Genomic DNA, 72,089 nt, shown 5'->3' with positions numbered 1-72,089 from the left:
CCAACGAAACTGGGCTACGGGAAATCATGTACCGTCTTGTCTGGATTTTCCTTCATCCAGTTGATGATAGCTGGAACCAAGTTAGTAGTGAAATCATTTCTGCAGGCAGTTACAGCTACATTGACTGCTTGCAGTAGCAACTCATTTTTCTCCTCGGCTATTTTTTTCGCGTCCTCTGCTGCTTTTTTCTCGACCACAAGCTTCACCTTCGCGTCGATGTCCGCCTGACTAAACTTCTTTTTCTGCTTCTTGGCCTCCAGGCCCTCGTTGTAAAAGACCTTCCACGTGGCGCCGTCTCCAGCGCCGTGCACACGACTATATTGCGGCCGCTGGCCCAAAGGGAGTCCCTTAAGTTCGTTCAAGGCCCGGTTGAGAGGGGTGTCCCACTTGGGCCTCATCAGAGAAGTAGGGCTTTCGGCTGCAAGCTGGTGTTGCTTCTCCTGCAGAAGGAGCGTGAACCGTTTAGGAATGTGTAGTCGACTAGATATGGAGCTAAATGTAAGGTGGTAAAAGAATAATTACCAGTAGTCTAATCAATTTCCTCGTGATCTTGTCCATGTAAAAAACTTCTTTTCCTTGTCCCACTTGTAGTGGGCCCTGATGAAGTCACGCTCCAAGGGGTTGGTGAACTTCGCGAAGGGGTCTAGGAGACCCGCGGCTTCACGTTCCGCGTCCTCCTTATCCCATATGGGCCTTTTACCGAGGTAGCCACGGCTTCCGAGGTGATGCTTCCCCGTGTTCCTTTGCTGAAGGCTCTTGAATTTCGCAGCCTTAGCCTTGGCTGCCTCGGTAGCGCAAGTGTCCTTGAACTTTTCGAACTCCTCTACCGTAAGTGTCGGATTTTCCTCCAGAATCTTGGACAGGGGTTCCTCAGCCTCAATAGCTCGTTTCACCCTCCCTTTCCAGGAGGCCAAATCATTGCTGAACATGCCCATGGCGTGAGTGTTAATCTTTTTCATCTTCGGATCATCCCACGGTTCTTCTATGTTATCATCCCGGTCGGGGAACTTGAATCTCTTGTACAACTTCATCAGGAGCAACTGCGTCAAATGTTCTTTACTCCTTAAGTCATCGTCGTTGATGCTCGCGCATTCCCGTAGGATGCATCCTACTTGGTTCCCATAGCACTTGCGAGGTTCTTCCGGCTCTAATGGCTCAAACTTGCCAGGTGCCATCTTTGTGATCACTAGTCGTCCAATCCCTAGTTTGTTAGGTTTTTGTATCCTCTGCTTCTTCTGCTTCTTCTTTTCGGTAGCGGCATCGGCGCCGGTACCATCCTTGCCGGCCTCGGCACCGCCATCGGTGCTGGTGCCGTCGGTGTTGATGTCGGCATCAGTACCATCATCGAGGCCGACCTGCAAACCTTGCTTAGCAGTCAAATAGTTGAGGTACTCTTGTTCACCCACATAATCCATTTCGTCTGCATCTTGGTCAGAAGGCCCAGTTTCTTCGTTGTTCGACATGTTTCCTATGATTAAGTCTCCTCGTTTAATTCTAAAAGTATGAAAAAATGAGAAATGGCATAAAAAGAAATCTATGTTTGCCGGAATGTCGTTTCCCAGCAACTCCCAGCACTCGATATGCCTACTATCTAGCACAAATCATGCCAAAATTCACGGAAAATTTCGGCATGTCCTTTGCTAAAAAATGGACATATCGAGCGCCTGAAATTCACCGGAATGGAAATGAATCAACATTCCGGCGTAACATAGGCCACTCAGATCATTTACCCTGCACATAATCATCATTTTCCAAATATGACATGTCCAAAACATCATATGTACAAATGACATTTCCAAATTCCAAACATGACATGTCCAAAACATCACATGTCCACATATCACATGTCCAGTTCAAATTTGCATATAAATTCAGCCTACCTAAATTTGCTTTAACAAGGGATGTTGATTTGGACAATTGTTTAAATGATGCCTTTTCTTTTAACTACAATTGCTTAACCCTAAATTTCTGTCCTATTTTAAAACATACGGTTCATAAAAAACTAGCTAAATTCATAACTAAATAGATAACCTAATTAACCTACTGCCCTAACTAAAACGTAAGTAAATTAACCGAAGAACCCTAGCTAGCAGAGAGAGGAGGAGCGTTGGGGGTTTACAGAGGGTGCAGGGGCGAGGAGGCAGGCCCGACGACGGCCGAGGTTGAGAGGGGAGGAAGCAGAGGAGGGAGGTGTGGCGCGTCGGGGTCGGGGGCGAGCGCTGGGGACGGGGGCGAGCGCAGGGGTCGGAGCCGAGGCCGGGGTCGGGGGCGAGCACAGGGGCGCGGCGAGGGCGGGGGCGAGCGCAGGGGCGCTGCGAGGGCAGGGCCCCGACGGGATTTGGGGGGAAAAGAGGCGGGATGAAGCAGAGAGAGTGAGGATTTTGGGTTAAGTGGACGTAGCAGTAGCGAGTTTAGAGAAAAGGCGCTACTACTATTACAGGTAGCTATAGCGGTTTTGTGCAGAAAGCGCTACTGCTAACTTGACGGTTAAATATGTATACAAAATAGGAACATATATATTACATCATTGGACCCATGCATAATAATGGCTAAGTGTGTATACAAAATAGGAACATATATATATATATATATTACATCATTTTACCGATAACATACGGTTCCTCAGCGTTGACGTTTTCATTTTTGAGTCAGCTTCTTTCCCTTTTTGTTCGTCAAAGAATAATTGAGCCCCTCATTGTGACTTTGCCTTTTCCATGGAGTACGATTTTTCTTAGGTAATGTAGTATTGATTCTTCTTTTGACGTATACTTCATCATCACCGTCATCTTCCCTCATTGGGTTGTCGTACTGATCGTAGTCTTCCTCGTTGGTGACTCCATCCATTCCAATGATGTTCCTTTTGCCTCTCCTCACGACAACACGGCTGGGATTGCGCGGGTCGGTTATGAAGAAGCATAGTGTCACGTGCTTAGCGTGTACCCATGGCTCATTTTTTGCGATAGCGTTCACGGTAGCGCTCTTGGCGTCGGGTATAGTCATGGTAGTGAAATGCCGGTTTTCTCTTTCGACATTCTTAGCCCATCTGACACTGAACATCGTCGTGTTGTGCAGTCCAGAGCAGTCAAGCTCCCAGATCACCTCGACCCTTCCGTAAAATCTTTCAGTTGCGCCGTTGTCGCTGCTGATCATGCATTCCATCGTCACCCCTGAGTTCTGATCATCACTGTCCATATCTTTGGCCTCCGTGTAGAACGTGTATCCGTTGATATCGTATGCCTGATAGGTCAGGAGGTTGGGCGAGGGGCCGTGTGCTAAGGCATATATGAGTAATCCATCCTTAGAGCCCTCCTCCGGGGGATTAGCAATAATATGCTCTTTGAGCCAATGCAGGAAAGTGGAGTTGTGCTCTCTAGTAACTTCGGCGTCCGTCCTGCATACCCCCGGGTCACGATACTTCTTTGCGATAATTTGTTTGTGCAGTGCCACGAAAGGATCTACCTCGTCTAGGTGTTGTAGCACTACCAATTTTGCTATGTCAAAGTCGCTACGTCGATCTGAGTATGCCACGTGCAGTTCCCTGCGACCATTGGAGTGACCTTCTCCTTCGAGCCTCCCATCGTGCTTGTTAACGGGCAAACCAACACTAACATCAGGCGGCTGGTCTGCGCCATATAGAAAATCCTCGCAGAAAGAGATGCACTCTTGTGTCAGATAGCCCTGGACGATGCTTCCATCCGGACGGGACATGTTACGAATGAATCCTTTGATGATCCCATTCATCCTCTCAAACGGCATCATGTTGTGCAGAAATGACAGCCCCAAGTCTATTATGTCGTCCACAATATGGACACACAGATGCACCATCACGTCAAAGAACGCGGGCGGTAAGTACATCTCAAGCTCATTCAGTATCACAATGATCTCTTCCTATAGCCTTCGGAGCTGCTTCAGACTGGTCGACTTTTGAGAGATGACGTCGAAAAAGTTGCAGAGACCAATAAGCGTGTCACGGACGTGCTTGTCCATTATCCCTCTAAGGGCAATACGTAGTATCTGCGTCATCATCACATGACAGTCATGGGACTTCATCCCGCTGAACCTTTTCTTGTCCTTGTCTAGATATCTGCTTATCTTGCCACAGTAACCGGAACTAACTTTGACTCCGGTAAGGCACTTAAAGAATTGATCGATCTCAGCCTGACTTAAGGTGAAGCAAGAAGGGGGGCAATAATCCTCTTTCTTTATTTTCTTGCCCTTCTTCTCCCACGCCTCTGTCTCCGTCTTTGTCTCGTCTGACTGTTTATGGGGCGGCATGTGCAGATCTTCCCTGATTTTCAAATCTTGCAAGTCTTTTCTTGCCTTCGGCCCATCCTTTGTCTTATCCGGCAAGTTCATTAGTGTCGCGAGCAAGCTCTCAAGGACATTCTTACAGATGTGCATTAGATCAAGGCAATGAGGTGTATCGAGTTTGTGCCAGTACTCCAAGTCCCAGAACACAGACCTTGTCTTCCATACCTTCAACAGCGGCTTCGGCGCCTTTTTCATCGTCTTTCCCGGCGCGGGGCACTCCTTCCAGTTTTCAACAGCTCATCGATTTTGGCACCGCTCCGCTTATGTGGAGGTCCTCGATGCTCAGCGTGACCATTGAATAGATCTCCACGGTTTCTCCACAGGTCGTCCTGTTCGAGCCATCTTCGATGCCCCATGTACACGATTTTCCCAGACCCGCCATCTTTCCTTGATGTTAGCTGCTGAGACGTCGTATCATCCATGCACCGCATGCATCCGCAATATCCATGGCACACCTGGCCTGCGACATATCCGTAACCGAGATAGTCGTGCACTGTCGTGATCAGCGCGGCTCTCATGTAGAAATACTCGCCTTTGCTGGCGTCCCATGTCTTGGCCGGTGTTTTCCATAAAGTGTCTAACTCCTCTTGAAGTAGCCCCAGATACAAATTAATATTATTTCCTGGTTGTTTCGGCCCTTGAATAAGCATGCTCATGTGAATGTACTTCGACTTCATGCACAACCAGGGGGGAGGTTGTACATCCATACAAACACGGGCCATGTGCTATGGTTGGTGTTCTGGTTGCCAAACGGATTCATGCCATCGGTACACGCGCCGATCACGATGTTCCTTGCATCACATTTGAAATACCGATAGAAGTTGTTCAACGCTCTCCACTGGCTTCCATCCTTGACGTGTCTCAGCTTCGGATCATCTCCATCGTCGGGCTTCTTCCTCTTCGCGTGCCAGCGCATTAGCTTTGCTTCCTTGGGATCTATGAAATACCGCTGGAAAAGGGGAGTGATCGGTAAGTACCATATAACTTTCTGGGGACATTTCTTCCCGACCTTCTTGTATCGAGAAGCATTGCACACCGGACAGCTTGTTTTTTCCGCGTGCTCCTTCTGACCAATTATGCAATCGTTGATGCATGCATGGTATCTAACATGCGGCAGATCAAGAGGGCACACGATCTTCTTGGCCTCATCAACACTAGTAGGACATAGATTCCCCGCGGGAAGAACATCCTTTAGGTACTTCAGATGCTCATCGAGGCTAGTGTCGGTCCATTTGTTTTTAGCCTTCGTCTTCAGGAGTTGGAGCGTGAAACTCAAGCGGGTCACCTCAGGATTGCAACCATCATGCAATGGAGTGTTCAAGTCTACCACCAGTTGCTCCAGCTTAGCCTCCTCTCTAGAAGCAGCTCTCTCAGTACTCGTCTCCTTGCGAAGCAGTGCTTGAACATGAGGGTCCCACACGATTGAACTTAGTACCAACAAACTCTGCTGCGTGGAGTCCACGTTATCTCCGCCGACATGTCCAGCCCCTTCTCCTCCGCCATGTCCGGCCCCTTCTCTGCCGCCATGTCCGGCCTCTTCCCCGCCGCCATTATCGATCATCTCTTCGTCTTGCCCAGTGTCGTCATTGGCTGCCCCGTCGGCGTCCTCAACATCATCATCCTCATCTTCAATTATCCACCGAGTATAGCCATCCATGAAACCAGTCATTAGCAGGTGCGCTTCGACACGACCTTCATCATAGGGGTCGAGCCAAACTATTCCTTTTCATCTTCGACACGGACATAAAACCTCTGTCAGGTTATTTTCTTTCATGTCCTGCACCGCCGACCGCAACTACCTGTCCACCATCGTTCCACTGACCATCATGAACACCTGCACGGTAGTAATAAACAAATTGATTATAAAAATGCGTGCATGCATCAAAGTCATACAAAAATTCGGCATGACCTTCCCTAAAAATAGGACATATATAGATCTAGAGTTTGCCCGGAATTCGCCGAAACGGAAATAAATCAATATTTCGGCAAAACATAGGCAACTCAAAAGCACAATTTGGCGTCAACTCATGCCACACACACAATTTCCATCATATTTCCCAATTATCATATCACACACACATACACATATTTCCATTTTGCGAAAGCATGAAATTTTAATCACCTCTATCTCGAGATCGAGCACACGGTGTGTGGATGATGATGTAGGGAGATCAAAAGTGCACAAAGCTCTTCTTGACAAAGAAAGATCTAGTTAGGGGGCAAATAGGTCACCTAACTAAATGCTACATCTACCTAGCTAGCTAATTTGGGAGGAGACAACTTCAACTAGTGGAGGTGGAAGGAAAAAAAGAAAGGAGATGCATTAGTGGAGGTGGTGTAGTTAGCTAGGAGTAATGAAGAGAGAGAAAGGTAGGTAGAAGAGGGAGAGTAATGGGGGGAGAAGTATTGAGGAAGAAGAAGAGTGAGAGAGGGAGGATGTGGGAGGTAGGGGAAAGGGAGGAGAGGGAGATGGGGAGGGGGAGGTGGAAAAGGTGGTGGGTCCTGCGTGTTAGCAGTAGCGCGGGAACAAAAACGCGCTACTGCTAAGAGCATAGCAGCAGCGCGCTTTCCTATCACGCGCTACTGCTAAACGGGCCAACCGTGTGGACAATTTCAAAATTAGCAGCAACGACGTGACTAAAAAGCGTGCTACTACTATGGCATTAGCAGTAGCGCGCTTCTTGATACCGCGCTGCTGGTAAACTTAGGTCGTTGTGTACTGTCGGTGGATTTTTGTAGCAGCGCGGTTTAGACATCATGCGCTACTGCTAAGTTTACATCAGTAGCGCGCTTTCCCTAACCGCGCTGCTACTAATTAGCAGTAGCACCTCTTTTTGTGCTGCGCTGCTGCTAAGATTCTGTGTATAAGGTTTTCCCTAGTAGTTAAGCAAGACCGTGTGTGATAGTTACACCTTTCACACATGAGCCTACACATAAAACTGTGTGGGATGTACGTCCGAACGGAAACGTTTTCCCTGGATTGACTGTGTGGGATGTACATAAGAACGGAAACGTATTCCTTGGATTGACTGTGTGTGATATACATACGAACGGAAATGTTTTTCTGGGATTCACCGTGTGGGATGTACATACCTACGAAAATGATTTTCTCGGATTACCGTGTGGGATGTACATACCTACGGAAATGATTGGGTTTTGATGCCTCGCCCGATCGCACACGGCCCTAGCCTGCGTCCCAGGAGGACCTATCCCCGACGATTTCTGGGTCGTGTGGGAAGGACACCCTATCGCACACACTCACTTGGCGACGGTTCCAAATGTCATCGCGGAAAGGGGTTAAAACCTGTTTATTTAGGACCGACGCGCACCAGTGTACAACCACCATGAGCAACGACACTACCACCTTACTCGGACTCCTTGTCCACATGATCAACTTCGTCCTTGTCCCTCTTCCTCTTGGCCGATACTTCTTTGCTTGAACCGCACACTTGGCCCTCGCTCTTCATCCAACCCTTGTAGATATTGAAACAAAGGTTGGCATCCATTGCAGCGTACTGGATATGGTGTATATCTAGTACATTCCACTGACATGCATGACGATGAAACTTGGGCAGGGGTTTCTTCAGTTTACCGTACGAAGGATGAACCATGGCTCCTGCGAGGGTCAGATTGAATGCTGATCATGGGAGGACACCAGCCCATTCTTCTGGAGGTCGAAGGGCTCGCCTACAACGAGGCCTATCTGACCCAGGACTGTTCTGTCGGTCGTAAAGTCTACAGTAACAAATTTGACTAGGCCGCCCGCGAGGAAGTTCTTAAATTCCTCGCACTCAACGTCGGCATGGCATATGTGGTAGACCAAGCACAAGTTATGCACGCAAACCTGGATCACGGCGGGCTTCATCTTCACTTCCTCCTTTAGATTCGTCTCTTTGTCCAGGGTTGTCGTGTACTCAACATCTAGCCCAGCGACCCACTCATCATTTGACTTTTCGAACATGCGTCTGAAGCGTGCAAGGCATCCTTGCACCGTCGCGGAAGAACGGGTGTAGATGACGTCGAACTCATCACCGGTGATGGTTCTAACCTTGTACTCACCACCGATCATGGAGATTTGGGACACCATGGATTTGGGAGGAGAGTTAGGACTAGTGGACATCCGTAATGTGAAAGGACGGGACGACTAGGAGCGAACTACCGTAATGTTAAAGGACATCCGGGGACGAGTAGGAGCGAACTGCTAGCGGTTTTTTGATTGTAAAAATGCTGAGTGGGTGATGCGGAGCATCCTATGATCATCCTCATGTACACTACGATGCGACCTCAACCATACGCCATTGGACACAAGTTGAACTCACTCCTCTTCGAACCGTCACTTTCCACATATGAGACATGGTTACTACCTCATGCATGGACCTTGTGTATACTCAGGCTCATACGAGATGACCATGGAGATTCAAAGGACCAAGGCCAAGCATGGAAGAGGATACGAAAGAAAGGAGAAGAAGAAGGAGCAGGTGCTGGAGTCAGCCCGGACGTCCGGACCTCCGTCCGGATCATCTGGACTCAGGCGGATCATCCGGGTAATCCCACAGGCACGGCACCCGAAGCTTGCAGAATCCACTCGGCGGAGCCGGATCATCCGGACGAGGACCCGGATCATCCGGTCGATGCCCGGATCATCCGGATCCCCATCTGGATCATCCGGCCTTTGCCTGCGTGCATGACTTGGGCCGAGGCCCGTGTACCCCTTCGCCCCTCACTTACCCCTTCGTGGCTTAGCACTATATATAGACCCCCTCCTCCTCCTAGTGAGGGTTAGCAAAGGATTAGCTCATGTTTGTGTGAGAGCTTTGCTCATCCACTTGGTTATCTTCTCCTTGGATATCGCGCCTCCTCGGAGAAGATCCTTCCAAGCGGATTCAAGACCCCCTCTTGGGTGGCCCCATCAAGACCTCCTTACGGAGAAGAACCGGTTACCTATGTATCATCCTTTGTTGACTTTGGATCGTGTATCTCCCTTTGTGTTCATGGATCTAGCGCATGTGTGATCTATTCTTGTTGGTTTGAGTGATTCTCTCGTGTTTCCCCTCATGTTCTTCGTGTTCTTCGCGGGATCCGCTCCTTTCGTGAAAGATCGGGCCGTTAGGGTTCTACCCTACATCATCATGGTATCATGAGCCACGTTGATCATGATTTCAGAGGCCCCCCTCTTTGTTTTTTAGCCTTCTTTTGCTTGATTTCGTCCTAAATCCGGAAATACCCACCAAAAATAGCCCCAAATTTTTTTTGTGATTTGTTCGTTTGGATGATGTTTTGTTGATTTCGATCCATGGATTTGCTTGGTTTCAAGTGGATCTAGCTTTCCCCCATTTCCATCCACAAAGTCTTCTCAATTTTGCCCCGGGAATCATCTTTTTCCGCCCCCGTTCTCAGATCTGGAATTTAGGGTTCGTCCCGGAAGAAATTCCACGACCCCCGGAACTTCCGGACTCCCCCGGAACTTCCGTCCTAGCCCCAGAACTTCCGGGCTAAACAGAAAGTTTACCCCAAAAATCCCGAGACTCCCCGCACTTTTTCCGCGACCCCGGAACTTCTAGAGCCCGGAACTTCCGGCCCCAGGCCCGGAACTTCCGGCCTAACCAGAAACTTTCCCGGAAATTTCAGCATCAGCCTTCTTCACCGTTTTCATCACAACTTTTCGCTCCGAACTCCGATTTGTGTGTTCTTTGGCTCGTTTTGAAGCTATCGACGTGCCCGAGGTCCTCACATTGGCTTCACCACCATTTGACACCATCAAATTTTTGGTACTTTGACATCTTTGCCTAGGGCTTCCACCATATCATCTGCATAACCACCAACGACTTTCGCAACCTAACCCTTTTTGATCCCTATAGAATTTGAGGTTGTTTGAGTAGTGACTTGAGTCTCCTAAGGTGTTTAGGCTACTTAGGGATGGTTGCTTCTTCATCAACCACCACCATAACTTGCGCATAGGCTTGCCCATCACACACTTCCGCAACCCCAACTTAACCCAATTTTGTTTGTGTTGTGAGTTGCGTCTCCTAAGGTGTTTCGGCTACTTAGGGACTGTGCTACCAACTTCAACACCATGTATAGCCCATCATACTATTCCACCACCTTAACCCGTTTTGAACGGGTTTCCACCAATACTTCCGCAACCACCACCGCTTTCTGCTACCACCATTTTGACATTTGCCTTTGGAGATTTTGAGTTTGCGGTTTTTCCGTTTCCTAAGGTGTTTCGACTAATTAGGGACGGGTCTACGTCATCTTGGTATCTACATCAAGAACATCGCCACTCATCATCGCCATTGACGGTAACCTCTATATCATCTTGTTATAGTGCTATCCCTCCATTGTATATTCCCTTGCAATTGCATTGTTAACCCCTAGCCCATTTTGCGTCACTTGCCTATCGAGACTAGCCTTTGAGTATTGCCGGCAACGTTACTTGTGTATGTTAGTGATCATCCCTTCCATTGCTTACATACCATACCATATCGGTATCATATTGGTATCATATCATCCCTTGTGCCACAGGTTTGTTCCCGCAGATATACAATTGCTATCTTGGTTTGTGCATTTCGCAAAGTGGCCATATCCCAAAAAAAAGAATAAGCTTTTAAGCAAAGAAAAAGAGAGCAAAGAAGCTTGTAAGCAAGTGCCATAGCATCATACCACATTGCATATAAGATTGTCATATCCGATCATCTTGGATCAAACACCAGGAACCATACATATATAGCATACTTGGGATAGAAAGTTTATCCATTTTGCATATCATAGGTTGTGCACAAGTGTCGTATCCGCCTATAGAGCAATCGTGCTAGCGTCTCTCTTGAGTTGTGCAACACGAGCGTTTTCCGTGGATTCCACATTTTGTGCTCATTCCTTGGTTGCACGACCCCATTTATCTATCCGTGTGTGCATTTCCGTGTGCCATTCTTTGCTATTGGTCTACTTGTTTCACTTGTGAATTTGTGAATCTCTTTCAACATTATTGACTCTTGCTAACATTTTGCATCAGCTTTTTTTGCCACTATCCTCACCGAGCTCCACCATAAGCCTTATTTGTGTAGGTGTGAGAAATCGCCGAGATCGGTACCAATTGTGCTATTTCCTTGTTACACTATTGAGTGATCATTAATCCATCTTCAACATCGGTCAAGGTACATTTGGTATAGTTCTTCTCTTTCTCCCACTCATATTTTCTCGAGTCTTGTGATGGATAGGCAAGGCATTTCATCTCCGGTCTTCGACAACAATGACGGTGTGAACAACTACATCACCAAAGCGTCCATCTTCGATCTACAACGACAAATGCAAGGCGCACAATTTGCGAGAGCGCCTCGAGAACCTTTCCATCGACATTCGTCACTCCGAAGCAAGGAAAAGGGACTACATCGACAACAAGCTTTCCGCACAAAAGGAGGAGCAAGATGCAAAGATGGAGGAGATTCGGGCCTTGATCAAGTCTACCTCCCCTTCATCATCTTCAAGGCAGCGGCGAGCAAGTCAATCATCTTCGGAGCGCCCAAGCGATAGAAGCGCAAGTCGTCCACGTCCACGTCTCCATGGCGACCATCGTCGACATCGTCATGAAGGGTAAGTCACCTCCAAGCAACATGTACACGACAAGGACGAACGACATCTACTACGAGCTCAAGCACGACAACAACAACATCATCATGAAGATGCTCGCCAAGCGCAAATGCACAAGTCCCAACAAGCCCTACTTCACGACAAGTCCAAGCTTCATGAGCATAAGAGAAGACCGCGAGACGAGCACCACCAAGATGGAGCTACAGCTACCACCACCACTTCGGCATCTTCGCCAAGTGCTATCAAGGCATCTTCGCCTTTGGACGTACGGCATCTTCGCCTACTTCCCACGAGTTCGCCTACATCGACATCTTCAACGACAAGGCGACCACCTGCAAGTGAGGGTCACCCTTCCATCTTCGGAAGCCCCTCAAGAAAGATGGTCGAGCATGGGAAATTCCCTTCGGTCATGAAGACGAGCTATGAGGTGCCACATCATATGGACCTCCAACAACAAAACGGCGACAAGAAGGTTGAGCATGGGACTTTCCCTTCAACCAAGGCGGCGATAGGAGTTGAGCATGGAGACATTTGCACCAACATCTCTCCGACACCCACATATGACGAGATGCCCCAATTCCCATGTGAGGAGAGCCACCCCACCATGAGCGATATGAGTGACTCCACCATATGTGACATTGAGTGCATTTCCTATGAGAGGATGAGTGTGACCACCACTAGCCCCACACTTGAGAGCATGCTACACATCCTATGTGAGGTTGAGAGCCATTTGAGTGACTCCACCAACCATACAAGTGAGAGCATCCAAGAGGGAGTGAGTGAGCCACAACACTTAGTGAGTGAGGTAGTTGAGACGGTATGTGAGGCCACTATGATTTCTAACAACTTAACCTCTACTCCGAGTGTGTTTTCTTTGGTGCTAGGTCTCCTACATGACGACGAGCCTACCCTCGACGAGTCCATACCTCAAATGGAGACAACGATGGCCATGGTGGACGATGATGCACCACCCACATGGTTCCATCAAGATGAAGATGATAACGAGTGGATCTTCGACACCTCACCTACAACACATGAGCGATGCTCCAAAGGTAACATAGGTGATGGTGCTTCTCTTGTCCCACTAGCGGACTATCTCACCAATGATTGTTTGCATGATGTTGATCCACCTATTCCCATGCTTCATGCTAGTGCGACTTCTTCATGTCATGACTTACCAAATTATGATGAATATGATGATGAGCATGTTGATTTGCCTAGTTGTGATGCTATGCTCCATAGGATATCATGTGAAAATTCTTTTGGTCACATCATGTTCGACAACCCTTTAAACTTGTCATATGCTATGAGTGAGACCTCCCATATTGCTTCATTTCAATCTCAGCATAGTAACTATGCATGCCCCATTAAGATAAATCCCATTTGCACTTATGGCATAAATGACGAGATGATGGTCATTGGCTTTTGCTTCTCTTGTGATGATATTGCTATGCTTCCTTTACATGATTTGCGCAATTCATCTACTATGCCATACCATGATCACATTGTTCCAAATATGCTTTGTTTTGGATGTTGTCAATATTCTCCATGTGATGTTTCTACAAATGCTCATGAGGAGACCCCCATAGTTACCTCATACATATTAGGAGATTTTGACGCATTCCATACTTTGCATGATTCCCATAATTGCTTGCACCATATGCATACCATTCATAACAATGCTCTCGATATCACTAGTGATGCATTACACAATTTGAGTCTCCATTATGCTATACATAATAACAAACATGTCATGATGGATGACATGTTTCTATATCACGCATCTCATTTATTTGAGCATTGGCTATTTAGTGCTAACCAACACAAGCACGTGCGCATCATGATGGATGATGTGTACATATACCACACACACACATTTTTTCCTTTGTCTTTGTTTTGTGTAGGTACTCCCGTATAATCGTCAACCTCTCAATCCCAAGAGTTGACGAAACGAGCTCTTGAGAGCAATGACGATTTGGGATTCCGTAGACTATCCTTACCACCGTTCCCTTTGCGCAACGACTACGCGCATCTCTTCTACTTGGCTCTCACACGACTTTGGGCTATTTACCACTTGTCACCTTATGCTCATTTTACCGTGTTCACTTTGCATGTTATGCCTCTTTATATGCTTTTTCCATGTATTTGTGACCCTTGCTTGCATCTACCCATCATTCACCATTCTGCTACTCCTATGTGTATTTGCATGCTTGGTGGAGACCCTTGTTGCTATTGCCATGTTTATCATGTGCCTCATGCTATTGATCCTTGTTGTGTTTGGAGAGTCATGATGATCCATTGCTATTTACATAGGACTTCTTGCCAACACCATGAACCTACTTTGCTCATATCTTGTTTTCATGCTTATGCTATGTCATGTGAATTATTCATGCCCACGATTTGCACACGTGACATCATTGCCATGATTACCTCTAGTACGTTGCATCTTTGCACTACTAGCTTGCTTGACTTGATCACTATGATTGCTTGCTTTGTCGCATCACCCATGTTCCACTATTACTCGCTTTCTTGGGTTGATGGCATATATGTTCATGCCTCTCACTTGATTTTTGTTGCTCGTTGTCTCTTGTCTCCGTTAGTTGCATCTCTCATATCACCTTGTATTGAGTGCCAACTTGCTATGCTTATTGATCGTGGAGACTTGGACATATTACTTGTGAAGCATGCTTGTTTGATTGAGCCTATTGTATTTGGTTGTTCTCGCATCATATGCCTCCATACTATGAAATGCTCCCTTGTCCTTTCTTATGATGAGCATGATGCATACACTTGTTGGGTATCTTACCACACGAATGATAGGTTTTGCACTTCCGCTAACCTCATTTGTTTTTCCGAGTATTTGTCATGTTCTTTAATTTTGAAGGATTCCCAAGGCGATACCGTCATGAGACAACTTCACATAAAGGTGACCTCCTTCCCTTTAAGCCATCCTCACATATGCATATTGGATGGGTCATTCTTTCATTTTTGTCTCCTTCTTGTTGTCTACATGATACATCTCACGAACGGAGGAGCGACATACGAGGTGGACCCTTTGGACCTTCAAGTTGAGGAGCGCTCGGACTTCTTGGATGCACCTTTGAACCTCCACTCATGCCACGACATCTAGCATTGGTACATCAACACTCCTTTGACACATTGCACCAACACATGCATATTTGTTGATTGTGTTCTCGCATGTCATGCTCGATGGACATATCATACTCACCACAAGTTTGCACCCTATGCATGGATTGACTCACATTATGCTTATCTTGTTGCATCTATTCCCATGTCATCCATGATATATGAGCTTATGCATTTCCCTAGCAAATTTGTTGTGATCTTTCTTGATAGCATCTTTATACATAATGATCACATTGCCTACCATCAATTGCATGATAACATAATCATATTGAGCATCCATTGCCATGTTCATGCTATTGATAAACTGTCTCACTATGACATCATTTTGCACCGTGGTTGCATTGATCATATTCACAACACATGTGTGTGCACAATGAATGCTTTTGCTCCCATGAATGCTTTGCATATCATTCTATATCATCTTGATAAGCTTCATGCACTTTGTCACGAACAAGCTTGCCGCACGGACTCATTCTTCTATGATGGACACTTTGTGTGCGCTAACCATTGTATTTCCAAGTGTACTTTGTGTTTGCTCATTTTGCATGTACCACATACCGGAGACACCTTGGAGTACTTGGATTGCGCCATGCCTTCAACTCCGTCCAACTACAAGTCCGCCCACAACAACCGTTTCCATGGTGATGAGGATCATGATCCGAGGTCGGATCTTTCCCAACGGGGGGGGGAGATGATGTGGAGCATCCTACGATCATCCCCATGTACACTATGATGCGACCTCGACCATACGCCATTGGACACAAGGTGAACTCACTCCTCTTCGAACCGTCACTTTCCACATATGAGACATGGTTACTACCTCATGCATGGACCTTGTGTATACTCAGGCTCATACGAGATGACCATGGAGATTCAAAGGACCAAGGCCAAGCATGGAAGAGAAGACGGAAGAAAAGAGAAGAAGAAGAAGAAGAAGAAGAAGAAGAAGAAGAAGAAGAAGGAGCGGCTGCTGGAGTCAGCCTGGACGTCCGGACCTCCGTCCGGATCATCCGGACTCAGCCGGATCATCCGGATGCCCCCCCCGGATCATCTGGGTAATCCCACAGGCACGGCACCCGAAGCTTGCAGAATCCACTCGGCGGAGCCGGATCATCCGGACGAGGACCCGGATCATCCGGACGATGCCCGGATCATCCGGAACCCCATCCGGATCATTCGGCCTTTGCCTGCGCGCATGACTTGGGCCGAGGCCCGTGTACCCCTTCGCCCCTCACTTACCCCTTCGTGGCTTAGCACTATCTATAGACCCCCTCCTCCTCCTAGTGAGGGTTAGCAAAGGATTAGCTCATGTTTGTGTGAGACCTTTGCTCATCCACTTGGTTACCTTCTCCTCGGAGATCGCGCCTCCTCGGAGAAGATCCTTCCAAGCGGATTCAAGACCCCCTCTTGGGTGGCCCCATCAAGACCTCCTTACGGAGAAGAACCGGTTACCTATGTATCGTCCTTTGTTGACTTTGGATCGTGTATCTCCCTTTGTGTTCATGTATCTAGCGCATGTGTGATCTATTCTTGTTGTTTTGAGTGATTCTCTCATGTTTCCCCTCGTTTTCCCCTCGTGTTCTTCGTGTTCTTCACGGGATCCGCTCCTTTCATGAAAGATCGGGCCGTTAGGGTTCTACCCTACATCAGTGGGGCGTGCGAACGGCAAGGTAGTGGCTTGCTTGGTGGATAAATGGATTCATGCACAATACTATGGGGGCCCAATTAGATGTCATGTCTACTCGACGCCCAATTAAATGGCTTCATGCATCTGCATGTTCACACGTCAAGCGTCGGGAAAATTACAGGTGATATGAAGCTTTCCATTCTCCCATGATACGGGCATCCGAGAGCCCTTTGATCTGAGATCGAGTGGTTGCATGGCGTGATTCTAGACCTATGGGTGAATATCCTATCCTGGAGGGTTATTCTACAAATTTTCAGCAACTTAGCATGCGACCATTCGATCACAGATCCAAGGGCTGCCAGCAGCCCGTATCATGGTCGCGCCTACCACGACCGTCGCCTCGCTCGCACGGCCGCGCCCTTGGAGATTTAACACGGTGTGTTAGGCTATCTGATGTTGGCATGTCATACATAGTCATCACTTAGTCATTCATATAACAAGGTTAGCTATAAGGTTGGTTATAAGAGTATTTTTTTACTTCTCTCTATCTCTTTCTTCGTAGTATTTATTGCATTTGCCAAGGAGTGACCTCTTCCAATGAAATGGTGCTTAGATGAGGTGCTAAGGGCATTAAATGGCTTAGCAACTCAAGTCCCCAATGCATCGGTGCTTAGTTTTTGTTGCTAAGCTTGCTTCATTTAATTAGCTATAGACTCAAAATTGTCTTTTCACCTAGGTACACGCGCTTAGCACCGTTTCTTCATGGGGTCACCAAACTAGTCTCTCTCTCTTCTTAATTAACTTGCCGCATCAGACTTTATGCCTATGTGGCAGGCTTAGCACCTGTACTAGCAAGTACAATAGTGGGCTATAAGCCCGCTTACATGGCATTTTTGCATATGTGGAAGAGAGAGGCAAGGAAAAAGTGGAGGAGTGGGCTCTCATGCAAGAGCCAGCCTCTACATGATGGAGCATTGGGAGAGGCACCTGTATACCATGGAGGTGGTCAGGAATCGGGAGACTCACGCCGGTCGTAGCGCCGCAGTTCAAATGATAATGGCAAGTCAAATCACGGGGCCCCACCTGTCCAGCAGTAACTCGCTGTCAAATCACAGAGCCCTACATTTGCAGCAGCCTACTCCCTCTTCTTCTCGCGTCTCTGTCAAACCGACTAGGCGGAGCTGCCCCGCCTAATTCGCGGGAAAATCCCCGCCCTCGACTTTTAAATAGTACAGTATAATTTTGTATCCATGGATTGCGCCATGGAGCAAAGCCTCAAGAAAACGGCGGTACACATGTACGAAGTATACAGCATGCCCGTCGCGTTCGCGTCGCACCCCAGGAGGTCGGTCGGTCTGGCATGCCGCTCTCCGAATGGAACGCGCGTCATATTGTGTTTGCACACACATGTGGGACCGCAATTGAGAACCGACCATAGGCACACTCCCCGGCCCCGCAAGTCAGGTGAGTTAATAGAAGAGAGAGACGAGCGACAGTACTGGAGGAGTGTTGTACAGCCGTCGGTGCCTGGACGATCCCTACACGACACGGAAGATCAGTTCGTCCATGCATGTGACCAGACTCCAGCAGACATGGCTGGATTGGCTATCATCTACATATCGTGCAGGCTGTGTTGTACAGGGCTGTAGTTCCGATGAGAAATCTAAAAAAAGGTTTCTTGTCATCTCGCAATATTAGGTGTCATGTGCTTCGGATCACTGCGAGGGTTAAACAGCGACAACTGAGTTCCTCCAAGGCGTTGGTCATTGAGGGCACATGCACGAAGACTACTCGGCTGCCATCTAGGTCAAGCCAGTTGTGTTAATTAGGACATCTATCGATGGACCCCTTTTATACGAGTTTATCTTTAATTTGAGCTTTGATCCTCGTCTAGTTTGTCCGTCGGGATTCATGTTGTCTCCTTGGGGCAGTGATGTTATGGTTTCTTGTCATGTGGCATTTTTTCGTGTTATATGTTATAATCCGGTGCTTCAGATCAAAATGATGACAACTGCGCCTCTAGGGCACATGCATGAAGTCTTCTCGACAGTCATTGGCGAGGTCAAGCCGGCTCCGGTAAACAAAAGAAAACTACTCCACTATATAGGCAGGAGCCTTCGCGCTTGCTTGCTAGTGTTGCTCTCTTCACACTGTCTCGTCCTCTCCAGATCTAAACATGACAGCGGTGGCCACACTCTCTCTCTCTACTCACCGCTAGTCATAGATCCAGTCAGATCCTCTCCGTCGGGGAAGGTGAGAAGGTGCAACGTTCATGCGGTCGTCCTCGGCGACGGCTCTTACCCACTGCCGGCGCGTCCCGATCAGCGTGCCTTGCCGTTCTCTCCCACGCACCACCGGCTAGGGAGGGCCTCCGACCCCTTCTTCCTCACTGCCGTATTGTGGGCAGATCCGGCCTCCCGCCGCCCACCTAGCGACATCCTGGTGACCCTCAGGTATAACTTCCTTCGAAACCGGCCTTGCTCTACTTCCCTAGCTCCTTACGTCGCTGCATTTGTATCTTTTACTATTTCTCAGGGGCCCTCGTAGATAGGATTGATCGGTTGTTCGAAAGCCACCTAAATTTTTACTGTTAAGAGGTAAAACTAGTTCATGCACTCGAATCTAGTACTACTTGGTTCAAACAAGGAAGAAAGGGGTGGGGGTGGGGGAAGATTTGTTACCTGAATCTAGGACTTGGTCAAAAGAGGAAATAATGGGGGCGAAATGTACTAGAGACTGGCTATCCAACTGGTCTCTTGGTCTAATAGGGAAATAAAGGGAAACGCAGTACAAACTCAATATAAACCCGATCTATTGGTTGAAAAAGGAAAGAAAGTGGGGACTGGGGGACAAGTCAACAGAGTATGTCCAGCACTAGATTTGCTACCCTCACACAGTATAAGGTGGGTATACCGAACAAAAATGGGACCAACCCAGATATCTTGTTCTGATGTTTGTTGCCCCGAGCCACTCTTATGTAATGCCACTGGTAAAATGTAGCAGTCGCACTATTAAAAGGACACGTTAAAGCAATGTTGTTTTCAATGTAATGCCTCCAGTAATATGAATCAATGGCACTGTTTTTCATGTCCTACTAAATTTCCCATTAAGATAAGTTGCTTCTTTTCATTAGAAATGCAACTGTCCTGGTCCGCCTACTCTCCCGTGCCCAAATACCAACTCTGTAGCAGCTGTTAATGTAATGTTGCCGGTTAAATGAAGCAATGGCACAATTAAAGTAATGTCGTATTTAACGATTGTCATAGTTAATCCTAATGCCCACACTAATATCTAGCAATGATGCTGCTTTAGAAATTGCTACTGTCCTTGTAGGATTGCCATTCAGATAAGGAACACGCTTCTTTTCATTTGATGTATGTTTCATCACTTGTTAGTCACCCTCCTTTCCACTTTTTTGTGCAAATAGAGATATACATTTCATGCTTGATCTTAGTTGAACTGCACAAATGATATCCAAATTATAGTTGAACATTCCACGAGCTTCACAACCAACCTTGATGTTGCTCAATTTTATTGCAACTAATGAAGAAGAAACTCTGTGGTTTCGTTTTCTGATGGAAATGGAACCGGGGCTGGAGCCCTTTTCTTAAAAAAATGAAGAAGAAGCTGCTAGCTCACGGGACATTGCTTCAATTTAGGTGAACTGCACCAAAAGGTCCCATGAATTGAATCATCCATGTTGGTGACTAGTGTCATCCATTCTACGATGGCGTTGACTGCAGATATGGTTCCCATCACGAGGTATGTTCCATTTTGGTCTGGTCGTTTGCCAAAGATCCTGCATTTTGAGTCTGCTCTTATGCTACTGTTTTGGCACTGCCATGATAAAGCAGTAATGTTATTATTTTGCACCTTAATCTAGTGGCACTATTAATTTGAGGCAATGTTTTGGCACCGCTAGTGCCACTGATTTTTTTATATGTCGAAAGAGGGGGTTTCCTCCAATTTCATTAAAGAAACCCAACCATAGAGAACCATTATCCGACAACATCTCAGTGTAAACGGGCAGTTATGCAACTACTAGAACGCACTGAGTACTAGTAGGAGACAAGTTTGCCACATAAGCTAGGTAGGTAGGGGGACGCAGCATCAGCTCGACCAAGTTTGGATTACAACCCAAATGCTACCACGGAAACATCAGGGGGGAAGATAGGGACTGAAAGAGCCAGCTTCAGCGTCCCAGTCTAAGCACCCCCGGCCTCCATCCTTGCGACGCATGGTACACCTCGTTTGCCACCTGCTCGACCCTAGTGCCACTGATAAAATGAAGTAATAATACAGTTAAAATAGATCGAGTGTCCTCTCTATCATTTCATTTCCAATGTAGATAAAGAAAGTGCTTCTCTTTGTTAGTATATGTTTGATCAACTAGTCCCATTGTTAATGTTTAAGCGTTTCTGCAAACCGGGGTGCTTAATTTTAGTTGATCTGCACAAAAATAGAGATTGGAATGTCTCAAGGCCCCTCCTTGTACTATCGATGTACACTGATGTTCATCACTGGCAGAAGGTGTATCGGGTAGACTTGGGTCGATTTCCAGTATGAGGCCTACCGTATGAGGCGTCGCAGGGCCCATCTCGCCCTCGCAGCATGGCATACTATGATACTATCGCAATATTTTCTTCTATTTATGAGTTTATGTTTCATCAATTAGTGCCACTATAATGTAATCACGCTTTTTCATTATCTGTGCAAACAGGGTTATTCAGCTGCAATTTGGTGGAACTGCACAAATGTACGGATGGAACCGGCATATATGCAGAGTGCAAGGTGTGCCAAGTAAAAATTACCGACACCAACCATGCTCCATGCACGCATTGACATCCACCACCACCAGTGGGATGTGTGGCGCTCTCTGTGGACGGATCTTTCTCGGCGGCAAATCCTCTAACCAAATACTAGTAGCTTATATTGGCAGTTTTCTAGGGAGTACTCTTTTATGAAAGAAGCACTAATCTATTTTTCTTTATTTGTACACAGTGTCACAACTTTGACCCAAAGGTCTCGAGCTATTTTAGGGTGATTGGCGTAGTACTCAGAGACTGATTGTAAGCATGAGCAGATGGAAGATTAGGTTAGTGCGAAGCTTACCTTAAACCCTACCGTCCTCGAAATCTCCCACTCATTGTCAAACAAAGTAAGGATCTCCTTCATCCTGGCTAACTTTGCCAGGTCGCCGCCGGCGATCTTCCCGATTCGCTGCTGCATCCTCTCCATAGAGTCCTTCTGAGAGGTCCGGTGCTAGCTTTGGAAGATGGGAGGAGAGACGGTGGTCTTGCAATAGAGGAGAGGGAGAGGCGAGATGGTGTTTTTGCAGTGGAGAAGATGGAGAGGAGAGGGGGTGGTTTTGCAATGGAGAAGAGGGAGAGGCGAGACGGTGGTTTTGGAATGGAGATGATGGAGAGGAGAGGTGGTGGTTTTGCAATGGAGAAGAGGGAGAGGAGCGTGCGACAGTGATTTAGGATTGGAAGAGAGGGCCGGCGCGCTGTGACTGGATCAAAATCAAAATCAATTTACCCTTCAATTAAGAAAGCAACCCCACATTAACTAGTCTCCCTTTTATTCTGGGTCATAATTGACCACGATTTTCATAAATAAAATATATGTTATACATTGCAAAAATAATATAATTTGAAAGTAAATTCAGATACGAACCAAACGATACAATTTTTGGTGACATGCATTCACATTTTGCTTGTCAAATACAGTACGTGGTCAAACTTTGACCCAAAATACGCAAAACAAAAAAATACTTCCAAGACCAGCGCCGCTCCTCTCCTCTTAAACCACCGCCGCTCCTCTCATGTTCCAATCTAAATCCAGCGCCCCTCCTCTCCTCTTCCATTTCAAAACCACCGCCCCTCCTCTCCTGTTCCAATCCAAAACCAGCGCCGCTCCTCTTCCGTTCTAATCCAAAACCAGCGCCGCTCCTCTCCTCTTCCATTCAAAAACCACCGCCGGCGAGTGAAGGTGTTGTGGAGAAGTAGATCGATGCAGGAGTACAACCGATACGTGACGATCGGAGACGGCGACCCTGTGAAGCTAGCTAGGATGTTGGAGATACAGTCTTGGTTTGACAACAAGGACCAACTAGTGGTGACGGCGACATCCATGGCCAAATATCTGCAATAGAGCGAAAAGGTGGCGATACTCCTGAAGGGAGTCGCGCCGGAGTACATAGAGCTGCTCCTCTTGGCCATGGAGCAAACAGATTCACCGAATCCGATCGTGAGGCAGCGGTGGTGGGAGTATCGATCCTAGATGGAGCATCCACCAGAGATTGAAGGATCGAGCATCTACAGGGTGCCGTTTGTGAGGGTGTTGTGCCAGAGCGAGCCGGTGGAGTCTTTGTCGACCGGACCCAACTGCAAGAGGAGAAAAGCAGTTGGCCCGACGACGCTTCCCCGCCATCCTCTCCCTCGCCATTCACATCATCTCACGGGGTGGCTTTCTGCCGCCGAGGAATAGGAGGGGACTGCCCCCCCCAAGCCCAATAGTCGGGCAGGTTGTGAATTGTCAGGAGGAGCTTAGGGTTGTCAGTATTTGCAGGTTGTGAATTGTGTTTTGTGTTGTGTATTTTGAGAGTACTTTTAGATATGAATGTCTTTTGAATTTCAGATTTGCAGGATTGAGCATATGAAGTATTTTATGAATTCTAGAGATCTATTTTTAGCACTTAAAAAATGTAGTTTCATAGGAGTATAAAAGTGCAGACAATGTGATTCTCAGAGAAGAAACTGCAAGTTTTAGTTTCAAATAAGAAACTGCAAGTTCAGTTTCAGATAAGAAACTGCAAGTTTTCGAGGCAGAGCATTTATATTAACACACCCTTTTCAAACAGGGATAACATTATGTTGAAAGTTTTATTCATGGTCGAAAATGGAACTACCAGCCAGTTAACATCATGCTGATCAACATTCATGCATAGCACATCTTCATATGATGCACAGTCAAAAAGATATGCTATTTTCAAAATGCCCACACAATGTCGAGTGTGCGAAAAACAGAGAAAACGAGGGACGAAGTTTTGGCAAGTGTTGGACGTGGTGTGCGTAGATGACAATGGGGACCCACATGTCAATAATGGCAGAGGCAAAAAAATTGGAGATATTTTCCATGCATCAGGTGAAATCGAATCCGGGCGGAATAGCGGTTGGGTAGTGTCATTTGGCCACTGGGCTAGTTCAGTAGTTTCGGTAGAAATAAGGCACTGCCTCGGGTGGTTCGATCTCGTCCTGCGCCTTTGTGCGCTCGCCGCGGCGCCGCCGTCTGCCGTTGTGAACATGCTCAACAAACGAAAGGAATCTAGAGAGGACTGTACATGGAGAGGCGGACAGTCGGGACCCACCAGGTCTATGGCCGTACGCAAGCAAGTGCCTCATTGAAAAATACTTCCTCCTAATGCTATACTAGCATTGGGGCCCACGGGTTTGTCAACATAGTTACATTTTTTTAGGTGCTTCAACATAGTTACTGAAGGAGATAAATTTACAACGAAGCCGGGGAGCTGGCAGGTATCATTTATTATCAGTGGGGCAGCAAGTATCAGCTGGGTTGTGGGCTGCCCCGTCTAGGCTTTCTTTTTTAACATGCGCAGCCCACGACATGCCGGTTTGTATTTTCTTGAGAGCCGTCATGTATCGACCGGCCTATGTACCTCATCCGAGGTTTTATTTTTACTGAAATATCGGCAGCCCAACTTATGTATTTTTTTGAAGAAAACATAGAGGTCTGTTCTATTTTTCTATATAAGAATATGAACGCCTGGTCCAACTTATGTTTCCCTTCTAACTATATTATATATATTTAAATTATTTATATGTCATTATATATTATTGTTATTGTCATCATATATTTAACAGATACTTACATATATAAGAAAATAATATCCCACATCTTATTAACTTATAAAAATATTTTTTTAACAATAAAATCCTGGATTTTTTTACATTAAGGCAACGAAAATCCTGGTGATTGTGTACAAAAGTTTGGTAAGATTTAAGGACCAATGTAATAATAAATCACTTATTTTTTAAATATACTTATAACAAAATGCTCAGCCCCTTTTTATTTTTTTATAACATTGTTGCGCCCAACCCAACATTATAATTATAACAAAATGTAATAATTAGAACCAGCTCAGCAAAATCGTGTATTTCGAGAAAGTGCAAATGGCATGTAATCTTTTAGGGAAAAAAATAAATGGGCCGCACGGACGCTACATTATTTGTTCAGCCAGCCCAGCAAATTCGTGTATTTCAAGAAAGTTAAAATGTGCTATAGTTTAAAAAAATGGGCCGCATGGACGCTACATTATTTGTTCACCCAGCCTAGCAAATGGACTGTAATTCTTAAAAACAAAGATCAAATTGACTGTAAATTCTGAAAAAAAGGTTGAATATGTGCCACATTTTTGGAGGATGAAATGTCGGCCAATAGGTCGAAGCCAACGCAAGTCATTGTCAACTTAGTCAACAAATGATTCTGACATCGTTAGCCGTTGGATTTACATCCAACGACCGGCATCCATCTTCAATCTCTCGTCTTCTTTCTCCAGCGCCACCGGGACCACCTGCTCCCACCTCCTGCTGCTAGAAGCTCTGCTTAGCATGCTTCACTTTGAAGCGCTACCCCATCGCCGGCCAGGCCATCCCTCCACCCCTCCACACCTCCTGTTCTTCTCTACCGACTGCCGAACCACACCGGACCAAAACCAGTTAACCCTCGTACACCTCTCTGTCTGCGACTCCACTCCCGCGTATTCTCATCTCCGACTTGTTCCTGTCTGGGGCCTCGCCCTCGTCCACCACCTTGGATGCGCTCGGCACGGCGTGGTCAACACACACAAAAATGAATAGTCCCACTGCTAGCTGGGAACCACTATAGTGGAAGGCTGACTTGTGGGCCTACTAAGTTGATGGGGACGGAGGGCTTTGTTAACTTAGTCAACATGAACGATTCTAGCTCCAGTGGCCGTGATGTCCATCCAACGGCCATAGTGCTTCTTCAACCTCTGGTCTTCTTGCACCAGCCGCCCAAACCAGCGCCGGTCGTGCCGCGTGCTCCTGCCTCCTGTGGCCGGCTGTGCTGCTGTGGAGGCCTCACCTCCCCCTACTACTCCCACCGCCGGCCAGGCCATCCCTCTACTCACCCACACACCCTGTTATTCTGCGGCGACGGAAGCCTCACCCGCAGCCGAACCAGTCAACCCTCGTACTCCTCTTCGCGTGGGCATCCACTGCCGCGTCTTCCCCGGCTCCGCGTCGTCCCCTTCCTAGGCCTCGTCATCGTCCACCGCCTTGGTGCTCTCGGCACGGCGTGGTTAATGTGGTCAAGGAACGACTTCCATCGAAAGAGTACTGTACGTGGAGAGGCTGACAACTGGGTCCACGGACACAGCAAGGAAGTGCCTCCTTATTATGCGGAAAATAATGATTCCTCCACCTGACAGCAGGGAACCACCGGACGGGCCATCGTATTTCGCAAAAAAAACGTTTCCTCCCTGACTGCTGGGACCCACCAGCTACATCTTTGCACGCAAGGAAGTGCCTGACAGTCGGGACCCACCTGGTCGAAGCGTACGTAGCGTTGCCATTCTGGTCGCGAACGTGTACGTACATACTGGTTGACCGGTCTGTCTGCAGGCTGCAGCGATGAACCGTGGCCGAGTAAGGAAGGGCACGTGTCGTAGTAGTGGCGCGCACGTGTCGTAGTAGAGGCGCTCACGTAGCATGTCACGCAGTTCCGTTAATATCGTGTACACGTACGTACAACCAGGGTGCAAGAAAGTAAATACGGCCACATATGTACATACGGGCGGGGTCTCGAACGCCTACTCGCGCATACGTATGGCCAGGGCTCGTGTACATGGCTGGGTCGGAATGGAGAAACTGCATCGTCGTGTTCCTCGGGAGCCAACCGGCTTGGACGGAACAGCCGATCGAAACGAGGCCCGGCGTACCGCAGAACGGAGGAAACGGTGAAAGAACATGCGGTGCCCCCATGTTTGGTTTTGGTAATTGATGACAATCTCTATGGACTAATGGTTGCCTTGAGTTATATTTGAAGGATTTGTCCATAGGCATTTCTTGAAGTCCATGTGTTGGTTTCAAGGAGTTTATGTGGTGACCAAGGTGTTATTAAGGAATTATCCAAAGATTGGTCATGTGAGAGTAGAGCTTATTGCAAGCATGTCTTGAAGAAGAAGATTGTGTGATCATTCATGTTTACCTTCCAAATGAAGAGAGTTGGAAAGAGTCAAGGTTGATCAAGACTAAGTCAAGAGTGAATCAAGTTGATCAACACACAAAGCGCACAAAATGTACCGAGAGGGATCAAGCGATCCCATGGTGTGGTAAGCATTCTCAATTACGCTTTGTGTACTAACCCATGATCTTCGTGAGAGTTCTTTGTGGGGTTAGGTTGTGGTGTGCAAGTTCAAGTGAAGCATCATGAAGAGATCAAATGCTTGAAGCTTGCCGTCCATTGTGGCGACAATGGACTTGTGAAGATGTTGCGGTGTGCAAGTTCAAGTGAAGCATCATGAAGAGATCAAATGCTTGAAGCTTGCCGTCCATTGTGGTGACAATGGACTTGTGAAGATGTGCGGAAGAGTGGCTCACCCATAGTGGAGTATGGGGGAGCAATCAACTAGTCTTGATCGAGCCAACACAACCAAGAAAGGTGGTCCAACTTGAGGGAGTCAAGATCGTCATCATCTCAAGTGGACCATGTGCAAGGCAAAGGTTTGCTCTTGATAGGTTTTCTATTTTACCGGTCTCATGATGGTAGTTGGGAGACCGGGTTATAGGATCGATTGTCGTACTATCAAGGGGGGCTCTCGATGAGTAGCTTGATCGTATCGTTCATAGAGAGCTCAAACCATTGCATCCTTGCATCATCTTTGTTGGTTCTTGTTTGGTTCTTCTCTTTGTGAGTTTTGGAGCTTATGGTCATCTTGATGACAAGCTCGAGTTCATCAAAAACGGAGTTCACTCGCATCTTCTATGATGTTTTCGATGTTGGAGGTTATGCCGGTTCTTCTCGGTTGGAGGTTTCACTCCTCTATTTGTTGGCATACCTCCCCTGCCTCTTCTCGGTTTTGATGCTACTCGTCTTTCTCAATCCAACAAGCTTGAGTTTGCTCAATTCGGAGCTCATATGCAGAAGTTATGGCAGTTTTGGTTTCCTAGCGGTAGTACCGCGGGCCGGAGCGGTAGTACCGCTTGGGTGCTACAAGCGGTAGTACCCTCTAGAGCGGTAGTACCGCTCCTGAGCGGTAGTACCGCTGGTAGCCCCCAGCCGTAGTTCCGCTGCGGTCTCGTGCTAGTACCGCCTCGATTCAAGGGGTCTTTTTCGTGTCGGGTTTTACGGTACTGGCCACGGCAGTGGGGGCCGTTGTACCGCCCGTATGCGGTAGTACCGCCCTGCCACCGCGGTAGTACCGCTCTAGGCCCAGCGGTAGTACCGCGAGGGGGAGCGGTAGTACCGCTTATAGGGTCAAGCGGTAGTACCGCTGGCCAAGCGGTAGTACCGCTCTCTGCGGGGCTGAAGTGGGGGTAACGGTTGGATTGTTCCCCCCACTATATAAGGAGGTCTTCTTCCCCAATGAACCTCATCCTTTGAGCTCGTGTTCTTCCCCCATTGTTGACCTTCTTCGAGCTTGCTAACTCTCAATCCCTCCATGGATTCTTGCTAGTTTTTGAGGGAAAAGAGAGAGGAGATCTAGATCCACATTTCCACCAATCACTTTCTCCTCTATGTGAGGGGAACCCATTGGATCTAGATCTTGGATTTCTCCGTGTGCCCTTGCCATTGCATTTGGTGCATCGGTTTGAGTTCTCCACGGTGATACGTGGAAGTTACAAGTTGAGAAGCTTATTACTCTTGGGTGCTTGGTGCCCTTGAGCTTGTTCCTCTTGGGTGCTTGGGCGCCCTAGACGGTTGGTGGTGTTCGGAGCTCAATCATTGTGGTGTAAAGCTCCGGGCAAGCATCGGGGTCTCCAATTAGGTTGTGGAGATCGCCCCGAGCAATTTGACGGGTTCCGGTGACCGCCCCCAAGGGTTGCCAAAGTGTACGGGTTCGGTGACCGCCCTCAAGGGTCCCTTAGTGGAATCACGGCATCTTGCATTGTGCGAGGGCGTGAGGAGATTACGGTGGCCCTAGTGGCTTCTTGGGGAGCATTGTGCCTCCACACCGCTCCAAACGGAGATTAGCATCCGCAAGGGTGTGAACTTCGGGATACATCGTCGTCTCCGCGTGTCTCGGTTATCTCTTACCCGAACCCTTTACTTATGCACTTTACTTTGTGATAGCCATATTGTTTCTTGTCGTATATCTTGCTATCACTTAGTTGTTTATCTTGCTTAGCATAAGTTGTTGGTGCACATAGGTGAGCCTAGTTGTTGTAGGTTTTGTGCTTGTCAAATTAACCGCTAGGTTTATTCCGCATTTGTTCAAGCCTAAACCGTAATTATTTTAAAGCGCCTATTCACCCCCCCCCTCTAGGCGACATCCACGATCTTTCAAACGGCCTTCTGTTCGACCGGCCACGATCGAAACGGGATCCTGTTCATCGAGAGGGGTCTGACGTACCGCAAAACCGAGGAAACGAACTTCTCTTGGACCTCCTACGGTCGAAGCAGGGTCCTCTTGATCGGGAGGGGTGTGGCGTACCGCAAAACGGAGGAAACGGACTTTGTGTTGGAGCGCTACGGTCGAAACAGGGGTCCTGTTCATCGGGAGGGGTGTGGCGTACCGCAAAACGGGACTCCACGAGCTACTGTTCATCTCCACCGTCGACCTCCTCCAGCCTCCTCAGGCTACTGTTCATCCACCATCGACTTCCTCCAGCCTCCACCTGTGACTATTCATCCATGGGCTCATGTTCATCCAGCCTCCACCGCTCCTCCACCGGCTATTGTTCAACCAGCCCTCTCCACGGGGTCCTGTTCAACCACCCCTCCACGAGCTACTGTTCATCCAGCCCTCCACCGACTACTGTTCAACCAGCCCTCCACGGGGTCATCCTGTTCATCCAACCCTCCACGGGGTCCTGTTCATCCAACCCTCCACGGGGTCCTGTTCATCCACCCCAACCGGCTCGATCGATCGGGGTCCTGTTCATCCAGCGGCAACGGCCTCTACTACCACGGGGTCCTGTTCATCCAACCCCCACCGGGAACTGTTCATCCAACCCCCCAACAACGCTCACTGTTCATCAAGGGAAGGACGCATTAGGTTTGATCGGCTTCAGTTAGCAGCAGTAGCGAAGGAACCGCTCGACCGGGTTCAGTTAACAGCCAGATCGATCGATCGCTCGGGTTCAGTAACATGTAGCCTGCAGTGCAATCGCTCGGGTACAGTAGGCAAACGCCTCGCTCGGATTCAGTAGGCGAATGCCTCGCTCGGGTTCAGTTAGAGCCCAACGCCTCGCACCCATGCGCGTACGTGTACGAGAGAAACGCGCATCGCTCGGCCCCCCACCACCCACCGTAACCGGGAACTCCCCGATATTTTTCTCGCCCTCGCTTCTACCACAGTTTTTCCATCATGGACGACCCAAAGAATGTCATGCAACTGCGTCTCCGGCCCGCCCAGGATGAAAAGCCCATTTTTTATCATGATTTTTTTCATAGAAGTAGGAGCCCACCACATCTATGATGATACCGGGTTTTGTCACAATTATCGTCATAGAAGTGTCATAAGCATGACGGATTTTTTTTTCGTTTGGCCCAAAATGTCACGGATGTGTCTTTTTTTTGTAGTGTATCACAAAACTATTACAAAGAATCAAGTTTATTTTGTCCAATGATCTTCATGAAAGTTTTTTATTATATCTCTCTTGAATATCTATCACTTTGGGCCTACTTTCATATGTTGCTTTTGACAAGCTCGAACAAATTTAAGTGAAGAACATGACCATAAGATTTTTCTTCTATCAAAATAATATAAGTGAAGCATGAGAGAATTTCTTAAAAATATATTAAAGCACACCATGCTAAAAAAGATATAAGTGAAGCACTAGAGCAAAAGACAAACTACTCTAAAAAGATATAAATGAAGATCAAGTGAGTATTTAAATAAATAGGTAGCTATGTGAGGACTCTCTCTTATTTAAGAACTTTCAAATCTAAGTATTTTATTAAAAAAACAATCAAAAGAAAATAAAATGACATTCCAAGAATATCACACATCATGTGAAGAAGCAAAAACTTAGGCTCAACCGATACTAACCGATAATTGTTGATGAAGAAAGGTGGGATGCCTACCGGGGCATCCCCAAGCTTAGATGCTTGAGACTTCTTGAAATATTATGTTGGGATGCCTTGGGCATCCCCAATCTTGAGCCTTTGTGTCTCCTTAACTCCTTTTATATCACGGTTTCCCTAAATCTTAAAAACTTCATCCACACAAAACTCAACAAGAACTCGTGAGATAAGTTAGTATAAATCAATGCAAAAACCTTATCATTCCCTACTGTAGAAAATCACTAAAATTATTATTTAACATTGCATACTAAATGCCTCTGCATATTTAATAGTCCTATCCTCAAATAGAATCATTAAACAAGCAAACATACGCAAACAATGCAACCATAACAACAATCTGCCAAAACAGTACAGTCTGTAAAGAATGCAAGAACATTCATACTTATGTAACTCCAAAAATTCTAAAAATTTACCACACTGTATAAAATTAATCATAGCTTATTGTGCAAAAAATCAACATTTTATCGCCTTCTGACTTTTCTAGAGAATTTTTGCAATAGCGATAAACTTTCTGTTTTCAAACAGCAACATGTAGATTTGCAAAATAAGCATAGTAAAGGCTATCATTACTTTTATTGAAATAAAATATGCAAAACATTATTCTAAATAACAGCAAGCAAATCCTAGTAAAATAAAATGGTGCACCAAGCAGAACTTATTGCATGTGACGAATGAAAATATAGCTCCAAGTGAGGTTACCGATAATGTTGGAGACGAAAGAGGGGATGCCTTCCGGGGCATCCCCAAGCTTAGTTGATTGGATCTTCCTTGGATATTAACTTGGGGTGCCTTGGGCATCCCCAAGCTCAGGGTCTTGTCACTCCTTATTACCCTCATATCGATGCTCACCCAAAACTTGAAAACTACAATCACACAAAACTTAACGGAACTTCGTGAGATAAGTTATTGGATAAAGAGCAAACCATTCACTTTGGTACTGTCAAAGACAAGATTCATAATTGTTCTCACACAATGCCTACTGTACCCTATATTTCTATAATTTATATTGAGCAATATAAGCCATAGAAACTAGAAAACAAGCAAAATATGCATTGAAAACAGAATATCTCAAAAACAGAACAGTCTGTAGTAATCTGTACTCCAACTATACTTCTGCTACTCCAAAAATTCTGAAAAATTAGGACAACGTAGGAAATTTGTATATCTATAACCTGTAAAAAAATTCAGATCAGAATCATGTTCCAGTGAATTTTTAAAATTCCTGGACTGAGCGCAAAAGTTTCTGTTTTTTGCACAGAATCAAGTCAACTATCATCCACACTATCCCAAAGGCTTTACCTGGTACTTTATTGAAACAAAAGCTATAATAAATGATTACTACAGTATCTTAATCATGTGTACACACAAAAACAGTAGGGGTAAATGTTGTGTTGTCTCCCAACAAGCACTTTTCTTTAATGCCTTTTTAGCTAGGCATGATAATTTCAATGATGCTCGCATAAAAGTAAAGAATTGAAACATGAAAAAGAGCATCATGAAGCATATGACTAGCACATTTAAGTCTAACCCACTTCCTATGCATAGTGATTTTGCGAGTAAATAACTTTTGGGAGCAAGAATCAACTAGCCTAGGAAGGCAAAACAAACATAACTCCAAGATTTTCAACACATAGAGAGGAAACTTGATATTATTGCAATTCCTACAAGCATATGTTCCTCCCTCATAATTATTTTCAGTGGCATCATGAATGAATTCAACAATATAATTATCACATAAAGCATTCTTTTCATGATCCACAAGCATAGAAATTTTATTACTCCACACATAAGCAAATCTCTTCTCATCAATAGTAGTGGGAGTAAACTCAACAAAATAACTATCATGGGATTGAAAATTGAAATCATGATGACAAGTTTCATGGTTATCATTATTATTTATAGCATACATGTTATCACCATAATCATCATAGATAGCACTTTGTTATCATAGTCAGTTGAAGCCTCATCCAAAATGATGGATTCATCACTAAATAAAGTCACTACCTCGCCAAATCCACTTTCATCATTATAATCATAAATAGGATGCATGCAATCATTATAACAAAATTGAACATCAAATCTTGGGGGACTAAAAATATCATCTTCATCAAACATAGCATCCCCAAGCTTATGGCTTTGCATATCATTAGCGTCATGGATATTCAAAGAATTCATACTAACAACATTGCAATCATGCTCATCATTTATACCAAACATTCTGTTGAATTCTTCGTCTATCAATTGAGCACAATTTTCCTTTCCATCATTTTCAAGAAAGACATGATAAAGACGAATAATATGATGCAACCTCAATTCCATCTTTTTATAGTTTTCTTTTTATAAACCAAACTAGTGATAAAACAAGAAACTAAAGGATTCGATTGCAAGATCTAAAGATATACCTTCATGCACTCACCTCCCCGGCAACAGCGCCAGAAAAGAGCTTGATGTGTACTACGCAACTTTATTCTTGTAGACACGTGTTGGGCCTCCAAGCGCAGAGTTTTGTAGGACAGTAGCAATTTTCCCTCAAGTGGATGACCTAAGGTTTATCAATCCGTGGGAGGCGTAGGATGAAGATAGTCTCTCTCAAACAACCCTGCAACCAAATAATAAAAAGTCTCTTGTGTCCCCAACACACCAAATACAATGGTAATTTGTATAGGTGCACTAGTTCGGCAAAGAGATGGTGATACAAGTGTAATATGGATAGTAGATATTGATTTTTGTAATAAGAACAATAAAAAATAGCAAGGTAGCAATTGATGAAACGGAGCACAAACGGTGTTGCAATGCTTGAAAATGAGGCCGAGGGTCCGTACTTTCGCTAGTGCAATCTCTCAACAATGCTAATATAATTGGATCATATAACCATCCCTCAAAGTGCGATGAAGAATCACTCCAAAGTTCTTATCTAGCGAAGAACAAAATGAATTAATTTTTTGTAGCTATTCTTTCCGATCGATCTATCCAAGACTTCATACTGGAATAACACCAAGTTATTCTTTCCGATCGATCTATCAAGAGTTCGTACTAAAATAACACCAAGTTATTCTTTCTGATCGATCTGTCAAGAGTTCATACTAAAATAACACCAAAGCAAATTCAGATTCATGATACTCAATCCAACACAAAGAACCTCAAAGAGTGACCCAAGATTTCTACCAGAAAAACAAAAGACTAGAACGTGCATCAACCCCTATGCATAGATTACCCCAATGTCACCTCGGGAGTCCGCGAGTTGAGTGCCAAAACATATCTCAAGCGAATCAATATAATACCCCATTGTCATCACGGGTATTCATATGCAAGACATATATCAAGTGCTCTCAAATCCATAAAAGTATTCAATCCGAGAAAATGAAATCTCAAAGTGAAAACTCAATTCACAACAAGATAGAGAGGGAAAACACCATATGATCCAACTATATTAACAAAGCCCGCGATACATCAAGATCGTGACATCTCAAGAACACGAGAGAGAGAGAGAGAGAGATTAAACACATAGCTACTTGTACAAACCCTCAGCCCCGAGGATGGACTACTCCCTCCTCATCATGGTGGCCATCGGGATGATGAAGATGGCCACCGGTGATGATTTCCCCCTCCGGTGGAGTGCCGGAACAGGGTCTAGATTGGTTTTTCATGGCTACAGAGGCTTGCGGCAGCGAAACTTCTGATCTAGGGTTATCTTCGGGGTTTTTGGAATATTCGGGAATTTATAGGGGAAGAGGCGGTGCGAAAGGCCACCGAGGTGGGCACAATCCATCAGGGCGCACCTGGGCCCCCAGGCATGCCCAGGTGGGTTGTGCCCCCCTCGGGGCACCCCTCTGGTATTTCTTTGGCCCACCAGATGTCTTCTGGTCCAAAAAAAATCTCCAAAAAGTTTCGCTGCGTTTGGACTTGGTTCGGTATTGATTTTCTGCGAGGTAAAAAACAAGCAAAAAATAGCTACTGGCACTGGGCACCATGTCAATACGTTAGTCCCAAAAAATGATATAAAGTTGCTATAAAATGATTTTAAAACATCCAAGAATGATAATATAACAACATGGAACAATAAAAAATTATAGATACGTTGGAGATGTATCAATTAATTAGTTTCATCCCTCGGCTTGTACTCCCCGTTGTTCCATAATGTAGTGCTTATAGATCCAGGCCTGGACACTTGTTAGCTTCTAATATTGACTTGTTGCTTGTAGGTACATATGCCCTTGGCAAAGATCCACGTGTCGACCCTTTTTGTGTATGGGACAATGAGATATTCATGAACAAGCATCAAGTGAGAAGACTGATAAGGATTATCAGCAGAAAGATACGAACGGTGGCAAGCAAATTATTTGTTTACGCTCTATCCAACACAAGTTTGAGCTATAGGATGGTAACTACAGACTCTAGAGCCTTCTCTTTTTACTGCCCATAATGAGTTGTTAGAGAACAATGTCTGAATCTTTTTCGTTTGTAGTGGTTCCCAAAGCAGTTTACTCAAGATTACCTCACAAAGTACATGATTGGTGGACACACAATGAAGGTTAAAGTATTTCATTCAGACTACAATGAGCATCGAGAATTCCTAATAAAGACAGTGAAGAATGGGCGGGCAGCCATCACAAGGGGTTGGCCTAGAGTCGTGCGCGCGTTACGCATGGAGGAGGGCACAATATGTGCATTCCGCTTCACCTTATCCAGCAACCAGAATGTCTTTCGCCTCTCTCTTTACAGTCTTTAGTACAACTGTGGTTCATCATTCTTTACTTGGTGCTTCTGCAGTTCTTCAGTATATGTACCTGTGCATCGAATTATGCATTCGTGCTTGAACCTATATTTGTAATAAACATGGTTTGATATGAAATAAGTGATTGCCTACTTTCAAATTCAAAATCTATGATTTTTAAATGCAAGGATTAAATTAGGGATTACACTGCACACGGTTTGCGAAAGCAAAACGTCTGCGATAAACGTGGAGATCAGACACATTCCTCGGATCCACTACATGTGCGATCAATCTCTACTGCACACATGATCAGCCAAGAAAAAACGTGTGAGATGAACAACAACATCGCACACAGGTCCTTCTTATTAAATGTTTGCGAAAGTCACCTTATCACACACGCTTGGCAATTATGGATTGTTTATCGCAAACGTTTGGTCATACAAGAACGTGTGCGATAGGTCTTCATCCGACGCGGGTACGACAGCTGAATCGTGTGGGATATATTCAAGCTTCGCATATAGTTTTATAGGGACAATTGTATGCCCTCTTACATTCAATCGCATAAAGTCAAGGAAAAGTAAGTGTGTGTGTGATTGTCTGCTTATGGTACACGTTCTATAATTGTGAACTATTTGTGATGGGTCGCGCATCATAACCGTAGCACCACAGAATACCGACTGCGATGGCAATGTGAGCACAAACGAGTAGCAAGGATGGAGGGTTTGGGATATTTGAGATATCAGAAATAGTTTTATAGGGACAACTGTATGCATCATGGCTCCCTATCCCCGATGGTTTCCGGTTCATGTGGAAAGGACATACCTATCGCCCACACTCGCCTGGTGACGGTTTAAAATGCCGTCGCCAAAAGGGGTTAAAATCCATTTGTATAGAAGCTCGTTGTACCAGTGATGGCTATGTAGTTTTTCTTCCGCTGTATCCTGTTTAGTTATTGTTTTAATTGCTCGTCTTCGAAGACATTGCATGTCTTCAAGACTTTTATAAAATCACCTATTCACCCCCCTCTAGTCGATAACTAGCACTTTCAACTACCTTTTGCATCTCCGAGGCCCAAAAACACCTCTCCAACATATGATGTAGACGCAAAAAAATAATAAAATTGCATCTCCGCCTCCCGGAGATGTAAGATAGAACACCTTCACGGTGCAAATTTGCATCTCCGTTGTCTGGAGATGAAAAAGGACAACCGCGTGCCAACCACCCAACCGCCTTCCGTTCCCATCCGCGCGACCGCCCGCCGCCTGCCCAACTCGAACGTCGGCCGAATTTGCACAAAATTGACGTCGCCGCCGCCCGCTCGACGGTTGCAGGGCCCGCCGCGACTTCGCCCTATCCCCGCCGCCCGCAGCCGTCGATTCCCTTTCGGTCGCCGCTTCGAATCGAAGCATCTCCGGTGGTTCGGCTGGCCTAATGCCTTCCATGGCGAGGTCGTGGATGGGCTAGCCTTCTTCCTAGCCAAGAAACCCCTGGAGGTAGGGGAGTCGCGCCATCCAGTCCGCTCGACGGCCGCCTGCCTCGGCCGTTCTTCCGGCCGTGTGACGCCGGCCGCCCGCAACGCCGAGCTCCCGCCTTCTTCTCTGTTGAGCTGCGGCCATCTCCTCTGCAGAGGTGTTGCCGCCGCCGAAAGGCTGCCCAACCGCAGTTGGCTGATTTTGTCCACCCCGCAAGCAACATGTTCGACAAAATTCCCCAAGGTACAAAACGATGAAACTTGACGATTTTTTATTAGGTTGGAGAGTTAGTTTGACGGTAATTTTCGCATTATAGATGAGATCGTGTGACTCCTCTTTCGTGGGCGATTCCTCGTCGGATGAGGAATTTGATTTGAACAAAGAAGAGGACATTGCTATGCTAGTGGCGATGCACAAGGGGGAGAAGCCGAAGCATGGCGGTTCCGTGCATGGTGTTGCGTTCATTCGGAGAGAACGGGTTGAGGCGCACAACAGGTTTATGCGCAACTATTTTGGTTCACCGCCCGTTTTTCCGGAGAGGTACTGCCGATGCCGGTTCAGAATGTCCAAAGACTTGTTTGGATTTGATGAGTTATGTAATAATTTAATATTGTGGACACGAGATTTTTTCTCAAGGATACACCATGGAGAGGTGCATCAATATCATAGAAGAAGAGCCAAGCGGCTGATACAACGCCTTTCGGCACATAGGACACACACCACGACTACAACAACACAACTCGCCTAGTCGAACCTCAAGCCACAATGGCAAGGAGGCACGACTCACAGATCAAGGGCCGCGTCTCGACCAACACCAGAAACCTAGAAGCACAACCCCAACTACATCACATGCTAGGTCAACGCATTCTCCACCCTTCACGCCTAGGAGTCGGCAGTGAACAGCGGGAACCAGCTGGTTTCGAAGAAGGTGTCGTCCAAGGGAAACTAGTGGTAGCGTACATTGCGCCCCAAGAACCCATGCTCACAGCAGCCACCATCACCAACGGCACAATGCCCCAATCCTCGACGAAGCATCGACGAAGCCACCACCTCCAGCAACAATTCCGGTGGCCTCCATGGCACCCCGGCAGCACCTCTAGGGAAGACGCGACGCCACTGCGCCGCTGCTGCCTGGCTAGCGAGCCAGCCTAAGGTTTCCCCTGGTGCCCGGGCAGGGTACGGACATTGCCAAGACGACGCCTCCGAGGGGGAGACGGCACCCGCAGGCGGCGTCGTCGTTTGCAACGGTTGTTGCCGCGCACGGATTTCTCCCGGCCAGTCCAAACCCCTAGGAGACCGTCGGAGCAGCGACATCGGAGGGGAGGAAGCAAAGCCGTCGGCTTGGGACGCGCTGCGAGGAGGAGAGCCGTCACCCGCTGCTGGCAAGGAGGGAGACGCCTGTGGTCATGACCATCGCCACCGGAGCACCAGCCCGCACCTCCGCCGCCAGGCCCAGCCACAAGCATTTGTGAGGCCGCCGCCCGCAACCAGCGCCGTTGCCGCGCCAGATCTGGAGCCCACCGACCAGGATCCATTGGCCACCACCCACCACGCGACAGAGAAGCCACCACCACGCCACCTACGCTGGACGCGCCGCGCTAGGAAACGGCCGACGTCGCGCAGATCGACGCCATGGAGCAGCCCCCCCCCCCCTGCCGTAGCCCCCGACCGCACAGGGTCACCACACGAGGGAGGAAGCGCCTTGCCAACACCTTCCCAATAACCGGCGCGGGCTTCGCCGACGGCTCCTTCGGTGGCGGCGAGGTGAGGGGAAGGGGGGAGGGGGCGGCGGCGGTGGAGTGGGGTTTCCCCGTGTCGCCGCCGGAGGAGGGCGACGCAGGGGCGTTGCTCACTTCCTCTTGACATGAGAAATTTTTAACTTGTTCTTTTACATGTTTTAATTCAATTTATGCGGTTGACCAGCGGCTGAACAACAGCCACGCAGCCGACGGCCCGTTTTACATTTCTAGTTTGCATCTTTTATTGGAATTGTTTTTTACATCTTCGTTTTGCATCTTCTGTTGAAGTTGGCTCTTTTTTAAGATGCAAAAACATTTTTTTAAAGATGCAAATTTTTACATCTTCAAATTTGCATGTTTTATTGGAGATGCTCCTACTCGTGCAAGTCGCCGTGCATGCAACCGGACCGACGCGAGCCACTGCGTGTCTGCGACTCTGGGAGGCATGTCATCTGAAAGCCCAGTGCACGTTGTTGTGGCGCTTAATCTGGGGAGGACGCTGACTACCGGCCGGAGCTACGTAGTGGCTGCGGGCGGAGTGAACGCATGAGCCACCGCTCACAAGTCAACCGGGAGGAACCGGCAAACCGGGCCAAGATTACGGCTCGTGCCGCGGCTTGCCGCGGGGCTCAGGCCGAATGACGGCGCCTCCTGGCCGTCCGAAGGGAGGGATCGACGGTGCAGAGACGGTGTTTGATCCTGACGACTGCACCTCGTGACAGCAGTTGACCGATCTGAATTCGGGGAGGGTGAAATGGATGGGGCGTGGAGCCGTCTCGGGATGGGCGGCAACTCGACTCGTAGGGTCGCCTCGTGTCTAACCGAAATAACGGCAACTGTCGTTTTTCTGCTCACTGAGTGACTAGACGCCAAGTACTGTAGTACAGTATAGCTGGTGTACAAATCTGGAAGACAGGAAAAACCTTTCTACGGCAGATCGATCGTCCAGTGTTCAGATTGCTTTTTAAAGATCGCCAGCGAACGGGTTTATTTATTATTTATTAAAAATCCCCTAGAATCCGCGCGTGCAACCCCAGCAAGTAAGCAAGAATTCGTTTTTCATTTTTTCAGAAGAAACCAGGAAGAATTTAATCACTGCCCGCGCTCACTCAGCGGTGCACCCTACCATCTGCCTGCCTGCCGCCTATAAATGGAGGCGAGGAGTACACTTCCTAGCACACACCAAGGCCACCCCTCTACTTCAGTCTCTTCCTCCTTGTACTCTAGTGATCGTCGGTGAGAAAGAGAGGCATGGCCTTTTCCGTGGCCAAGATCCCAGCGTCCTTCGCCGTGTTCATGGCCCTAGCCTTCCTCCTCCGTCCCTGCGCGTCCGTCGAGATCCACCGCAAGCTCTCCGGCTGGTCCAACGGCGGCGCCACCTGGTACGGCGGCCCCAACGGCGCAGGGAGCGACGGTAATTAATACACGGACGAACATATATATTTAATTTCTCCAGAATATATATGTGCAATGTGCACTGACGCTTTGCATGCACGATCTGTAGGTGGTGCATGCGGGTACCAGGACGCCGTCGACCAGGCGCCCTTCTCCTCCATGATCGCCGCAGGCAGCCCGTCCATCTACCAGGACGGCAAGGGCTGCGGCTCTTGCTACCAGGTCCGTAGATCACATGATTTTCAAGTACAGCCATTTAAATTTAGCGCCGCGTTGTCAGATACTCGGCTTAACGTAAATTTTCAGGTGAAATGCACCGGCCACGGCTCTTGCTCGTCCAGCCCGGTGACCGTCGTGCTCACCGACCTGTGCCCAGCTGGCGAGGCGTGCCTGGGAGAGCCCGTCCACTTCGACCTCAGCGGGACGGCGTTCGGCGGCATGGCGAAGCCCGGCCAGGCCGACCAGCTCCGCGCCGCCGGACGTCTCCAAATCCAGTACACACGGTAAGCTGGCTGCATGCATTTTCACGTGAGTTTTTTCATGCAAACTGAAACGGCACACGGTAAGCTAGCTGCGTGTCCGGACGCACGTAAAAGAGCGGCAAGCGTGCACCGGCACGCACACGGTATGCCGCTTTCCCGGCCGACCGACTAACCGCCGTGTCTTGTCTTGGCCCTGGCATCCGTCATGTCCATGCGTGTGGCTGCATGCTGCAGGGTCCCGTGCAACTGGCCGGGGATGGACATAGCCTTCAAGGTGGACGCCGGCTCCAACTCCTACTACCTCGCCATGCTCATCGAGTACGAGGACGGCGACGGCGACCTGTCGTCGGTGGAGCTCATGCAGAGCGGCGGCAACGGCGCGGGCTGGACCAAGATGGACCGGTCGTGGGGCGCGGTGTGGAGGTACAACTCCGGGGGCATGCTGCAGGCGCCCTTCTCGGTCCGCCTCACCTCCAGCTCCGGCAAGCCCCTCGTGGCGAGCAACGTCATCCCCGCCGGCTGGAAGCCCGGCAGCACCTACCGCTCCGTCGTCAACTACTGAAAAGCTAAACTAGACGTGGGTGGGTAGGTTGCACGCAAGCACGCCGCGCGCTCGCCCGTATGCAGAGGCGTGGCGCCATCCTGATTTATGCTTGGAGCTATGGGCGTGGGTATGTGTGTAACCTGACCGTCATTAATAAGGCGTGTGTGTGTCGCAAGTGTCTGTGCGCGCCATTGTTGTGTGTGAAGCTTGTGTTATCTGTCGGTTTGGTCCATATATGTGAAATAAAAACTGTATCGGGGCGGAGGTGGCCGGGAAGAGTTTCTACTTCTGGCCCCTCGCTCTTCTTGTTGCAGTCATTTCATTTGCTTACAAAGTACTGGAGTGTAACGGCATTTCATTCACTTTGGCCCTTTTGTCTAGTCTCACTGAAGGCGCCAGCCTAGATAGATATTAATATCATAGTTTAAAAATCCGGACCGTACCGGCGGTCGGACCGGAAAAAATGGAACCGGTGATCCCGCCGGTTCTTTAAGCATAGCGGACTGTTCGAGCAATCGGACCGGAAAAAAAATGGTCGAGCCAGCCGGTTTTTCGCAAAATCGATGAACCAGCGTTTCATAGAAAAACGAACGGTTCGATGCCATTTCCAGAAAAACCACTTAATTGAGTCGTTTTCCTGTGAACAATCTAGTGGTAGAATCAGAAAAGGAAAAAAACTCTTTTGGTAGGTTTTCGGCTTAATTGGGAACATTTCTCTCGACTTTGTCCACAGACAAAATCCTATCGAGCGCCGCCGCTCCCCTTGCGTGGCAATGTGTCACGGCGGCGCTGTCTCTTCGTCACCGCTCCGCATGGCAGCACCAGGCCACCAGCCTGCGCCGCCACTCCCACATCCCGCCGTCCAGCACCACCTATGTTGATGGCTAGGGAGAGGGGATGATGCCGCCTAGTAAGACTGATCCATCCAACTCTGATCCTGCTCCATTCAAATGATCAGGCCTCTCTCCGGGTGCCTCCCTCCATTCCAGAGTCCAGATCAGGAGCAAGAGGACCAGGGCACCACCTCTGCTACTACTTGATGTTGATGTTGCTTGCTGCTACTACTTAATGTTGCTTGCGTTACTAATTGCTACTATAGTACCATGTTTGAGTTAGAGATTATCAGGTATATGAATTAGATATTAACATGTAGTTGCTGGTTACTCTATTAATGTGATTGCACACTTTTTTATCTATTGATGGGTGTATTTATTGATAAAATAGACATTATTTTATTGTTTAAAAAAACGACAATCGAATCACTGAACCAGCGGTCCGATCGGTAAAAACCTGAGCTAACGGCCTCGCCAGTTCGATTACCGGTTTGGTTTTGTAAGCTATGCTTATTATGGATTTAATTAAGTTGCTCGAAAAACAAATGTGTACAAGAGTACAAGAGATATCAAATCTTTGTCACACTCACACACGTACTCACGCGCTCAAAAATGCTTGAGAGTTTTAAACCAGTAACAATATACAAAAAAATTATTAACTAGATTTATCACTAGAATAGTACATTCTTGTTGCACTAATTTGAGTTAGCTACAAGTGTTTTTTATTTCTTGAGTTGCGTTAATTTGAGTCTGAACCATAAACTTTCAATTAACATGTGGCAATCATGTCTGTTGAAAAAGACATATGTATCATTTCCCTCTTGCGACGCGGAAAAATTTGCTCAACCAAGTTGAAGGCCTGGAGGCAGGATCGAGTTTGGCTCACGTGCCGCCGGTGGATGCAAAAGAAAGAATTTTGTGGCACCCCTAAGGATTTTTTTTTTTAAAGAAGGTTAACCCCCTAAGGATTTATATGTTTCAATATTTATAATATGTGTTTGTAAAAGACTTGTGATACTTGATACTTTTCCACATTTTTTGGGTCCGCACCTATTGGCAAGGTTGATACGTGGACGTGGAGAGCACTTCCGATTGAAGCATGACCTCATTTTTTTTTGTTGAGGGGCGTGATCTCTATTGTTGTATCATCTACTTTGTTTTAGAAAATATATCAAAACTTCTATTACACGTACTCATTCTGTCTAGGTGTATAAGTCGCCCTACGAAACCAAATAATCTTAAAACACTTAGGCGCGGTCTATTAACTCTCATCTCGTTTCTTGTTTCTTGACATATCAACCAAGAAAAGATGTGTAGCGTACATACTTTCATTGACTTGAGACTACCAAACACGATATGCAGTGGTTAGTTCACTGCATGCAATGTCATTAATTAGCGAATAAACATTAAATTCTCTTGTTTTCTTCTCCGTCTTGATTGCGGGGCACCACCTAAGATGACTTGTGCACCTAGACGAATGGATAGTAGTAGCAAAGATAAGCTTTGTGTGTCCACAAAAACCTCCACTTATCTCCTCTCTTTCTTGTCCGGGACGTCGCGATGCCTCGCTAGAGCCTAGCGCGCCCACGAACACGTGGCAACAAAAGCAACATCCCTTCTGTCCGGGTACGCGCGTTGTGTAACCAGCTCTTGCATTATCTCCAACTTTGCTAGCGTAGGTATTGATCACCGTACGAGGGAGTCACCGGAGATGATTCAAGCAACGCTCCGTGATCGGCAAGCCTTGGCACGTAGCAGCGCTTTTCCACCATGTATATGTGGTAAGCCTTGTCACATAGTAGCGCTTTTCCACCACGTATATATATATATATATATATATATATATATACCATGTGCCTTTTGTTATTCTCACGGAAACGCCCAACCTTTTCTCGGTGGAAGGGAAACGTCCAGCTTCTTTCGTAAGACCAGCCGTGTTATGGTCCTTGTGGAATATAAGCAATGTGAGCAATGTTCAAAAGAAGCCGTTGCCTTATGGATGAAGCTCGTAGCTGCTAAGATTCCCCTACCCGTTGCTGCCTTTGTCGTCTCCAGGCTGTGAGATCGTATCACTAGGTCCATTTTAAGCAAATCTTGTGCCAATGCAGTTACACATGGTGTGCCCACCAAGGCCTGTGTATACCCGATCTGATCATGGCCGCCTCAAGATAATATGACCCCATTCTATTGTAAGCCTTCGTTATATCCAATTCTAGTGCACAATATTAACTTTTCTTATTTTGCCTCTTCATGAATGGCAAGCCACCGTATGCCATGATTAAATTGTCGATAGTGCGCATTTTCTAAATAAACAGTAATGCTACATCAACGGAGTTTTACAAGGTGGTCATTACTTGGCAACTTATGATTGGATAAAGGGGGAGGGAGGGGCACCACCCATGTGAAATTTCGCCGGGGGGAGGGCGTCCCATGTAAAATGCCCGTGAGTTTAGCATTTTTGCTAAATAAATGTTAACAACTATTCAAAAGCTTTCATATATAGAAACAAAAATGCTAAACATGTTTGAGCCAATAACCACCCAACATTAATCTAAGTATGACACCAACAAAAGGCACGCATACTAAACGATAAATACAGCTTGGTCAGCTACAACACCAGCATCAGCACCGAAAGAAATGTGTTTATAAATTTATTGTTGGAATTTTTGGGGTTTAGCCCATTTATTCTATCCAACAATTTTTAAGAAAATTCCAGAGGCCCACGTGGTTCATTCATGCATGACAAGGGGTGTGAAAAAATTAGTCTCACCTTATTAGTGGAGGGTGTGGTAGAACAATATATCAAGTGAGTTCCTCTAAAAAAACATAAGGTGAGTTATTTCACACATCACTAAAGGCTTGAAAACATGGCACATACACGCGCACTCCTCCACCGCCCGGCTCGCCTCGCACGCGCATCATGTTTCGTGACTGAGTAGCGCTAGAACTTATGTCACGTGTGTGCAACCTTCTTCTTGTATGCAAAAAAGAAGCCAAAACGCTTTTGCGCTTGTGGAAAACGAAACCGAACGGCTCTGATTGTTCCCTTCGTATCTCCCTTAGTTTTTCAGTTTCGCTTCCACTTCCTAGAGTTCCTTAGACACTCATCTTTCCTACTTATAAAGATTGAAGTTGGTGGTGAGTTCACGTATGAGTCCAATAACCTTTCTAAATAAACAAATACATGCATCCCCACATGCGAAACTAGCAACGTTCCAAGAGACATATATTTTATTGGATGTCCCAAAAAGACTCCAAGAGACATATAAATAAGTATAATTTACTCACACATGAGATTTATCATAAATAAACAAATACACTACTTTCATATGAGACTAACTTTTAGTAAAAGACATAAATAACAAAGACAAAAAGGTGACTTCAACCCAAAATCGGTCTTAATTTTAGTTCTTTCCCAAACCTAATATGGTCATTTAAAATTATCTGACGACATTGATAAAGGACATGAATGTTATTTCACCACCTTTAAGCCGATGGTTCTATGGCAATGCACGAGCATCGTGCTAGTCTACTACCATTATAAAAGAAAGAAAGGGGCAGATCCAAACAATCACATCCATCCGTCATCAAAATCTAATGATCCTTAATCATTATGTGTTTAACACTACCAACCACGCAATAAGCCACAGTCTATCGATCGCTAATCTGCCCCGCAGTAAAAAAAGGAAGAAAACCGCCCGCCGGCACGACCTCCTCCTCCTCCCGCAGCCGCGCCCTTCACCGCCTCCTCGCGCCGCCGGAGCCACGGGAAGCGGCCGCGGGTCGCCGGGAGCCTCCCCTGCCGCCGGAGCCGCCCCGCCGCGCCCTTCGCCGCCTCCCCAGCCGCAGCTTGGCCGCCGCCACACCGCCTCCGCCACGCCGCCACTCCACGGGCCACGCCTCGATCCCTTCATCCTCTTCCCGAGCCGCCGGCGTCCATCACGCGCCCCCCTACTCTTCTCCTCCAACCTGGCCAGTCCCCACACCCGGAGCCCCTGCGGATCGAGGCGTCTTCCACGCAGAGGACGACGCGGGGAACCTCCATTGCCCTCCATTCTGACGGCCGCCCTACAGTGGCCCTGACACGATGGTTCCCCTCTATTGTTGACTGATCGAGCGACGTGTTCATTTTTTTTCTGTGGCAGATCACGACGACGACCCTGACAGCAGAGGAGGAGGAGGACACGGAGAGGAAGGACCGAGAGTTAGACATGGATGTGCACTATGAGGCAACACGCCGCCGTGTTTGCCCCGCCATCTTCTGATCTCTTCAGCATTCCTGCTGTCTTGGGTTTTCTCTGTAAGTTTGGGTCCGTAGGCGCACACCCTCATAATCTCTGTCGCTCCCTCTAATTTCTGTGGACATACAGACACACGCAGTGTTTTAGAACGATGCCCGCTTCAGAGTTTCAGTTCAACTCACCCAGACAGAAATACATTCTATCACTGGCTAAGCATAGTACGAACTGGGTGGACATGGAGCCAAGGACATGGTAAGGAAGTCAAGCAAGTGGTTGATTTGCTCTCTTCTTCGTTTCACCCTGCTGCACCCCTTCTAGCTTATTAGTCGCCTCTTTCATCTCTCTTCACTGTACTAACCTGCCAATATTTTCCCATCTTTGCAACGATTGACATGTTTAGTTTTAGTTTTACAGTAGACCAGAATGTATGCTGATCTACAGTGTTTCTTAACGGAAAAAATATTGTACATGGTCTTCTCAACTTCAAGGTCATAACCGATTCAGCTTAACTGTTTATAATCTATTTTCCCTATCACTTTTTAACTCTTGAATTCGCCAGGCCAACCATCCTACAGTAGTGTAGGAATTCAGTTAGCACGTCATAACATGTTATTCTCTTTCGATAATGCTTTTGTTGGATTTTTTGGGAACAAGGTGGCGAAAAAATAAGTGGTTGTGGAAGCAATGGTTTGTTTGGGGAGGTGGAGAGCGTTTTTATGTTATTTTTGGTAGGCATGAAGACACCCATTTCTATTTGTTCATAGTAATTCACTGCAGGCTTCTGATTGGATCATTACATTGATGTTCCAGCTGCTGGGCTACATGGAGTTGTTTTTGTTTAAAACATATGATCTTGACTCTACCAATTTTTCCCTGTCGACATTAGCTTTCTTTCTGCCATTCAGAATTGTTCAGGACAAATCCATACAGATATAGACCTTTAGTATCCTTATCATTGATGAAATTTATTTCCATCTTTCCCGTAGGTTCACTATAACAGCTAGATTACTTGCGAAATTGTAATTATGATTATTCCACTTTTAATGTAATTTATAGAGCTGACGGGCGAAAGTTGTGCATGTTTTAATTAGTTACAAAAGATATAGTTGGAACTAATAAAATGTTCATTATTTGGCAGCTAAGTCAGAACTCGAAGTTGGGACAACTCAACAAGGGAAAGAGGAGCCTCAAGGGAGATACCTGCATAACACTGGATGCACTGCAGAAGGAATCAGAAATGTTCTTATGTTTTAGTGGCGGAATGGCAAGGCGGCCGGTTAGATGACCTGGGTCCGTGGTGAGTTGGTGGCTCTCGACTACAAGAAGATCATTGAGGCAATCCATAGTAGGTTGGTAAATTGCTAACAAAACATGTTTAGAACTACAAAATTGGCTTTGTTCTGCTATTTATTTATTTATTGACTAAAAGTAGCAGTTTTTGCTTCCGTATTAAGATTTCAACAAGAATCTATAAAGGCTCTAAGGGAGTAGAGGAATCAAAAGAAAACACCTGACAGTGCAAAGTGCACTTAGGCAGTAAGGTCAACACAAGACTACTCATGAAACGCCTCCATCAGGAGGCCAAAATATACACATACGAACTCCCGGACATTGCATACCGGGGAGCTTTCTTCTATTTAGGATTTAAGGTACTCGATCATTTGTTCGAAGTTCAGTATTAAGTTATTTTTTGTTCTGAACGATTACAAACACAATACATGTTGGTCTAACAAAAGACTTTTTTAATTTGTAAACCCTGTGTAATACCAATCGATTTTGTTTTTTGCACATGTAGGCTGATAACATGCTCATGAAAAGACAGGAATGTAGCACCACTCCAATCTTTAGAAGGTTCCCACCCTGTTCTGGTATGTTTATGCTTATGCATCTACAGAAATATTCGATGTTATATTGATGTGTGAATGGTGTATCCCTGTTCTGGTATGAAAATTGGGTTGCTAGGAATAATCTCCATCATTCCTGGGTTGTGCATATGTGTTGTTCTATATTCCCCTCTTTATAATGCTATGTGTTGTGGTCAACGCTACCAAGCTATGATAGCTCGCTGCTGGTAGGTTGCCGCCCTGGCCCCCACATGCTACCAGCATTGTTACTGTACATTTTGCTTTCTTACATGTCCTGAATTCTATTTCAAGGAAGATGACTATGATTTATAAGCACACAAACACATCACAATGTCACATGGTAATGCCATGTGATGGCAATCTAGGGTCATTTCTGTTAGAGAAGCCCCCTACCCCCTAGCCCCAGATTTGCGAATTGTGAGCGGCAGCACGAATAAGCGCAGAGGAATAGGGGGTAGACCGGAAACCCTAAATTTCTAGCAATTCTGAATACATTCATGTGCCGATGAGGTGTCCATGTAATCATGATGTTATATTAGATTTTTTTTATGTTGTTATTTTCTTACCCTGGTAGTACAACTATGTATACAAAACTCCGACACTAATTAGTATAAAGTTGGGTCATCTATTTTGAAACGGAGGGAGTAACTGTTTGTCCAGGAAAGTACTATTTATCTCGGATAGTGTGTGCTAATCATTGAACAACTTACATACCTTTTCAGTGATGAATGTGGATAAAGACGAAGCAGAGAACATAATATCTTGGTGAAGGCATCTCAACCGAGATGAGACATTGTTTTGAGGTAATATCACAGGTGGTGCTTAAACTTGCCACCGATGTTCACTTTAGTGCCTGAAGTTGAAAAATACACCGAACTGGTTTCAAAACTTGGCACGAGCGTGCAAATACAGTGCTAATCCTATTAATAGACGTGTTTTTACGCTGATGTGGCACCGTAGTTCGCTTAGCATGCACAGACAACCTCGCCCTAGGAAAGAACCAGTATGCCATACGTTTTCTCGTTCCTGTTAATGAAAACAGATCCTTTTTCTTAGAATAATGAAAACATTTCCTATTTTTTTAGATAAGAAAGAAGAGACACGTACGTGGGTTTTAATCGGCCTCAGCAGTGCAGCCCAGTTTGCGCATCTTAGTTTCATTTAGAAATTTGTAAAAAAGTTTGCAAATTATAATCACAGTAATAAAAATATTCACATATTTGTTTTAAACGTATCATATAAATAAAATGGTATTTCTGATTATAAAAATGGCTGTAAATTTAGAATTATATAAATATTTTCTATACTACAATTCATGAATATTATTTTAACTACATAAACCTTTTAATAGTTACATGTACATTTTTACAATTCATATTGTTTAAGAATTTTTCAACAATGTAAAATGTTCATAAATATCCAAAATTTAAAATTTCAGTTTATGAAAAATATTCACTACTGACTATATTTTAATTATAATTTTTTTTGAATATATGACACGATGAAAGTTATACACATGTTTCTCGCAAAAAAGAAATTTATACACATGTGAATATTAATAAAAATGTTTCTACATATAACATTTTTTTTCATTTAAGCATAAGCCAAGCATGCATAATCTTTTGGAATTTACTCAAAAAATTAAGTTTTTTATAATTATTTTTGCATATACTAAACAATTTAGAAAATTTATTTACGAAAAGCTTTAACTATAAATCACATGTAAATTGCTGACTATTTTTTTAAATTACATGAACATTTTAGTTATTTAATTTATATGTATTTATAAAAAATTTGAAGCACAAATATTTGAAATGTATTTTTATTACTGTGATTATAATTTACAATTTTTTTTACAAATTTCTAAATCAAACTAACATGCGCAAACTGGGCTGCACTGCAGCAGGCCATTAAAACCCACGAACGTGTTTCTTTATCTAACAAAATAGGAAATGTTTTCATTATTCTAAAAAAAGATCTGTTTTCATTAACATGCACGAGAAAATGTATGGCGTACTGGCCAGTAGTTCCAGTTTGCTAGGGCGAGGTTGTCTGTGCATGCTAAGCGAACTACGGTGCCACGTCAGCGTAAAGACGTCTACTAATGGGATTAGCACTGTATTTGTACGCTCGTGCCAAGTTTTGAAACCAGTTCGGTGTATTTTTCAACTTCAGGCACTAAAGTGAACATTGGTGGCAAGTTTAAGCACCACCTGTGATATTACCTCTTTATTTATTTATGTGATATCCTACTCATAGTTTGTTGTTCTGTAAGCAATTGTTTGTTTTTAACAACTTACCATTGATAATGAATCGTGTATGGTGGCTTTGTTAATATTCAAGTAGTATTACATATTAGTAATATTGAATGCATGCTTTTTGTGGTTTACTTATGACTAGGTGCTTGTCAAAAAATAAAATTGATTGTCCCATCATTTGATTTACTCGGTATATTGTTTGTGGATAAGTCAAGACGTGCATTTGCACGTGCAAGCTTATGTGATGATCATTGAACTACTTAAATACCTTTTCAGTAATGAATCTGGATAAAGACGAAGCAGAGAACATAATCTTGGTGAAGGCATCTCAACTGAGATGGGATATTGTTTATTCATTTATACCATATCCTACTCATAGTCTGTTGTTCTGTGAGCAATTGTTTATTTTTTAACAGCTTAGCACGGATAATGAATCATGTATGGTGGCTTTGTTAATATTCAAGCAGTATTATATTGTTTTTGTATAAGTCGAGACGTGCATTGCACGTACAAGCTTACTAGTTAATGCAAAAAAAAAACTCATTTAGTTTCTTTAGTATGGAAATAACTACACACTCATTAATTAGATATGCGACATGCATGCCTCGGAAAACTAAATAGGTAAACGTGCATCCCTTTTTGCAGGTTTTCTTAGGTAAACAGGGGGATGGGCCTTGTCTCGCTATATAGCGAGCCGACAGAACCCATCGCATCAGGCACTCCCATATATGAGCCAATCCATCGCGGGAGGCAGGGCTGGCCTCTAGCACACGTTTTCCTTTTTTTGTTCTTTTTTGTTTTTGCGGGTATTTTCCTTTTTATGTTGTTTTAGTACTCAGTACTTTTATTTATATGTTTCAAAAACATAAATAAAAGAACTGTTTTAGTACTTTTATTTATATTTTTGAAATTGATACACATTTTGTTTAAATACTTAAAAATGATAATTACTTGTTAAAAATATTCATGCAGTGTAAAAAATACCCAGACAATAAAAAATGCTGATAAAACTGGAAAACATTGTGATATTCATAAAATGTTCACACAATGGAAAGTACCCGTGCCATTAAAAAATGCTTATAAATGTGAAAAGTTGTTAACATAATTTAGAAAAATGTTTGGTATCACTAAACAAATATACCTAACTTTAAAAAAATTGTTTATATAATGTAATAAAAATGTTTGTGTAGTATAGAAAAATGTTAAGTACCACTCTAACAAATGTACATGCTATTTAAAAAAAATTATGCCTTTCTAATTTTTTTGACATTTTATAAAACAGTTTATATAATGTAAAGAAAATTATGTCATCTAGTTAAAAATAATTCAATGTGTATTTGAAAATTGTTCAAGTTTTTAAAAAATTGTTCCACATGTATACTAAATATGTATAGAGGGGGACTTGAACAGAAACAGAAGGAATAAGCTGCCCTCGATCCACCTTATTCTGACAGCCCAACCAAAAATATTATTATTTTAGAAGCTTACAAGTCAAGTCTTTGTTAGTAACCTCACAAAAAAAGTCTTAGTTGGTAGGCTTCTAAAACAATTAATTTGGTTGCGTTTCTAGAATAATCTAGGTAAGGGGCAGATTATTTCAGCATATTATAGAAGCTAGTAAAAGAACGGGCATTTTGACATGTATTTAAAAAGGGGGGGGGGCTAAAAAAATTAGTAATGAAATGTAGAAAAAAGCAAAAATCCTAAGAAAACGAAATCACTAGTTGAGGAGTATCCGTTGCAACGATCACTCCAACTCCCCTGGTTGCGACAAGTGGCGCACATGCAGCGCGCCACTTGTCGCAACCCGGGAGTTTTCCTTTTTTCGTAGATCCGTTTATTCAAAATGTTTTATTTCTCAAACTGTGCGTCCAAATCTCGAACCGCTTTCACCGTTGAATTCCTCGCGTCGAGATCTTCAAAACTAGATCACATGTTGATAGGTTTTGACGAACTTTTTTCACGAAAAAAAGGACGAAAAAACCGATCCGGGAGCACGGGTTTTTTCCCTTTCCCAAAGAGGCACGCCCGTGCCTCTCACGAAATCACAACCGTGTGAATCTCGCGGAAGGAAAAAAAAAAGAGAAAACGCGTTTTTCTCCGTCTCCGAGGAGGCACGGCCGTGACTCTCGTGAAAGCACAACCGTGCATCTTGTGGAAGCAAAACGTGACTCTTGCAAAAGAAAAAAAAATAGAAAACACGTTTTTTTTTTGTTTCCGAGAGGCACGGCCGTGACTCTCGCGAAAGCACAACCGTGCCTCTCGCGGAAGCAAAACCGTGACTCCCGCGAAAGGAAAAAACAGAAAACGCGTTTTTTTTTCCGTTTCCGAGAGGCACGACTGTGACTCTCGCTAAAGCACAACCGTGCCTCTTGCGGAAGCAAAACCGTGACTCACGAAAGGGAAAAAGACAGAAAACTCGTTTTTTCCGTTTTCGAGAGGCACGGTCGTGACTCTCGCGGAAGCAAAACCGTGCCTCTCGCGGAAGCAAAACCACGACTCTCGTGAAAGGAAAAAAAAGAAAACACATTTTTCGCGCATTTTTTTTTCCGAAAAGCTAAGGAAGACCGGTGGAAAACCAAAACGTTGAAAAACCCCGGAAAAAATCGTTTAAAAAGCCGAAAACGCGTGCGGAAAAATAAAAAAACAAAATCCGATGGGAGCGCCCAAAGCGGGACACGTGGCGAATGGCTGAGAGCGCGCCAAGTGGCGCTGATCGTTGCGAGGCTTCCGAAGGAGCGCTCGTTAACTAGTTGCTCTCTAAGAAAACCAGTGAAGAAACGAAAAAAAACAAAAACAAAAAATAAGAAAAGCAAATAGTAGAAAAGAAAAAGAAAAACAGTCGGGCCAGAGGTTCTACAGTACTGGGCTGACCCACTTCTTCACATCTAGAGGCGAGAGCGACTTATGTCTTGCATAGGGTGAGAAATAGCCCTGGCGGTAAACAGTGAGTTTTCTTTAGCACCGAGCTTAGCCCAGTTAAATCAAAACCATTCAGCCTTTCAAGCCTACCAAATCGAGCCCAAAACAAGAAAGCACTGTCCACCCAAAATCCGAAGGCACATCATGGACTCATTTCCATCTTTTTGACCTATCGAAGACATGTCTCCACTCTATTCCACCAAATTTCAACTTGATCATATGTCATTCACCAATCAACTTTGATCACATGTCATGTACCGATCAACTTTTTTTCTTACAATGAGCATATCGCATGAAAGACGTAAATGAAGGTGGTAGAGAAGACTCAGAACATGTTGAGCAAGCTTACGTCTGAAAAAGAGTATTTTCCCCGAATGTTTGACATAGGTGAGTTGTTTGGTTAAGGTTGTGTGCCCATCCGATAATGTAAAACCATATACCATATTTACTATGCTAACTCACGCTCGTTTACATGTTTTGGGCAGTGATGGATAATAAGTTGTACCACACAGGGCAAACATACCCTATTCAGAAAATGGTGGTGTGACTAGTCAAGATCATTTCTCTTATCATTTCAGGGTGTCAAGGTCATACCCTATTCAGAGGTGACTTGACATACAATTTCCAAGATCATTTATCTTATCATTTCAGGGTGTCAGGTATACTATTGGCATTCAAGAAAGCAATGTTTCTTGCTTTTTCGTAAGAGGAAAATAGTTATAGTCTAAACGTTTTGCCTCTAACCAGAAGCACTTAATTTTTGGACAAGTTCCTGTCAAAATTGAATTTTTTTTGGGACAAGTACAATTCACGCACTTCGTGTCTGGAATCAACTCCAAGATAGTACCTCAACTCCTTTGGTACTTCTTCAGAAAAAAACTCCTTCGGTATTAATTTCCTACCCAGTTCCAATCTCCACGATTATTAATAGTAATTAATCAAAGCAGCAATGTGAATCAGAATGCAGTAGTGTCAAGTTACACGTTCAACTCTGCAAAAAAAAAAACTGTAAGTTAAATCATGGAGATATATTTCTGAAATGAAAATATATTTTATTTAAATCTTAAAAAAGTTAAATGCCTCATTTAAAAATTGTTCACGAAGTAAAAAAATGTCCATGCAAGTTTAAAGAAATGTTGATAGCATTTGAAAAAAATTGTTCGAGACATTCAAAAAATGTTCACCCATTTGAAAAAAGGTTGGTGACATTTAAGAAGTTTATACAATATCAAATGTTCGCATATTCCAAAATAATATGTTCCGTACTGATCGAAAAAATGTACAGGAAATTTCAAAAAATGTTCATGTGTTTCAAAAATGTGTACGTGACCTTTTAAAAACTAATTATGCAATGTAAAAACATATCTCGTAGCATAAAAAACTGTGTCGTGCAACTCAGAAAAAATGTATGTGACATTTTCAAGATATATGCATGCCTTTCAATAATATTCGTGTCATTTAAAAAAATGTTTATATAAATTAAAATCGTGTCATTTAAAGAATTTTTTTTGCCATTAAAAATAGAGAAAAGTATGTTTTTGGTCCTCAAGTTTTAAAAAATTAGACATCTCTGAAAGCTGAATAAAACTGTTTCTTATTGATGATTTGGTGCGGCATACAAGAGTATATAAGAGGGTACAAACCGACTTGGGGTAGGGGTACAAAACTGACTTGGACTAGAAGTCGTATACCATAATGACTACTCTGAAATCCCCCCGCAGTATCAACGGCAGGCTCGACGACGTTGAGACTGAAACAGATATCTTGAAACGGCTTAGTAGGCAGTGCCTTGGTGAAAATGTCAGCAAACTGAGCCGTAGAGGGAACATGAAGCACCCGAGCCTGACCAAGAGCAACCTTTTCACGAACAAAATGAATATCAATCTCAATATGCTTTGTGCGTCGGTGTTGAACTGGATTGCTGGTCATGTAGACTGCTGATATGTTGTCACAGTAGACAATAGTGGCCTGCTCAATAGGCATGTGTAGCTCGGAGAGTAACTGCCGAATCCAGATGGTATCTGCAACGGCATGTGCCACAGCGCGATACTCAGCCTTGGCCGACGAACGTGAGACTGTAGCCTGTCTTTTCGAAGACCAAGAAATCAAATTGTTATCAAGAAAAACACAAAAACCGGAAGTGGACCTTCGAGTGTCAGGACAACCAGCCCAGTCTGCATCAGAGTATGCGGTAAGCGAGTTTGGAGAAGAATTATTAAGGTGGAGACCATGATTAAGAGTTCCTTTTAAATACCGAAGAATGCGTTTAACATGATTATAGTGAGGAACCCGGGGATCATGCATATAGAGACATGCTTGTTGGATAGCAAAAGAGATTTCAGGACGAGTAATGGTGAGATATTGGAGAGCACCTGTTAGGCTACAATAGAGAGTAGGATCGGAAAAGGGTTCACCGGTAGCCGAAAGTTTAAAACTAGTATCGACAGGAGTGCGAGATGATTGACAGTCAAGCATACCAGCACGATTAAGAAGATCAAGAATATACTGGCGTTGGGGAAGAAAAAGGCTGGAGGAATCTCGAACAACAGCAATGCCTAAGAAATGATGAAGGAGTCCTAGGTCAGTCATAGAAAATTCAGATCTAAGAAGAGAGACAATATGATCTAAGAACTTTTGAGAGGAGGCGGTAAGAATGATATCATCTACATAGAGAAGTAAATAGGCAGTGTCAGAAGTTTGATGATACACAAAAAGAGAGGTGTCGGAGAGAGATGGAGTGAAGCCTATTGTTTGAATGAAGGAGGAGAAGCGTTGAAACCAAGCTCGTGGGGCCTGTTTAAGACCGTAGAGAGATTTCTGAAGAAGACATACATGAGTTGGAAAGGATGGATTTTCAAAACCCAGAGGTTGCTGGCAGTAGACAGTTTCTTGAAGGGAACCATGGAGGAAAGCATTTTTAACATCAAGTTGGTGAATGGGCCATGAAGAGGAGACATCAACACTAAGAACGGTGCGAATGGTGCTAGGTTTAACAACAGGAGAGAAGGTTTCTTCGTAATCAATTCCTTGTTGCTGAGAAAAGCCACGGCAAACCCACCTGCCTTTATATCGTGAGAGGCTCCCATCAGAGTGGAACTTTTGGCGAAAAATCCATTTGCCAGAAACAATATTTGTATTGGGAGGACGAGGAACAAGTTGCCAGGTGTTGTTTTGAAGTAAAGCATTATATTCTTCTTGCATGGCAGCGGCCCAATTGGGATCAAGTAGAGCAGTTTTGTAATTCTTTGGAAGAGAAGTGAGAGATACGGAGGTATTGTTGGGAATCGCAGCATAATTTTAAAATTTTCCTACGCTCACCAAGATGCATCTATGGAGTCTACTAGCAACGAGGGGAAAGGAGTGCATCTACATACCCTTGTAGATCGCGAGCGGAAGCGTTCCAATGAACGTGGATGACGGAGTCGTACTCGCCGTGATCCAAATCACCGATGACCAAGTGCCGAACGGACGGCACCTCCGCGTTCAACACACGTACGGTGCAGCGACGTCTCCTCCTTCTTGATCCAGCAAGGGGGAAGGAGAGGTTGATGGAGATCCAGCAGCACGACGGCGTGGTGGTGGATGTAGCGGGTCTCCGGCAGGGCTTCGCCGAGCTTCTGCAAGAGACGGAGAGGTGTAGCAGGGGAGGAGGGAGGCGCCCAAGGCTGTGGGTTGCTGCCCTCCCTCCCCCCCTTTATATAGGCCCCCTGGGGGGCGCCGGCCCTAGAGATGGGATCTCAAGGGGGGGCGGCGGCCAAAGGGGGAAAAGGGGTTGCCTTGCCCCCCAAGGCAAGGGGGAAGCCCCCCACCCTAGGGTTTGCAACCCTAGGCGCATGGGGAAAGGCCCATGGGGGGGCGCCCAGCCCACTAGGGGCTGGTTCCCTTCCACTTTCAGCCCATGGGGCCCTCCGGGATAGGTGGCCCCACCCGGTGGACCCCCGGGACCCTTCCGGTGGTCCCGGTACAATACCGGTAACCCCCGAAACTTTCCCGGTGGCCAAAACTGGACTTCCTATATATAATTCTTCACCTCCGAACCATTCCGGAACCTCTCGTGACGTCCGGGATCTCATCCGGGACTCCGAACAACTTTCGGGTTTCCGCATACATATATCTCTACAACCCTAGCGTCACCGAACCTTAAGTGTGTAAGACCCTACGGGATCGGGAGACATGCAGACATGACCGAGACGCCTCTCCGGTCAATAACCAACAGCGGGATCTGGATACCCATGTTGGCTCCCACATGTTCCACGATGATCTCATCGGATGAACCACGGTGTCGAGGATTCAGTCAATCCCGTATACAATTCCCTTTGTCAATCGGTATGTTACTTGCCCGAGATTCGATCGTCGGTATCCCAATACCTTGTTCAATCTCGTTACCGGCAAGTCTCTTTACTCGTACCGCAATGCATGATCCCGTGACTAACGCCTTAGTCACATTGAGCTCATTATGATGATGCATTACCGAGTGGGCCCAGAGATACCTCTCCGTCACACGGAGTGACAAATCCCAGTCTCGATCCGTGCCAACCCAATAGACACTTTCGGAGATACCCGTAGTGCACCTTTATAGTCACCCAGTTACGTTGTGACGTTTGGCACACCCAAAGCACTCCTACGGTATCCGGGAGTTGCACGATCTCATGGTCTAAGGAAAAGATACTTGACATTGGAAAAGCTCTAGCAAACGAAACTACACGATCTTTTATGCTATGCTTAGGATTGGGTCTTGTCCATCACATCATTCTCCTAATGATGTGATCCCGTTATCAACGACATCCAATGTCCATGGTTAGGAAACCGTAACCATCTATTGATCAACGAGCTAGTCAACTAGAGGCTTACTGGGGACATGGTGTTGTCTATGTATCCACGCATGTATCTGAGTTTTCAATCAATACAATTCTAGCATGGATAATAAACGATTATCATGAACAAGGAAATATAATAATAACCAATTTATTATTGCCTCTAGGGCATATTTCCAACAGTCTCCCACTTGCACTAGAGTCAATAATCTAGTCCACATCACCATGTGATTAACACTCATAGGTCACATCACCATGTGACCAACATCCAAAGAGTTTACTAGAGTCACCAATCTAGTTCACATCACTATGTGATTAACACTCAATGAGTTCTGGTTTGATCATGTTATGCTTGTGAGAGAGGTTATTAGTCAACGGGTATGAACCTTTCATATCCGTGTGTGCTTTACGAATATCTATGTCATCTTGTGGATGCTACCACGCGCTATTTGGAGCCATTTCAAATAACTACTCTACTATACGAATCCGGTTTACTACTCAGAGCCATCCGGATTAGTGTTAAAGTTCGCATCGACGTAACCCTTTACGACGAACTCCTTTTCACCTCCATAATCGAGAAAATTCCTTAGTCCACTAGGTACTAAGGATAAGTTCGCCCGCTGTCATGTGATCCATTCCCGGATCACTATTGTACCCCTTGACCAACTCATGGCAAGGCACACTTCATGTGCGGTACACAGCATAGCATACTGTAGAGCCTACGTCTAAAGCATAGGGGACGACCTTCGTCCTTTCTCTTTCTTCTGCTGTGGTCAGGTCTTGAGTCTTACTCAATACTCACACCTTGTAACACAGCCAAGAACTCCTTCTTTGCTGATCTATTTTGAACTCTTTCAAAATCATGTCAAGGTGTGCGTTCTTTGAAAGTATCATCAGGCGTCTTGATCTATCTCTATAGATCTTGATGCCCAATATGTAAGCAGCTTTATCCAGGTCTTCCTTTGAAAAACTCCTTTCAAACAACCCTTTATGCTTTCCAGAAATATTACATCATTTCGGATCAACAATATGTCATTCACATATACTTATCAGAAATGTTGTAGCGCTCCCACTCACTTTATTGTAAATACAAGTTTCTAACAAACTTTGTATAAACCCAAAAACTTTGATCACTCCATCAAAGCGTATATACTGACTCCGAGATGCTTGCTCTAGTCCATGGAAGGATCGCTGGAGCTAGCATACCTTTTAGCATCCTTAGGATCGACAAAACCTTTCTGATTGTATCACATACAACCTTTCCTTATGAAAACTGGTAAGGAAACTTATTTTGACATCCATCTGCCAGATTTCAAAAATGCAGCTAATGCTAACATGATTCCGACGGACTTTAAGCATCGCTACGGATGAGAAAATCTCATCGTAGTCAACTCCTTGAACTTGTGAAAATACTCTTTGCCACAAGTCGAGCTTCATAGACAGTAACATTACCGTCCATGTCCGTCTTCTTCTTAAAGATCCATTTATCTCAATGGCTTGCCGATCATCGGGCAAGTTCACCAAAGTCCATGCTTTGTTCTGATACATGGATCCTATCTCGGATTTCATGGCTTCTAACCATTTGTCGGAATATGGGCCCACCATCGCTTCTCCATAGCTCGTAGGTTCAGTATTGTCCAACAACATGATATCTCAGACAGGATCACGTACCACTCTGAAGTAGCACGTATCCTCGTCGTCCTACGAGGTTTGGTGGTGACTTGATCCGAAGTTTCATGATCACTATCATAAGCTTCCACTTCAATTGGTGTAGGTGCCACAGGAACAACTTCTTGTGCCCTGCTACACACTAGTTGAAGTTATGGTTCAATAACCTCATCAAGTCTCCACCATCCTCCCACTCAATTCTTTCGAGAGAAACTTTTCCTCGAGAAAGGACCTGTCTCTAGAAGCAATTACTTTTGCTTCCAAATCTGAAATAGGAGGTATACCCAACTGTTTTGGGCATTATATGAAGATGCATTCATCCGCTTTGGGTTCGAGCTTATCAGCCTGAAACCTTTTCACATAAGCATCGCAGCCCCAAACTTTTAAGAAACGACAACTTAGGTTTCTCTAAACGGTGTCGTCTCAACGGAATTGCGTGGTGCCCCTTTTAAAGTGAATGCGGTTGTCTCTAATGCCTAACCCATAAATGATAGTGGTAATTCGATAAGAGACATCATGGTATGCACCATATCCAATAGGGTGCAGTTATGATGTTCGGACACACCATCACACTATGGTGTTCCAGGCGGTATTAATTGTGAAACACTTTCCACAATGTCTTAATTGTGTGCCAAACTCGTAACTCAGATACTCACCTCTATGATCATATCACAGACATTTTATCCTCTTGTCACGACGATCTTCAACTTCACTCTGAAATTACTTGAACCTTTCAATAATTCAGACTTGTGTTTCATCAAGTAAATACACTCAGCATCTACTCAAACCATCTGTGAAGTAAGAACATAACGATATCCACTGCATGCCTCAGCACTCATTGGACTGCATACATCAAATGTATTACTTCCAACAAGTTGCTCTCTTGTTCCATCTTACTGAAAATGAGGACTTTCAGTCATCTTGCCCATGTGGTATGATTTGCATGTCTCAAGTGATTCAAAATCAAGTGAGTCCAAACGATCCATCTGCATGGAGTTTCTTCACGCGTGTATACCAATAGACATGGTTCGCATGTCTCAATCCTTTCAAAAACGAGTGAGTCCAAAGATCCATCTACATGGAGCTTCTTCACGCGTTTTATCCCAATATGACTCAAATAGCAGTGCCACAAGTATGTGGTACTATCATTACTTTTGGCATGAACATGTGTATCACTACGATCGAGATTCATTTTAGGTGTAAGACCATTGAAGGTATTATTCAAATAAACAGAGTAACCATTATTCTCCTTAAATGAATAACCGTATTGCGATAAACATAATCCAATCATGCTCAACGCAAACACCAAATCTCGATAGTAGAGGGAGCATGCGATGCTTGATCATATCAACTTTGGAAACACTTCCAACACACATCGTCATCTCACCTTTAGCTAGTCTCCATTTATTCCGCAGCTTTTATTTCGAGTAACCGAACCAATATCTAATACCTTGGTGCTGCTAGGAGTACTAGTAAAGTACACATTCATATAATGTATATCTAATATACTTCTGTCGACCTTGCCTGCCTTCTCATCTACCAAATATCTAGGGTAGTACTGCTTCAGTGACCGTTCCTCTCATTACAGAAGCACTTAGTCTCGGGTTTGGGTTCAACCTTGGGATTCTTCACTAGAGCAGCAAACGACTTGCTGTTTCATGAAGTATTCCTTTTGCCCTTGCCCTTCTTAAACTAGTGGTTTTACTAACCATCAACAATTGATGCTCCTTCTTGATTTCTACTCTCGCGGTGTCAAACATCGCGAATAGCTCAAGGATCATCATAACTATCCCTGATATGTTATAGTTCATCACGAAGCTCTACTAGCTTGGTGGCAGTGACTATGGAGAACTATCACTATCTCATCTGGGAGATTAACTCCCACTCGATTCAAGCGATTGTGGTACTCAGACAATCTGAGCACATGCTCAATGATTGAGCTTTTCTCCCTTAGTTTGCAGGCTTAAGAAACTTGTCAGAGGTCTCATACCTCTTGACGTGGGCACTAGTCCGAAATCCCAATTTCAGTCTTCGGAACATCTCATATGTTCTGCGACGTTTCAAAAAACCGTCTTTGGTGCCACAATTCTAAACCGTTAGCATTACTCACTGAACTATCACGTAGTCATCAAAACGTGTATGTCAGATGTTTCGCAACATCTACAGACGACGCTGAGGTTCAGCACACCGAGTGGTGCATTAAGGACATAAGCCTTTTGTGCAGCAATGAGGACAATCCTCAGTTTACGGACCCAGTCCGCATAATTGCTACTACCAACTTTCAACTAAATTTTCTCTAGGAACATATCTTAAACAGTAGAACTAAAGCGCAAGACATAATTTGCAAAGACCTTTTGACTATGTTCTTGATAATTGAGTTCATCTGATTAATGAACTCCCACTCAGATAGACATCCCTCTAGTCATCTAAGTGATACATGATCCGAGTCAAACTAGGCCGTGTCCGATCATCACGTGAGACGGACTAGTCATCATCGGTGAACATCTCCATGTTGATCGTATCTGCTATACGACTCATGTTCGACCTTTCGGTCTCTTGTGTTCCGAGGCCATGTCTGTACATGCTAGGCTCGTCAAGTCAACCTAAGTGTTTTGCATGTGTTCCGAGGCCATGTCTGTACATGCTAGGCTCGTCAACACCCGTTGTATTTGAACGTTAGAATCTATCACACCCGATCATCACGTGGTGCTTCGAAACTACGAACCTTCGCAACGGTGCACAGTTAGGGGGAACACGTCTCTTGAAATTTTTATAAGGGATCATCTTACTTACTACCGTCGTGCTAAGCAAATAAGATGCAAAAACATGATAAACATCACATGCAATCAAATAGTGACATGATATGGCCAATATCATCATGCTCCTTTGATCTCCATCTTCGGGGCACCATGATCATCTTCGTCACCGGCATGACACCATGATCTCCATCATTGTGTCTTCATGAAGTCGTCATGCCAACGATTACTTCTACTTCTATGGCTAACGCGTTTCGCAACAAAGTAAAGTAATTTACATGGCGTTATTCAATGACACGCAGGTCATGCAAAATAATAAAGACAACTCCTATGGCTCCTGCCGGTTGTCATACTCATCGACATGCAAGTCGTGATTCCTATTACAAGAATGTGATCAATCTCATACATCACATATATCATTCATCACATCTTCTGGCCATATCACATCACATAGCACTTGCTGCAAAAACAAGTTAGACGTCCTTTAATTGTTGTTGCAAGTTTTTACGTGGTTTGTAGGTTTCTAGCAAGAACGTTTTCTTACCTACGTATGACCACAACGCGATTTGCCAATTTCTATTTACCCTTCATAAGGACCATTTTCATCGAATACGTTCCGACTAAAGTAGGAGAGACAGACACCCGCTAGCCACCTTATGCATCTAGTGCATGTCAGTCGGTGGAACCTGTCTCACGTAAGCGTACGTGTAAGGTCGGTCCGGGCCGCTTCATCCTACAATGCCGCCGAAACAAGAAAAGACTAGTAGCGGCAAGAAGAATTGGAAAACTCAACGCCCACAACTGCTTTGTGTTCTACTCGTGCATAGTAACTACGCATAGGCCTGGCTCTGATACCACTGTTGGGAATCGCAGCATAATTTTAAAATTTTCCTACGCTCACCAAGATGCATCTATGGAGTCTACTAGCAACGAGGGGAAAGGAGTGCATCTACATACCCTTGTAGATCGCGAGCGGAAGTGTTCCAATGAACGTGGATGACGGAGTCGTACTCGCCGTGATCCAAATCACCAATGACCGAGTGCCGAACGGACGGCACCTCCGCGTTCAACACACGTACTGTGCAGCGACGTCTCCTCCTTCTTGATCCAACAAGGGGGAAGGAGAGGTTGATGAAGATCCAGCAGCACGACGGCGTGGTGGTGGATGTAGCGGGTCTCCGGCAGGGCTTCGCCGAGCTTCTGCAAGAGACGGAGAGGTGTAGCAGGGGAGGAGGGAGGCGCCCAAGGCTGTGGGTTGCTGCCCTCCCTCCCCCCCTTTATATAGGCCCCCTGGGGGGGCGCCGGCCCTAGAGATGGGATCTCAAGGGGGGGCGGCGGCCAAAGGGAGAAAAGGGGTTGCCTTGCCCCCCAAGGCAAGAGGGAAGCCCCCCAACCCTAGGGTTTGCAACCCTAGGCGCATGGGGAAAGGCCCATGGGGAAAGGCCCATGGGGGGCGCCCAGCCCACTAGGGGCTGGTTCCCTTCCACTTTCAGCCCATGGGGCCCTCCGGGATAGGTGGCCCCACCCGGTGGACCCCCGGGACCCTTCCGGTGGTCCCGGTACAATACCGGTAACCCCCGAAACTTTCCCGGTGGCCGAAACTGGACTTCCTATATATAATTCTTCACCTCCGGACCATTCCGGAACCTCTCGTGACGTCCGGGATCTCATCCGGGACTCCGAACAACTTTCGGGTTTCCGCATACATATATCTCTACAACCCTAGCGTCACCGAACCTTAAGTGTGTAGACCCTACGGGATCGGGAGACATGCAGACATGACCGAGACGCCTCTCCGGTCAATAACCAACAGCGGGATCTGGATACCCATGTTGGCTCCCACATGTTCCACGATGATCTCATCGGATGAACCACGGTGTCGAGGATTCAGTCAATCCCGTATACAATTCCCTTTGTCAATCGGTATGTTACTTGCCCGAGATTCGATCGTCGGTATCCCAATACCTTGTTCAATCTCGTTACCGGCAAGTCTCTTTACTCGTACCGCAATGCATGATCCCGTGACTAACGCCTTAGTCACATTGAGCTCATTATGATGATGCATTACCGAGTGGGCCCAGAGATACCTCTCCGTCACACGGAGTGACAAATCCCAGTCTCGATCCGTGCCAACCCAACAGACACTTTCGGAGATACCCGTAGTGCACCTTTATAGTCACCCAGTTACGTTGTGACGTTTGGCACACCCAAAGCACTCCTACGGTATCCGGGAGTTGCACGATCTCATGGTCTAAGGAAAAGATACTTGACATTGGAAAAGCTCTAGCAAACGAAACTACACGATCTTTTATGCTATGCTTAGGATTGGGTCTTGTCCATCACATCATTCTCCTAATGATGTGATCCCGTTATCAACGACATCCAATGTCCATGGTCAGGAAACCGTAACCATCTATTGATCAACGAGCTAGTCAACTAGAGGCTTACTAGGGACATGGTGTTGTCTATGTATCCACACATGTATCTGAGTTTCCAATCAATACAATTCTAGCATGGATAATAAACGATTATCATGAACAAGGAAATATAATAATAACCAATTTATTATTGCCTCTAGGGCATATTTCCAACAGGTATGAAGGTTTAGGCGGTCTTGGGGTTGATGAAATCCTGATTTGGCCCTAGTACGCATGCGATGATCATTAATTGGGGCTGCTGTAGGAATAGCACGAGGGGGTAAGGTGGGTACTGGTGAGTCCGGCGCAGCGGAAGAGTCGGACGAAGGAGTAGGGCTGGGTGGTGGAGTGGGAGCAGGGCTGGGTGGTGGAGTGGGAGTAGGGGCCGGGGGTGTTGGGGAGGAAGCAGGGGTCGGGGGTGTTGGAGACGTCTCGGGTGGGGTGAGTGTATGGTTGGGATTGGCTATGGTGGGTGTTAATGGTGGTGGTGATAAGTTGTGTTCGGCAGGTAGGGGAGTATATAGTTGGAAAGGACGGGGAGAGGGGGTGTTTGTGGAGCTAGGGGTGTTGGATGGTGTAGTAGTGCGTTGTGAGAAAGGAAAAATGTGCTCAGCAAACGTGACATGACGAGAGACATGAACGTGTCCGGTGTGAAGGTCGAGACAACGATAGCCTTTGTGCTCGTCAGAGAAGCCGAGAAAAGCACATTGGATAGAGCGTGGTGACAATTTATTTGCAGAAGTGGCGTAGGCATTGGGAAAACAGAGACAGCCGAAAACACGAACTGCGGAGTAGTCGGGGTGGGAAAGAAAGAGGGAATAATAGGGAGTAGTGTTGGGTTTAGTTTTAGAAGGTCGAATATTTAGAAGGAAGGTGGCCATGTGTAGGGCTTCAGCCCAAAACTTGGGAGGCATAGATGATTGAATGAGGAAAGTGCGAACTATATCATTGAGGGTGCAAAGAGAGCGTTCTGCTTTACCATTTTGAGGGGAGGTGTAGGGACATGAGAACCTAAGCAGGATGCCATGTTGTAAGAAGAAAGTACGATTTTTAATGTTATCAAACTCGCGACCATTGTCACATTGGATAAAGCGAATTGGGAAGAAGAAGTGAACAGACAGATAGCGTTGAAAATTAAGGAAAAGAGAATGGACCTCGGATTTGTTGCGTAGAGGAAAAGTCCAGACAAAGTGGGTGAAATCATCTAGGATAACAAGGTAGTATTTAAAACCCGAAACACTTGCAATGGGAGAGGTCCATAAATCACAATGTATTAATTCAAAGGGATAAGTGCTACAAGAACTAGAGGAACTAAAGGGAAGACTCACATGTTTGCCTAATTGACAAGACTCGCAAAACACAGAATTATGAGAGTCCCTATTACATGGTATGGTAAATTCACTAAGCATAGAAGCTAAGACGGCGGGGTTGGGATGGCCCAAGCGACGATGCCAGAGATCGACGGAGGCCAGCATAGATGTTGGAGGGGTGGCGACAGGAACTCCATTAAGAGAATAAAGATCACCGGAGCTATTGAAGCGAGCGATCTCGGCCTTGGTCAGGTAATCCTTCACAGATAAACCAAAAGGGTCAAATTCAGCCGAAACTAGATTGTCGCAAGTAAATTGGCGAACAGAGATAAGATTTTTAATGAGGGCGGGTGCAACTAGAACATCGCGAAGTAAAAGAGGTTTGGTGGAAGAGGGAAGTTGAGCCTGACCAACACAATATATAGGAATAGATGATCCATCTCCAAGGATAATGGAAGGGAAAGGAGATTTAGTGCAAGAAGATAACCAATTACTAGATGCAGACATATGACTAGAGGCCCCTGAATCAAAGATCCAATCCGTACCTGAGTTTCCTTGTGCAGCAAAGTTATTCATGGCCTGGAGAAAGGCAGCTTGATCCCAGCTCGGCGTCGCAGGTGAGGGTGGCGTCGGAAGCGGTGCCGGCGGATACGATGGTGAAGGCAGTAGGGCCGGCTGGGGAGTGTAGTAGGCATTGGCCGGCTGTGGTGGGGGTGGCGTCGGGAGCAGGGCCGGCTGAGGTGTGTAGTAGGCGCCGCCGTCGGTGCTGTAATGACCATAAGGAGCATACGTCGGGGCGGCGTGATAGGCATTGGCCGGCTGTCGGGGGTTGAGAACCCCGGGAGCACCAGTAGGCGGCCGAAGGCCGGGTTGCCAGGCACCTGAGTATGCCGGCGGAGCACCGAGGGTGGACGGAGCGGACCAGGGCATGGGCCATGCTTGAACAAGCCCCGTCCAAAGATCATGAGGAGGCCGCCATGCAACCGCAGATGGAGCACTGGTGGGTGGTGCAGGACTCGGTGCTGGTGATGTCGTAGGCGGAACCGAACGAGTCAACGGCGGCCTGTAGATAGGGTTTTTGCCGCGGTAGTTCGGACTAGGACGCCAGCCTGGGGGCGGTTCAACAGATGACGATGCGGACGGCCCGGCGGCAGGAGCCGGCCTGGAAGGCGGCGCTGGTGTAGACGACAGAGGAGGACGAGCCGCAGCATGAAAGACCTTGGGGCAAGAGTCCTTGCGAGCTTGTGTTTCCGCCGCGAGTTGTAGCAAGGAACGAACTTCAGCGAAGGTAGGAGGGGGCCGTATCATCGGTATGAACGAGGCTTGCTTGTCAAAGTCTTCGCTGAGGCCGCCGACGACGATATTGACTAGCTGTGAGTCGCTAACTGTATCGCCGAGTTCGCGGAGCTCATCACCAATGGTCTTAACGCGCTGGCAGAACAGGTTCACCGGGGCGTCTCCTTGCACCATATTGCGAAGCTCGGTGTGGAGAGCGTTTTTCCGAGCGTCGGTGTTGCTTTGGAAGAGCTGACGGAGGGAGTGCCAGATGTTGGCAGCGGTGGCGCCGTCGTGATCGAGCATGTTGAAGATCTCGATGGTGATGCGGGTGTAGAACCACTGGACGATCGCGAGATCGTCTTTCAACCATTGCGGATCGTCGGGGCGGGGAAGACAGTTGGCGGCGACATGCGAGCGCAGGTTGCAGCGGCCGAGGTGGAGATCGAAGAGATGTCTCCAATGGTAGTAGTTGTGGGCGGCGAGATCAAGAACTATGGGGATGTAGGGGCTGACGTCGGAGATTGTGTCAGCAAGAGATATTGGTGCGGCGAGGATGGGTGCAGGGTAGTTTTGTGGAGTTATGGTGAGGGCCGAGAGAGAAGCGGCCGCGGCGTTGGCAGCCTTGGCGATGAGTGCGGCCCGGCGCTCGAAGTAGCCGGGCGGCGGCTGCGGCGGTGACATTGGCGGAGCCATACCCTAAACCCTGGGACCGGTATCTGATACCATGAAAGCTGAATAAAACTGTTTCTTATTGATGATTTGGTGCGACATACAAGAGTATATAAGAGGGTACAAACCGATTTGAAGTAGGGGTACAAAACTGACTTGGACTAGAAGTCGTATATCATAATGACTACTCTAACAATCTCGTCTGTAAACCTTTTTTTAGTCGACATTTGGTCCCTCATGTCACGAAACCAAAAGACATTTCGTCCAAAACTAGAATTGTGAGGAAAACCACTGAAGTGTCATCGGTTTGATCTCTCTTCTTTTTGCCCTCTCTCTCTGTGATATTATAGCAGAATTTTCTCAAGTGCCTTGTGTGCGTTCGTGCAACACATCAACGACAACACAGGACTTCGCCGGGCTCCCGCCTGTGCTTCTGCATCTATTGCTTCGCCACACTCGTGCATGGATGGTAAGTTGGACAACGTTGAGTCCACATGCTACGTGCCGCCCTAGAAGATGGATTTGACCGAGGCCATGGACGAGCACACGTGCGTACTCGCTGCACTCTCGCAGCATCTGCACCATGGACCATATCAATGGCGGAATGGGTGGCATGCAACTCGTGCACAACAGCGTCACCCGCAACACCTGCATCGCCTCCTCCTTCTACCACTCATCCCGTGCCAACGTCCCGTCCAGCAACGCCGCCGCCTTCTCCCTCCTGTCCCCATCCAGTTGTCGCGACATCCGCAACGCCGACCTGTGCAGCCGCTCGTACACGATGCCGTTCATGCACGACTAGCCCCTCGTCGCGCGCGCCATGGCATAGAAGGGGGCGACGTGGAGGTGTCGACGGACGACGGCAACACATGGTCGTGGTGTAGCTACCACCTGCGTGTGATGCTGGCTTTGAGCTCGGGAACATCGCCGTCAGTGTCCAGGGAGAATGCACACAAGGTGCTTGATAAAAAATTGCAGCGGTATGAAAGAGAGACTAGAGAAGGATAGATAAAACCGCTTCCATGTGTCCGATTTTTACAGAAATACTGATTATAGTTAAACTTACCTAGTTTTGAGACTTGAAGGACCAAATGTCTCCCAATTTTTTTCGAGAGGCCAAGTGTATACTTTTGGTGAACTTGATGATCAAAAACATAACTTTCTCTTAAAAAAATGTTCAAGGTGTATTCGAAAAAAATGTAAAAACCATGTATTTAAAAAAATGTACATCGTGTATTTAAAATTGTTCAACATGTATCAAAATAAGGTTCCATATGTATACTAAAAATGTACAATTTGTATTGAAAAAGTAGACCTGTGTTGAAAAAGGATAAAAGAATAAAATAAATAAAACCAAAGAAAACTGGTGAAGAAACACAAAGAAAAACCAATGAAAAAAAATTAAGGAAACAGAAAAACCAAAGAAAATCAGCGAAAAACCCGTTACAAACAGCACAAAGAAATAAAAGAAAGAAAGAAAGACTCAGGCAGAAGCAGCTCAGACAAATGACATATAGCCGTGACGGTAAACAAGGGGAGCTTTTCGGTGGTTTCTATATGGGACGCGTCTAGTTGGCGGCCGGCTGCCTACTAGTGCGATTCAGCGGCCAGCTAAATAAGGTAAGTACCTGTCACTTTCATGTCCAGAAAAAGAAAACGAAGGAATCAGCCACCCGATCAGCCCCACTCGCATTAGTGCCTGTTTGGACAGCCGCTTCATGCATGCGTCCAGTGCCTGCATGTTGATTCATTAAATGTTCCTCATGTTCGTCATTTATGCATTAATTTTTGGTTTTTAAAATTATATAAGACATATCTTCTAAACCGCGTGTCGAAATTCAGATATGTTTTCATCATTGAAACCCTCGCGACGTGCTCTTCAAAACTAGATCCCGCATGGGGATGTTTCGACGAACTAGTCTTCCTGCCAACTAAACATCAATATATGTGCAACTAGACTACATTGCCGCGCCAACTGAGCATATGTGTGTGTCAATAGTCCTTCCAACTAAATATCAATGTGTGTGCAACTAGACTATATTGCCGCACTAACTGAGCATATGTGTGTTCAACTAGTGTCCTGCCAACTAAACATCAATGTGTGTGCAACTAGACTAGATTGCCGCGCCAATTGAGCATATGTGTGTGCCAAATAGTCCTGCCAACTAAACATCAATGTGTGTGCAACTAGACTATATTGCCGCGCCAACTAAGCATATGTGTATGCAACTAGTGTCCTGCCAACTAAACATCAGTGTATGTGCAACTAAACTAAATTACAAGCCAACTGAGCACATATGTGTGCAACTAGTCTTCCTGCCAACTAAACATCAATGTGTGTGCAACTAGACTACATTACACGCCAACTAAACATCAATATGTGTGCGACTAGACTACATTACAAGAGGAGGTTGCCCATCGACTTTCGTCGAGGTAATAGACTAGTTGCACATCAAAGTTGTCCTGGTTGCTAGGTTGCAACCTCATACGAAGGTGCAGCTCCAAACATTAGGTTTGAAAAACAGTTGCACGATGTACTACTAAAGTTACACAATACAGTACTAAAGTTGCACAAATATATCATCAAAATTGGCATCAAAAAAATTTCATTGAAACATATCCATATGGGATCTAGTTTCAAAGATCTCGTCACGACGAACCCAACGATGAAAACGGATCTGAATTCCGACACGTGGTTTGAAAGATATGACTTTTTAAAAATTAAAGAACCGGAATAAATATACGTGAATCTTCTTTATTGTCCACCGGATATAATAAATCTGAAAGCATTTAATGATGAATCACATGCACTAGCAGACAAAACCTTGCATGCATGTGTATGACAGAGCCGGCGGCTCGTTCTCTCCGCTTAGCGCACGGCCATTTTTTAGATTTTGGGTTCTATATGACGCCCGTTAGCGTCAAATCGTCACAGGTTCGCTTAAACGAAGGGAAGCGAGCGATTGACAAGGGTCGACCTATTTGCAGCGAGGAACCTGTAGTTTTCTGTTTTGTTCTGTTTTTCTGGTTTTTATAGTTTTCTTCATTATTTCTGTTTTATTTCTTCTTTTTCTCTTCTTATTTCTTCCTTTTCTTTTCATTTCTACTTTTTTCTGTTTTCTTTTTTTCCTTCTTTTTTCATAAATTCAAATTTTCCAAAAAATGTTCAGAATTTTCAAAATTCGTTGACTTTTCAGAAAATGTTTGAAATTTCAAATTTTGTTCATGTTTTCAAAAAAAAAATCACATTTCGAAAACATTCGAAATTCCTTTTTGGTTCACCGCATTGAAGAAAAATGTTCATCGTAGAGTGAAAAAAATGTCCAATGTGCATTTGGAAAAAAAGTTCATCGTATGTTTAAAAATGTTTAGTGTATATTTGAATAATGTACTCGGTATACTAAGAGAAATGTTCAGCGTGTATTCTAAATTCACCTTTTTAAAAATTGTTCACGGTTCAAAAATTTATTCAGATTTTTGAAATTTGTTCATAATTTTAGAAAAAATGAAAATGAATATTCGTTTTTTTACGATTTCCAAACATTTTTCGAATTTTAAAGAAATATTGTTCACATTTTTTAAAAGATGTTGAAAAAGTTTTGAAACCCCGGATCTGCCACTTTTTCGTTGGTACTTTTAAATGTAGTGCTGCATTCAGTCGTACTCAGTCCCTAGCTCAGTTGGCTAGCACCGCGAGGTTGGGAGTTCAAGTCCCATTGCGTGTGCTTTTCTTTTTTCGATTCGCTCT

The 72,089-nt window shown here is 45.5% G+C and overlaps 1 protein-coding gene and 1 long non-coding RNA gene across 3 annotated transcripts; both read left to right on the top strand.

Annotated features, from left to right (window-relative positions):
- Window positions 1-40,056: 40,056 nt before the first annotated feature.
- LOC123141615 (expansin-B15) lies at window positions 40,057-41,672 on the top strand. The gene is made up of 4 exons (XM_044560711.1): window positions 40,057-40,303; window positions 40,394-40,506; window positions 40,591-40,787; window positions 41,001-41,672. Exons 1-4 carry the CDS (start codon window positions 40,141-40,143, stop codon window positions 41,326-41,328), a joined length of 801 nt encoding a protein of 266 aa, XP_044416646.1. The 5' UTR covers window positions 40,057-40,140; the 3' UTR covers window positions 41,329-41,672.
- A 4,118-nt stretch (window positions 41,673-45,790) lies between these two features.
- On the top strand, window positions 45,791-51,366 carry LOC123145035 (uncharacterized). 2 transcript variants are annotated; one of them, XR_006472061.1, is made up of 7 exons: window positions 45,791-46,443; window positions 46,514-46,636; window positions 47,523-47,733; window positions 47,839-48,033; window positions 48,180-48,252; window positions 48,972-49,052; window positions 51,153-51,366. It is a non-coding gene; the product is annotated as an uncharacterized lncRNA (long non-coding RNA). The 2 variants fall into 2 exon arrangements; XR_006472060.1 differs by lacking the exon at window positions 51,153-51,366 and adding an exon at window positions 50,784-50,995 and having other exon boundaries at window positions 45,792-46,443.
- The last annotated feature ends 20,723 nt before the right edge of the window (window positions 51,367-72,089 follow it).

Source organism: Triticum aestivum, chromosome 6D (genome assembly GCF_018294505.1).
Source record: "Triticum aestivum cultivar Chinese Spring chromosome 6D, IWGSC CS RefSeq v2.1, whole genome shotgun sequence".
Taxonomy (NCBI): Eukaryota; Viridiplantae; Streptophyta; class Magnoliopsida; order Poales; family Poaceae; genus Triticum; species Triticum aestivum.
This window is presented reverse-complemented; position numbering and strand designations above follow the sequence as displayed.

Coding starts and splice junctions, on each gene's coding strand:
- LOC123141615 (XM_044560711.1), top strand. CDS start 40,141: ATGGCCTTTTCCGTGGCCAAGATCCCAGCGTCCTTCGCCGTGTTCATG. Junction 40,304..40,393: donor CAACGGCGCAGGGAGCGACG/GTAATTAATACA, acceptor CACGATCTGTAG/GTGGTGCATGCGGGTACCAG. Junction 40,788..41,000: donor CTCCAAATCCAGTACACACG/GTAAGCTGGCTG, acceptor TGCATGCTGCAG/GGTCCCGTGCAACTGGCCGG.